The 72,089-nt window shown below is 43.3% G+C and overlaps 1 protein-coding gene across 1 annotated transcript; it reads left to right on the forward strand.

Moving 5' to 3' along the window:
• Nucleotides 1-20,705: 20,705 nt before the first annotated feature.
• On the forward strand, nt 20,706-44,999 carry LOC125084327 (zinc finger protein 791-like). The gene is made up of 5 exons (XM_047701552.1): nt 20,706-20,915; nt 41,094-41,215; nt 41,573-41,699; nt 41,884-41,944; nt 42,873-44,999. Exons 2-5 carry the CDS (start codon nt 41,213-41,215, stop codon nt 44,602-44,604), a joined length of 1,923 nt encoding a protein of 640 aa, XP_047557508.1. The 5' UTR covers nt 20,706-20,915; nt 41,094-41,212; the 3' UTR covers nt 44,605-44,999.
• Nucleotides 45,000-72,089: the final 27,090 nt, after the last annotated feature.

Genomic DNA, 72,089 nt, shown 5'->3' on the forward strand with positions numbered 1-72,089 from the left:
TTTTGTGAGATTAAGAGTCTCTTATGGTTTGTCTCCCTCTCGATCCCATCTTGTTTCATTTATTCTTTTCCTACCCCCCAGAGTCCTGGTACTTTTAATTTTATGGGGAAAGAGACATTTTTAAACAAATGATAAGGCTTGCTTTATTTGCCAGAAATAGGAGCTTTGAAAGTGAGTTCATGATGGCATGTGAGGTAAGGGACCCAGGGGTGTGTTTTATGTCTTCTCTGGGAGGGTGGTGGCCTCAGTCACTAAGGATGGCATCATGAGGCCTTTCTGTTCCCAATACCTATTAACATCTTAAATTCACACTGTCTCAGGAATGGCTCAGGTGTGAGTGTCAGTAGCATGATACGGACAGTCTTGCCTTTGTGGGTGAAGAGTCATGATTCCTATAAAAATAAAGGTATTCTCAAAGCACATCAGGATGAGGGATAGAACAAAAATCAAAACAAAAATAAGAGTCAGCAGGAATATGGAGGAATGGGAACCCTGTGCATTGAGGGTGGGAACGCAAAATGGCGCACCAGAAGGGAAAAAGATATAGTGTTTTTTTTTTAATTAAAAACAGAATAACCATACAATGCAGCAATTTCATTTCTGGATGTAGACCCATAATAGTTGGAAGCAGAGTCTCAAAGAGATAGAAACCTATGTTCACGACATCATTCCTCAAACTGGCCAATGGAAGTGACCCAACGTACACCAACTGATGAATGCCAGAGCAAAGGGTAGTGCGTCCGTACAATGGAATATTATTCAACCTTTAAAAACTAGGACATTCTGGGAAATTCAAATTAAAACCACCTTACACCAGTTAGAATGGCCAAAATTAGCAAGGCAGGAAACAACGTTGTTGGAGAGGATGTGGAGAAAGGGGAACCCTCTTACACTGTTGGTGGGAATGCAAGTTGGTGCAGCCACTTTGGCAAACAGTGTGGAGATTCCTCAAGAAATTAAAAATAGAGCTTCCCTATGACCCTGCAATTGCACTACTGTGTATTTACCCCAAAGATACAGATGTGGTGAAAAGAAGGGCCCTCTGTACCCCAGTGTTTATAGCAGCAATGGCCATGGTCGCCAAACTGTGGAAGGAACCAAGATGCCCTTCAACGGACGAATGGATAAGGAAGATGTGGTCCATATACACTATGGAGTATTATGCCTCCATCAGAAAGGATGAATACCCAACTTTTGTAGCAACATGGATGGGACTGGAGGAGATTATGCCGAGTGAAATAAGTCAAGCAGAGAGAGTCAATTATCATATGGTTTCACTTATTTGTGGAGCATAACAAATAACATGGAGGACATGGGGAGATGGGGAGGAGAAGGGTGTTGAGGGAAATTGGAAAGGGGGTTGAACCATGAGAGACTATGGACTCTGAAAAACAATCTGAAGATTTCGAAGGGGCGCGGGGGGGGGGTGAGGTTGGGGGAGCCAGGTGGTGGGCATTATGGAGGGCATGTATTGCATGGAGCACTGGGTGTGGTGCATAAACAATGAATTCTGTTACGCGGAAAATAAATTAAAAAAAAAAAGTAGGACATTCTGACCTATGCTACATGTTCAAAAATTGTGGTGCTATTAGGCTGTTTTGATCAATATACTGAAAACGTTTGAGCTGTACACGTTGTACACATTTCAAAATCTCTAGGCACACACTGAAAAGCTTAATTTCCTGCCCGTTTAAAATGGGTACCTGGGAGTTTTGATGAACTCATCTCACAGGTTATGGTTGGAGGAGTGGAGTCCCTGCGGTGAGGCTCAGGCAGCCGGGTTCAAACCCTAACAGAACCAAGTGCTTGGGAGGTCACGGAATCCTTCAGCTGACGTACTGGGAGTCTGCACTTGGAGAAGGGATGGGCGGAGTCTTGTCACTGCCCACAGGTAAAGATCAATATGGAGCCAGTCTTTATTGTGTCCAGTGAGGTAATTGCTTTCTTAAGATTTTCTTTATTTATTTGACAGGGAGAGAGAGAGAGAGAGAGCATCAGTGGTGGGGATGGGGTGGGACAGAGGGAGAGGGAGAAGTAGACTCCCCGCTGAGTAGGGAGCCCAGGGCAGGGCCTCTATTCCCAGACCCTGGGATCCTGACCTGAGCTGGGCAGATGCTTAACCAACTGAGCTGCCCAGGCATAGCGGGGGTGAAGTCATTTTTAAGGGTGTTTGTAAAAAAAAGGGTCATATTTACATAAGAGTCACGTTGCAGCCTCATGCTAACCCCCTAGTTCCCGTCTGGCCTGGACTGGTCTAGCCTGGTCGGGGACCCTCTTGCTCTGAACAAGGGCGTCGCTCCCCTGGAACAGACTCTGGAACTCCTTGTGCACACCTGTGTCCCCACGTTTAGAAGGAGCTGCAGGAAGACGCCACTGTCCCTCCAGGGCCTGGACCAAGTGTTGTCTAAAAGCCAAGGTCCAGGGCGCCTGGGTGGCTCAGTGGATTAAAGCCTCTGCCTTCGGCCCAGGTCAGGGTCTCAGGGTCCTGGGATCAAGCCCCACATGGGGCTCTCTGTTCAGCAGGGAGCCTGCTTCCCCCCTCTCTCTGTCTGTCTGCCTCTCTGCCTACTTGTGATCTCTGTCTGTCAAATAAATAAATAAAATCTTTTTAAAAAATTTAAAAAGTAAAAATAAAAAAATAAAAGCCAACGTCCAAGGAGGGGGCCGGTTCCCCACCCCCAGCAGAGAGAACCCTGCGCCTGAGAGATCTGGACCCGGCGCTGTTGTCACTCAGGAGCGGAGGGGCGGGTCCTTGCCAGCTGTCCAATCAGAGGCGTCACTAGGGCCGGTGGGAGTGGCGACGCTCCGCAGCCGGGTGGACGCTCCTGAGGTTGCTCCGGGTGAAGTCTCACCTGTGCTTAACGGTCTCAGGTGGCTCTGCTGCCGCGTCTATAGCGCGGAGAGCTGCACCGGGTGCGGGAGCCGTAGGGACGACGCTGGCGGACCGAGAAGCCGGGAAATGGTGAATGTGCGGGGCCGGGTGTGCCAGGAAGGGGCGGAGGGGCTGGCGACGGGCGGTGGCGGGGACCCAACCTCCCGCGGGAGCCCCCGAGTCTGCGGAGCCGAGTCCGCGGTGGCGCCGCTCGGACCTCAGTCCCCTGCGGCGCGCGGCGTGCGGGCTGGGCGGGCAGCGGGGACCTCGGCGTCCTGTCCCGTCCCTGCGCGCGGCCGCGTCTCCCCTGATCGTGCGGTGACCACGAGAAGGGTTGTCAGGGGACAGTCGTGACTCGGTCTCCGGGGTTCGTGCGCGGGAGGTGCTGTGGTCCGGGGCCCCAGTCCCTCCTTTCTGTCGAGGGGCACCCGTTTCTCCTGAGTGTTCCCGATGTTTGGGAAGCAGAGGATCCAATCCACGACCCTGCCCATCAGCCTATCCTTTCCTTGGACTGGCAATGAATGCTTGTTTCCCAGTCCCGCCCCGCCTGCCCCGACGCCAGCTTCCCCTCTTCAGTTCACGGCATCAGCATCAACCATTTGTCCTCCGCGGTGCAATTCACACAGCTCAGTATTTTAATTGTGCATCATTTATGTACAGTCAGTGGATGGCTCGTTTTAAAAGGTTTATTTTTTGTTTCTGGATATTTTACATGAGAGGAAGCCGAGAATGATCATCTGGAACAACGTTGCAGTGATATCCTTGTGCCCCTCGCCCCAGGGTCTTTCCTGGGCTCAGCTATCCTTTGGAACTTTGAACACCCTTTGAAACTTTCTTGAATGGTCTGTTCTGACCCCACTGCCCCTTCCTGGGTTTGTCACATAGAAAACATTTATTTCACTCTTTTAAAGTTCTCTTTTACGATAAGTGTAAAACATATTTAATCAATAGTTCTTGAAAACCAGTGTATTTCCAAAGAGGCAAGAAAGAGGAGAAATCCGGGGAAAAAATAGTATTATATTGCATGTGTTAAGGTTTTTTTGCTTCTCTTTTTCTTCCCCTAGACGGTGGAGTTTGTTTCTGAGGTCTTTTCCTTCCTTTTGGGTGATTTCAAATGAAATTCCAGGGCTTAGACTTGCAACACCAGAGTGTTCCAGCGTGATCGTTTATAAAACAGTGTCCTGACATGCAAATAATAATGAATTAATTATTCTTTAATGCAATAATGACATCATTATTTTCTGAAAGCAGGATATAATTGTGGGTTTTCTTGTTAGAAAAATACCTGACAGTTTTTTTTCTCGCCTTTTACATAATCCCTGGGTTTGAGGGATTTTTTTTTTTCTTTAAGATTTATTTCTTTTATTTGGGAGAGAGAAAGAGCACATCCGCACCCGCACCCGTGCAAGAGAGCGAGGGACAAGCAGGCGCAGCCCAAGGCTGGGGTTCAACCTCACCACCTGAGCTCATGACCCCAGCTGAAATCAAGAGTCAGACTCTCAACCACAAGCCTCCCAGGTGCCCCGTGTTTGAGGGATTTTGCTGGGTTGTTCAGACACTGGGTTTGTGTTACTTCAAATAGCAGCGGTGGTCCTGAGCCACTCTGGGGGGTGGGGGTGTCAGAGGCATTCACCTCTAAGATAAGGTCCGTCCTGCCCTCAAAGTACTTCAAGGCCCAGTCAGTTCTTTCTGTGGGGCTCCCCCTGCAGGTGTCCTACGCACTCAAACATACCCGAGAAGGAGCCCTTTATACTGAGAGAAAGTACAGAGCCCTGGAAAGCCCAGGATGGGAGTGCATGGGGTTGGGGGTGGTGGTCGGTGAGACACTCTTTCTGAGTTTGCAACGCTTTCCCTTGGGCCTTTTCTAAACATAAATTGGAGTTTTGCATTCCCAATGTAGAGGAACTCAGAGTGTAAATTGTTTCCATTGTGAAAGTCAAGTTCTGTGTTCTGGGTTAGGGTCAGTGAATGGGGAACGAGAACCTTGAACTGAATCCTGATGAGAGTTTCCTCATTTGGGAGAATGGAAGCTGGAGGGAGGGAGAAGTTCTATTTCACCCTGGGGAGGGGAGGGTGTGCAGGGCTCCCAGGGTTCATGCCTGTGGCTTCTTAGGTGCCCCTGCCCTCCCTCACCAGGGACAGACCCACTCTGGGGCTTCTGTCCCCACCGGCTGAGTCTAGAATGTGGAACCTTCTGAACATGCCTTCCCTTCTGTCCCGGGGGAAGCGGGCTGCCCCGCTGTGCTGAGTCCCATGTTTGTTTCCTGGATTCCTTTCCTGATCCAACAGTGCAGCCCGCTGGCTCTGGTTTCCCTCAGCACTTGGGCTCCTTGGCTTAAGTTGATTGAGAGACAGGGTAGAAAGCTAGAACGCTAGGGAAACCAAGTAGAATTTGTGATCTGCTTAGTCAAGTGAACCTCGAGATGGGAGATGAATGTATTTAAGTTCTCAGGTTATTTTTCATTTTTGGATCAACTTTTGTTTGTAGATGTCCCTGGAGAACACTGACATTCAACAGGCTACAGCAATTGAATAACTATTTTAATCGATGTGAAGAAAACTGCCCAAAGCTTATGGAAATCTTTGGAAATCTAGTGCATTGAAGGAGCTAAACTCAGGGCGCCTGGGTGGCTCAGTCGTTAAGCGTCTGCCTTAGGCTCAAGTCATGATCCCAGTGCCCTGGGATGGAGCCCTGCATGAGGCTTCCTGCTCCATGGGAAGCCTGCTTCTCCCTCTCCCACTCCCCCTGCCTGTGTTCCCTCTCTGGCTGTGTCTCTCTTTGTCAAATAAATAAATAAAATCTTCAAAAAAAAAAAAAAAAGGAGCTAAACTCAAACCCCTAAAGCCTTAGAATATGCTACCTATTCCTGAAAATATCCTGAATGTGGCTTAGGGATAGGACGCACCGTTGATGGAAGATTGCTGACCACAATGGTCAAGAAAGAATTCTTTGTGATGTTTTATGGTGCGGAAAGTAGTTTTTGTTAGGGACAGGACCTGTGGGCAGAGAGCCACACTGTGATTGTGAGAAGTCACTGATTACACAGGGTTTTCTATCCTTTGGAGGTGAAGGTGACGTTAGGGCCCCAGGAAATTGAGTCCCTCTGTTCCTGGAGGCCCATTATTAAGATGGTGTTTTTCTTGTAAATCATTAAGACAGCAACTAGAGTGTAGTTTCAGGTCCTAAATGACTGTGATTTTTATCAGCTGATCATTTGTTTTTCCCCTGCCTTTGTTCTTGGGCATTACTAGTGCCTCAGGAACATCCTATGTATATCCCACCTTAAAGGGGGTGGTTTCAGGGCACCTGCAGCTCAGTGGGTTAAGCCTCTGCCTTTAGCTCAGGTCATGATCTCAGGGTCCTGGGATCAAGTCCCACATCGGGCTCTCTGCTCAGTGGGGAGCCTGCCCCTCCCCCCCATCTGCCTGCGTTTCTGCCTACTTGTGATCTCTTTCTGTCAAATAAATAAATCATTAAATCTTTAAAAAGGGGATGGTTTCAGGGTGTCTGCTCCCGTTTTGCCCTCAGCTTGCCTTTGGCTCTCTCATCAGTGATGTGGCACCGAACTAATGTGAGTTTGCTCCTAGGAAGTTCGGCCAGAGGTGTGCTAGGGCGAGTGGAGCAGGGAAGGCACAGATCACAGAAAGTAGCTGGGGGCCTAACACAGCTTCTCTTGGGTCATAAAAACTGTGTCTCATCTTTCTTTTGCTGGAGACCCGTGACTGTCTGCTTAACGATGTCATGTGCTCTTTTACTTAGAGATTTGGAAATGTTCTTCGCATGGTTTACACTTTTGTAATTGTTAGTGTTTAAGGAAACTCTGGGACGCCTGGGTGGCTCAGTCAGTGAAGCGTCTGCCTTCAGCTCAGGTCATGATCCCAGGGTTCTGGATCGAATCCCAAATTGGGGTTCCTTCCTCAGCAGGGAGCCTGTTTCTCCCTCTCCCTCTGCCTGCTGCTGCCCCTGCTTGTGCTCTCTCTGTCAAATAAATCCTAAAAGAAAGAATTTTACTTGAGCCTCTTTATGCTGTTCTGTGCAAATTGGCCCACCTTGAATGAGCCTTCCCACCCCACAGAAGGCTCCAGAGTGTTTAAACTGCTAGAGAAGACATACTCCTGTTAATGCCCCCAGATTCTCCTTCACTCTCAAGGCTCCAGGGACCTCTCATGCCTCTGGAGTTACACATGTGGCTTGAAGTTGTCTGTAGGCTTCCGAGGCAAGAACCTGCCACTTTCCACCCACACTCTATGCCATTAGAGCTGCAGTTACCACGAGGTACTGGGCTTTCCTGAAAACAGATGTTCTCCTGGACGCTGAGCATGGGACCACCCAGTTGTCCATTATGTGCTTGGTCCTGGAAACAGCCGTCCATGAGCTCAGCACAGCTGCTGAGACCCTGAGACACAGAGGACCCTGAGACACAGACACAGAGACACAGCACAGACACCCTGAGACACAAACCCGAGCCCCCAGCATATGCCACTGCAGGAGGTCTGGCCCTCCCCTCTCCTCAGTGCCCTGCTAAGTGCCGTTGTTCTGGAAGAGGTCACCCCTGTCCCAGACCCACTGGGTCCTTGGGGAGCTCCTTGGGTGCTAACTGAGTAAACTGCAGTAGGGAGTTTATCTTTTCGAAGACTTTCTTTATTTGAGAAAGAGAATGAGAGAGAGTGAGCATGAGAGTGGGGAGGGTCAGAGGGAGAAGCAGACTCCCCGCTGAGCAGGCAGCCTGGTGCGGGTCTCAATCCTGGGACTCCAGGATCATGACCTGAGCTGATGGCAGTCGCTTAACCAATTGAGCCACCCAGGCACCTGGGAGTTTATCTTTTTGGATGACATCACCGCATTCGTACATGACGGAGCTCAGTGAGATTTGCTGCTTTTTATCACTTAATTGGGACATCCTTGATAAAGAATGGGACCCAGACATAACACAAACATCCCAAACTAACAAACACCAGTCAGTGATATTGTTTTAAAACTTCTTTGATAAATTAGAAAAGATGGGAGGAAAATGGGAGGAAAAATGATCAGTTAATGAAACTACAACTTACAAATTTTTTTTTTATAAGGATGGGAGAAGATCCCATCTGAGGTTCTATTCTCTTGATGATAATAATCATGGAAACAGAATATTGCATTACAAAAGTTGTTTCCAGTTCTTAAATTGCCTGAAGAATAGTAAAATAGGGGCGCCTGGGTGGCTCGGTTAAGCATCTGCCTTTGGCTCAGGTCATGGTCCCAGGAGCCTGGGATGGAGCCCTGCAATGGTCTCCCTGCTCAGCGGGAGGTCTGCTTCTCCCCTTCCCACTCCCCCTGCTTCTGTTCCCTCTCTGTGTCTCTCTCTGTCAAATAAATAAATAAAATCTTAAAAGAAGAATAGTAAAATAATATACTCCTATTCTTGTGACAGCTTCTCCTTTTTCCCCCTAGCTTTATTATGACATAATTGGCAAATAAAATTTGCATATATTTAAGATGTATAATATGCAGATATGCACCTACACTGTGAAGTGATTACCACAGTCAAGCTAATTAACACAGCTATGCTTCAGTTAAAAAAAAAAAAAAGAAAGACAAAAGAGATAATGGCTGGAGATATCCCAGATCTTGGGAGAGACATGGATACCCTGGTAAATGAAGTCAAATGTCGCCGCACGGGTTCAACCCAAAGAAGACTTCACAGACACATTATCATCAAATCAACAAAAATCAAGACCAAATTTTTTTTTTAAAGATTTTATTTATTTACTTGACAGAGATCACAGGCAGGCAGAGAGGCAGGCAGAGAAGCAGGCTCCCTGCCGAGCAGAGAGCCCGATGTGGGGCTTGATCCCAGGACCCTGAGATCATGACCCGAGCCGAAGGCAGAGGCTTTAACCCGCTGAGCCACCCAGGCGCCCCTCAAGACCAAACTTTGAAAGTAACAAGAAGAAAGTGACTCATCACAAACAAAGGAATCCCAGCTAAGCCATCAATGTATTACTCAGTAGAAACCCTACTTACAAGTCAGAACAGAATTAGATGCTATATTCAAAGTTCTGAAAGAGAGAAACAAACAAGAATGCTTTTCCTCATAAAGCTGTCCTTCAGGAATGAAGGAAAGAAAGACTTTCCCAGACAATCAATCATTGCGGGCGTTTTTATCACCAGTAGACCTGCCTTAGGAGAAATGCTATAGGGAGTTCTTCAAGCTTAAGTGAATGGATACTAATTAGCAACGTGGAAAAAATGTGGAAGTATAAAACTAACTGGTCAAACTAACTTTTTGTTTTGTTTCGGGATTTAATTTTTTAAAAAGAATTATTTTTGAGAGAGAGAGAAAGAGAATGAGCAGGGGAGGGGCGGAGAGAGAGAGAGAGAGAGAGTGTGCGAGCAAGAATCACAACCAGACTCTCTGTTGAGCACAGAGCTTGGTATGGGCCTCCATCTCATGACCCTGAGATCATGACCTGAGCCAAAATCAAGAGTCAGATGCTCAACTGACTGAGCCACCCAGGTGCCCCTTAAAGATATGATTTTTAAGTAATCGCTACACCCAACACGGGGCTCAAACTTACAACCCTGAAATCAAAAGTTGTATGTTCCACTGACTGAGCCAGCCAGGCGCCCCTGTTTTTGTTTGTTTTTTAAGTAGGCTCCATGAGCAGGGTGGAGCCCCATGTGGGGCTTGAACTCACGACCCTGAGATCAAGAGTCGGACAGCTTAACTGAGCCACCCAGTAGGTTTTTAAGATTAACCAAACTGACAACCTTTGGCTAGACTAAGAAAAAAGTATTGAAGATTCAGATGACTGAAAGCAGAAATGCAAGAGGAGAAACTGACATCACACAAATACAAAGGATGGTCAGAGACTATATGCATGCAAACAAATGGGTAACCTAATATTATTGGATAAATTCCTCAAAACATACAACCTACCAAGACTGAATCATGAAGAAACAGAAAATCGTAGAGACCAATAATGAGTAAGGAAATGGCATCACCGATAAAGTCCCAGCAGAGACAAGCCCAGGACCAGATGACTTCATTAGTGAATCCTACCAACCATTTAAAGAGGAGTTAATACCAATCCTTCATAAACTCTTGCAAAAACTGAAGTGGAGGGAACAACACTTCTAAAATTACTTTACCAGGCCAGCATTACCTGGATACCAAAGCTGGACAAATCAATGAGATATGCCACATTAACTGAATGAAGGATAAAAATCACATGATCATCTTCAAATGTGCAGAAGAAGCCTTTGACAAAACTCAACACCCTTTCATGTTAAAAATTTCCCACAATTTAGTATTGAAGAAACTTTATAGAGTCTGCCTTTTAAAAAAGATTTTATTTATTTATTTGACAGAGATCACAAGTAGGCAGAGAGGCAGGCAGAGAGAGAGGGGAAGCAGGCTCGCTGCTGAGCAGAGAGCCCAGCCCGATGCGGGGCTTGATCTCAGGACCCTGAGCCCAAGGCAGAGGCTTAACCCACTGAGCCACCCAGCCACCCCTATAGATTCTGCTTTAAGCAAATTCATGCACTATTCTTTCTGTGTCTGACTTATTTCACTTAGCATAATGTCCTCCAGATTCATTCAGGTTGTACAAATGTCAGGATTTCCTTGTTCCATAAGGCTGAATAGTATTCCTTTGTATATATATGCCCCATTTTCTTTAACCAGTCATCTGCCAACACTTAGGTTGTCTCCATATCTTGGCTATGATGTACAGTACTGCAGTGAACATGGGAATACAGACATCTTTTCAAGAAATAACAGGTGTTGGTGAGATGTGGAGGAAAGGGAACCCTCCTGCACTGTTGGTGGGAATGTAAATCAGTGCAGCTATGTGGAAAATAGTGTGGCGGTTTCTCAAAAAATTACAAGTGGAACTACCATACAGTCCAGGAATTTCACTTCTGGGTATTTACCCGAAGGAAGTGAAAACACTAATTTGGAAAGGTATATGCACCCATATGTTCATTACATTATTTGCAATAGCAAAGATATGGAAGCAACCTAAGTATTCAGTGATAGATGAATAAAGAAGGTGTGACAGATAGATATAAAATGGAAGGCTAGTTACCATCTGTCACTGTACAAAATTATTATGGTATTACTGACTATATTCTCTGTGCTTTACTTTACATCTCCGTGACTTAATGTCTTTTATAACTGGAAGTTTGCACCCCTTAATAACTTTTACTGATTTCCTCAATCACCCAGACTCTTCCCTTTTGGCAACCACCAGTTTGTCCTCTGTATTTATATTTCCGTTTTGTTTTCTGTTTTGTTTTTTAGGTTCCACGTACACATGAAATCATGTGGTATTTGTCTTTCTCTGACTTTTTTTCACTTAATTTAATACCTTCTAGGCTCATCTGGGTTGTTACACATGGCAAGATTTTATTTATTTATTTATTTTTGTCTTTGATACTAGCCATTCTGAGAGATGTGAAGTGATATCTCACTGTGGTTTTGGTTTGTGTTTCCCTGGTTTTCCCTGATGCTGAGTATCTGTTTCTGTGTCTGTTGGCCATCTGTGTGTCTTCTTTGGACATATGTTTCTTCAGGTCCTTTTCCCATTTTAATTTTTATTCTTTTTTTTTTCTTTTCAAGATTTTATTTATTTTACAGAGATCACAAGTAGGCAGAGGCAGGCAGAGAGAGAGAGGGAAGCAGGCTTCCTGCTGAGCAGAGAGCCCAATGTGGGGCTCAATCCCAGGACCCTGGGATCATGACCTGAGCCGAAGGCAGATGATTTAACCCACTGAGCCACACAGGTGCCCCTTATTTTTATTCTTTTTAAAGATTTTTTAAATTTGTCATAGAGAGCACAAGCAGGGGAGCAGCAGACAGAGGGAGAAGCAGGCTCCCTGCTGAGCAAGGAACCCAATGGGAGACTCAATCCCAGGACTCTGGGATCATGACCTGAACCAAAGACAGAGGCTTAACCCACTGAGCCATCCAGGCGTCCCCCTTTGACCATTTTAAAATCAGACTATTTTTGGTGTTAAGTTGTATGAGTTCTTTTCTTTTCTTTTCTTTTCTTTTCTTTTCTTTTCTTTCTTTAGATTTTATTTATCTATTTGAGTGACAGAATGAGTGTGAGAGACAGCACATGAGCAGGGGCAGAGGGAGAGGGAGAAGCAGGTTCTGCTGAGCAGGGAGCCCGACATGAGGTTCAATCCCAGGACCCTGGGATCATGACCTGAGCTGAAGGCAGATGCTTAACTGACAGAGCCACCCAGGAGCCCCAAGTTTTAAGAGTTCTTTATATTTTAGATATTAACTACTTCTTTGATATATCATTTGCAAATATTTTCTCTCATTCAGTAGTTTGCCTCTTCATTTTGCTGATGGTTTCCTGTGTTGTAAAAATCCTTTTACTTTCATGTAGTCCTGCTTATTTATTTTTGCTTTTGGTGCCCTTGCCTGAGGTGACCTCCAAAAAGATACTGCTGAGACCAATGTCCACGATTTATAGCCCATGTTTTGTTTTGTTTTTGTCTTAGGAATTGTAGTTTCAGGTCTTACTGTTTAGGTCTTTAATCCATTTGGGGTTTATTTTTGTATGTGGTATGAGAAAGTGGTTTGGTTTCATTCTTTTGCATGTTGAGGTCCAGTTTTCCCAACACCATTTATTGTTTTTTTCGTAATTATATATTCTTGCCTCCTTTGTCATAGATGACCTTGTAAGCGTGGGTTTGCTTCTGTATTCTGCTCCACGGATCTGTGTTGTCTGTTTGCATACTAGTGCACACTGTTTTGATTATTATAGCTCTATGGTATAATTTGAAACCTAGGAGCATGATGCCTCCAGCTTTGTTCATTCTCAAGATTTCCTTGGCTATTGAGAGTCTTTTGTGGTTCCATAAAATTTTAAGATTATTTGTTCTAGTTCTGTGAAGAATGCCAAAAATGCTATTGGTATTTTGGTAGAAATTGCACTTAATCTGTAGATTGCTTTGGGTAGTATGGACTTTAATAATATTAATTCTTCCAATCCATGAACATGGTATAGATTCCATTTATGTGTGTCATATTAAACTTCTTCCATCAGCTTATCATAGTTTTTAGAGTACAGGTCTTTCACCTTCTTGGTTAAATTAATTCATGGGTCTTTTTATTCTTTCAGATGCAATAGCAAATGGAATTTTTTCTTAATTTCTTTTTTTAATAGTTATTGTATAGAAATGCAACAGATTGTATATTAGTTTTATATCCTGCAACTTCACTAAATTTATTTATTAGTTCTAATAGTTTTTTGGTGGAATCTTTAGGATTTTCTACATATTATATCATGTCATCTGCAATAAGTGATAGATTTACTTTTTCCTTACCGATTTGGATGTCATTTATTTACTTATTATCTATTTTCCTATTAGTTAATTAATTAATTGATTGATTGATTTTTAGAGGGGAGGTGAGGCAGAAAGAGAGGGAGAGAAAGAATCTTAAGCAGGCTCCATGCCCAGCATGGAGCCCACTACAGGGCGTGATCTCCCTTTTGGCCTGCTAAGTTTCTGTTGAAAAATCAGCTTATACTCTTATGGGTGTTTCCTTATATGTGACTAGTTGCTATTTTTGCTGCCTTTAATATTTTCTTTCTCTTTAATTTTTGACATATTACTATATGTCTTGTGTGGAGTTCATTGGATTCATCTTGCTTCTGGCTTTCTGTGCTTCCTAGACCTGAATGTCTGTTTCCTTCTCCAGAGTAGGGAAGTTTTCAGCCATTATTTCTTCAAATATGTTTTCTGCCCCTTTCCCTCTCTTTTCCTTCTAAGACCCCTATAATGTGAATGTCAGTATGTTTGATGTTCTCTCAGAGGTCCCTCAAACTATCCTCATTTCTATTATTCTTTCTTCCTTTTTGCTGTTCAGTTTGGATGATTTTCATTACCCTGTCTTCCACATTCCTGATGGGTTTTTTTGCAACCTTTAATCTGCTGTCAATTCCCTCTAGTGTATTTTTCATTTCTTATTTGTATTCTTCAGTTCTGATTGAGTCATTTTTAATGGTTTCTCTTTGTTGAAGATTTCACTGTGTTCACCCATTCTTCTCCTGAGTTTGATGAGCATAGGACCATTACTTTGAACTCTTTATCAGGTAGATTATCTCCATTTCATTTATTTCTTTTCCTGAGTTTTTGTCTTGTTCTTTCATTTAGAACTTATTCTTCTCTCTCCTTAATTTGCCTGATTCTGTGTTTGTTTCTATATTTTAGGTAAATCAGCTATGTCTCCTGGTATTGAAGGAGTAGTCTTATGTAGAAGGCATCTTTTGGGGCCCAGAAGTACAGTTCCCCTAGTCACCAGAACCAGGCACTCCAGTGATGTTACCCATGTGGACTGCCTATGCCCTCCTCTTGTGGATGGGCCATGGCTGCAGCAGGCTTGCTTGTGGGAAGGCCCTGCTGTGGTTGTTGTGGGCAAACTGGTGCATGGGGCCTCCTGCACCCACCAGTATAGGAGGTGTTTGGAGGGGGACAGTCCTGGCCAGGGCTGCATGCTATGTGTGATGGTGGAGATGGGTGCAGGAGCTACAAGGGGTGTGCTGGCCAAGGCAGCTGCTGGATATGATGGTGCAGGAGCTGCTTTTGGGTGGCTTTGGTCCTAAGATGTGTCTGGGTGGCATCTGCCAGGGTGGGCAAGTTCAGCAGGGTGGGTCTGCAGGGGACACCGGGGTGAGGGGAACAGTGCTAGCAAGGCAGATAGAGAGTGTCACAACTGGCACCTGCTAGCATCGGTCAGCTAGTCTGAAGGAGCGCAAGAAAATTGGTTCTTGGCAGTGCCTCCTTCCTTGGGGAACTTCCTACAGATTCCTGCCCCTGTGGCACAGTCCCTAAAATTAGTCAGTAAATCTCTTTTTTTTTTCTTAAAGATTTTATTTATTTATTTGACAGACAGAGATCACAAGCAGGCAAAGAGGCAGGCAGAGAGAGAGAGGAAGAAGCAGGCTCCCCGCTGAGCAGAGAGCCCGACGCAGGGCTTGACCCCGGGACCCTGAAGATCCATGTCTGAGAATTTGTAGATCTCCATTTCTGTGGGTTTGGTCACTGAACAAATATTGTGTTCCTTTGTGGTATCATTTTTCCTTGTTGTTTTGTGTTTCTTGAAGTCTTGTGTTGCTGTCTTTGCATTTGAAGATGTGGTCAGCACTCACAGTATTTACTGACTGACTTTGGAGAGAAACACCTTCACCAGTCAGCCCAACTAGATATTCTGAGGCTGTCTCAAACCTTTTCTATGGATACACCCACATCATGTCTCTTTTGCTGCCTCTTTGGGGGAAATTCTTTTTTTTTTTTTTTAAGATTTTTATTTATTTATTTGACAGACAGAGATCACAGGTAGGCAGAGAGCCAGGCAGAGACAGAAGAAGGGAAGCAGGGTCCCAGCTGAGCAGAGAGCCCGATGTGAGGCTTGATCCCAGGACCTTGAGACCATGACCTGAGCCGAAGGCAGAGGCTTTAACCCACTGAGCCACCCAGGAACCATCTTTGGGGGGAATTTTTTTTTTATTAATTTCTTTTCAGCGTTTAACAGAATTCATTGTTTATGCACCACACCCAGTGCTCCATGCCATATGTGCCCTCCATAATACCCACCACCTGGCTCCCCTAACCTCCCACCCCCTACCCCTTCAAAACCCTCAGATTGTTTTTCAGAGTCCATAGTCTCTCATGGTTCATCTCCCCTTCCAATTTCCCTCAACTCCCTTCTCCTCTCCATCTCCCCATGTCCTCCATGTTATTTGTTATGCTCCACAAATAAGTGAAACCATATGATAATTGACTCTCTCTGCTTGACTTATTTCACTCGGCATAATCTCTTCCAGTCCCGTCCATGTTGATACAAAAGTTGGGTATTCATCCTTTCTGATGGAGGCATAATACTCCATAGTGTATATGGACCACATCTTCCTTAAACATTCGTCCGTTGAAGGGCATCTTGGTTAAGAAATTAAAAATAGAGCTTCCGTATGACCCTGCAATTGCACTACTGGGTATTTACCCCAAAGATGCAGACCTACTGAAAAGAAGGGCCATCTGTACCCCAATGTTTATAGCAGCAATGGCGACGGTCGCCAAACTGTGGGAAAATTTTTTTTAAAGATTTTATTTATTTGACAGTGATCACAGGCAGAGAGTCAGGCTGGGGGTGGGGGGGTAGCAGGCTCCCCGCTGAGCAGAGATCCCAATGTGGGGCTCAATTCCAGGACCCTGGGATCATGACCGGAGCTGAAGGCAGAGGCTTAACCCACTGAGCCACCCAGGTGCCCCTTTGGGGGATATTCTTAAGGCTCTATGCCTTCTCTTGCTCTTTCAAAGCCAAGATGGGTGCTGAGAGCTTCTCATTTTTTCTCCTTAGGTTGTCCTCTGAAATACTGAAGTGTCTGTGTCTTCTCCCAATTCCTCCAAGTCAGACTGGCTGAATGTACATGCTCGAAAGACTTCTGCTTGTGCTCGTCATCTCAGGGTTTGCAGGGAGCTGGACACAGGGTTGGAATTGAGGCACGTAGAGCCTCAGGCACACCCATAAGCCAGTCGGAACTGTCCCCAGCAGCTGCTCTGTGAGCCTCCTGATGGTGTTTGTAGCAGACACTAGGGTCCGTGGCCTTTTTAAAAGTTTCCAGGTCCCAGATGGTATGAGCCCTGTGGACTAGCCAATATCAGCCTTCCAGCTGCCCATCCATTGCCATCCCTTACATATTCTTTCTTTTTTTTTTTTTTTAAGATTTTTCTGTATTTGGGAGAGATAGAGAACACACAAGCATGGGAAGGGGCAGAGGAAGAGGGAGAGGCAGACTCCCCACTGAGCAGGGAGCCCGAAGCAGGGCTCCATCCCAGGACCCTGGGATCATGATCTGAGCTGAAGGCAGATGCTTAACTGACTGAGCCCCCCAGTTCGCCCCTGCAAACATATTTCGCCCCTCCCCTACATATTTTTAGAGAAGAAAGCAATGGGTCTCTTTTGCAGTGTCCTGTACCACTGGGGAAGCCAGTGCTCAGTCACTTTGCTCTCTCTTTCCCCATGGAAGGAATCCCAGGCCAACCTGAGGGGCGTCTCGACAATGAGGTGTGCTGCTCTGAGGGTGGGGGCGGGGGGATGCAAGTAAAGTGAAACTGTTCTTTGTACTATCTGCAGTCTGTCTGCTCTCAGTTTATTTGCTCCAGTGTTGTGCTGGAAATTCTCCCCTGGACTACCTGAAAGGTATTCTCAGCTTTGGGTGGTTGTCAAAACTGGTGCACTTGGGAGATTTTAGGAGAAAAGTCTTAATCTACCTTCTTTGTGATGTCATTCTTTTATCGACCCATACATAATTTAAAAGTGTGTTGTTTAATCTCACAGTATTTGAGGGTTTTCCAGCTATCTTTCTATTACTGATTTCTAGATTAGTACTCTTGTGCTCTGCAGCATATTTGGTATGATTTCTTTTCTTTAAATTTTTTAAGCTCTCTTTTATGTCTCAGAATATGGTCTGTTTTGGTGAATGCTTCATGTGAACTTGAGAAGCATGTATATCCTGCTGTATTTGAATGAAGTGTTGCATGGATTTCAATTATATCCCCTTGTTTGATGGTGCTGTTTAATTCAACTATGTTCTTCCTGATTTTCTTCTTGCCAGAACTCTTAATTACTGATGGAGGGTGGTAAAGTCTCCAACTATGTGTGGATTCATGGATTTTAATGAGCATGTGTCCTTGGACTGTCACCTTCTTTGGTATAATAGGAAAGATATTTGGTCTTTGTCCATGGTTCCCAGCCAAGACTTCCTAAAGCCCTTGGACTTTCTGAGTGGTAAGGGTGACCGGAGGTAATTGTTTGCTGGTCCTTAGATGGGAGTGAATCACCAGGAAGACCAAGCCTGGATTGGAGGCTTCGAACTTTTAGCTCAGCCTCCAGCCCCTGGTAGTGGGGAGGAAGGAGTTGGAGATGGAGTTATTAGCTAACTGCCAATGATTTAGCCATTCATGCTTATGTAAGGAAACTCCATAAACCTCTGAAACCTCAGGATTCAGAGAGATTCTAAGATCAATGTGCTGGAAGTGTGTTGTATCTGGAGAAGGCATGGACGTTTCCTACCTCCCCCACATCCTTTGCCCCATACGCCCCTTCCATTTGGCTGTTTCTGACTTGCGCCTTTTACAATGAATCAATAATAATTGCATTTTATTAGTTCTAAAGTGTTGCTGTCAAATTAACAAACATGATTCAGGGAACTTTTGAATCTGTAGTTGGCCATGCAGAAATGTGTGTAGCCAGCCACCTCTCCCCTGTTTGTGGCTGCCTTCCAATGTGGGGGCAATTTTGTGGGACTGAGCCTTTAAACTGTGGAATGTGATGTTAACTGTATTTTGTGTCAGAATTAAATAGAATTGTTGGGATGCCTGGGTGGCTCACTCGGTTAAGCACCTGCCTTTGGTCAGGTCATGATCCCAGAGTCCTGGGATCGAGTCGTGCGTCGGGCTCCCTGCTCAGTAGGCAGCCTCCTTCTCCTTCTGCCTGCTGCTCCCCGCTGCTTGTGCTCTCTCTCTCTCTCTCCCTATCTTTGACAAATAGATAAAATCTTTAAAAAGAAAAAAAAGAACTAAATAGAATTGTAGGCCACCCTCACCCTTGGTGTTGGAGAGCTGGGAAAACTGGTGGTGAGAAACACACCAAGTACTTGCTCTCAGGAGTTAGAAAAAACAAAAACAAAAAACCTCTCAACCTCACAAGTATTTCTAAGCCCCACCTCCCCTCAGCACAGGTCATGGAGGAAAGCTAAAGGGAACTCAGGTTGGCAGTTTCATCCCCCTACCTTCCCATGCCTACCGTGTCAGGTCGATTCTGGCAAAATCCCAAGTCAGGCTCTTGAAAAGCAGATTATATTAAGGACAGGTCTTGTTAAAGAGAAGGATACGGGCATATGTCAAAATGGTTACATTTCTGTCTCTGTTTCCAATTCTAGAGACCACAGTTTGCCCTGTGATTAATGCTTTCACAGTTACATGGTGTTGATTTTAAGTCTTCTGGCGAGGATTGGAATGTCACCTCTAAGTTCCTTACATGCCAGATGACAAACCAGAGGTCTCTATTTCTTAATGTCTGTTGGCTGACACCTTTAAAAGCCTCATTCCTCCTCCTCCTCCCCGTGCCCTGCATCTGAACAAGGTGATGAGAAAGTCCGGCTGCTCACTGCTCTGGGGCCGGCAAGACATTCCATCCCAGGAGGCCCTGCCCTTGTGCCCAAACTCTCACTCTAGACAACCCTGGAACTTCAAGAAAACCTAGGACAGGCTCTTTCCCTTGCTGTTTCTTTTCTTTTTCTTTCTTTAAAGACTTTATTTATTAATTTTGGGGGGGTAGAGGGAGAGGGAGAGTCTTAAGCAAACTCAATGTTGAGTGTAGAGCCCCAACATGGGGCTCGATCTCATGCCTCTGAGATCAGGACCTGAGCTGAAACCAGGAGTCAGTTGCTTAACTGTGCCACCCAGGTGCCCCCTTTCCTTGCTCTTTCAAGGCTCTTCCCACCTGCTTGGGAGGCCTGCCCTCCCTGGACACTTCCATTATCAAAGTAATTAACCTTTTCATTTGTTCCTGGAAGGGATATGTTGTCAACCAAACCTAGAGTGACCCCCACCCCCCACTCCCGGCCTGACTCTTCAGGTGACAGTTACAGGAGGGGTAACATGGTGTATATATTGTAATACACTTAATTATTCTATTAATAAATAGTCCAGATCTTTACATATCAATACATGCCACCCTTTGTTTTTTTTTTTTTTTTAAGATTTATTTATTTATTTGACAGACAGAGATCACAAGTAGGCAGAGAGGCAGGCAGAGAGAGGAAGGAAAGCAGGCTCCTGCGGAGCAGAGAGCCTGATGTGGGGCTCGATCCCAGGACCCTGCGATCATGACCTGAGCTGAAGGCAGAGGCTTTAACCCACTGAGCCACCCAGGCGCCCCGCCACCCTTTGTTTTAAAAAAAAAAAAAAAAGTAGGTATGATAATGAGTTTATGCAAGCAATTCTTTTTAAATAGACAGTTGGATTTTAACCAATTTTGCCACCGAAACCATGAGTAAAAACTCAGATTGCCAAATTACAACAAACATAAACAAATTATGTTCTTTTCAAACAGAATTTCTCAAGATTTTTATCACCACATATATTGAGGAAAGAATGTACAAAATGTTTTGCTGTAGGATTTGCTAATAATACAAACATTCCCAAAGTCATCCCTAAGTGTGGGCAGTAGTGAGTCTCATGTTCCCCTCCCTGGCTCACCTCTGTCCTGCCCCTTCGATGACCGTTGTCCCCATGCTTTGTTTATCCTCGATACCTTTACCATCTCTTATTTTTCCCTAAGCGGTGTTCTTTCTGTTTTCCTCCTCTAACCTTTGAGCAGTAAGTATCCACGGAATGACGCTGAAAGGTTTTCCAGTGGGTTTTTGCCTCAGTATGTTTCTGACCTGCGAGCACCTGAGGCTTCGGGGCTGGTCTAGGACTGTGGGGTTCAAACCTCCCAGCAAGCTAAGTGGCCCAAGGCTTCGAGATTCTTTCCATACAAATGAGTGCGGTTGGGGGGCGTGGTGGGCAGAAGACTCCCTGATGGCAGATGGTCCAAGATCCAAATGGAACCAGACTCCGCACTACCTACGGTGAGGTCACTTGGGTCCGTGTTTGTGAGGAAGGGTCACGGCTCCGTGAGTGGCCTGGTGGCCTCACGGTTCAGAGCGATGTCCTCGGAGAGACCAGGTTGCAGCCCGCCGCCCAAGCAAGGTCGACTCAAAGACGTGACCTCCGGCCCGCTGTCACTCAGGCGGGCGGGGGCGGGGCCTCGCGAACGGCCCAATCAGGGGAGTCGCTGGAACCGTACGTGCGGGCGACGCGCTGTGGACGGCGGGGACTGGGTGCCGTCGCCGCTGTCCGGCCGAGGCTCGCATCACCTCGCGCTGTCCTGAAAGGCTTGGGGAGCTTCCGCCACAGCCTCTGTCGCCGTGAGCTCCGCCGGCCGCGGCAATCGCATGGTGGTCGACCCGGTACCCCAGAAAGCGGGCAATGGTGAGTGTGCGGGGCCGGGAGTCGGGAAAGGCGGGTGGTGGGACCGGCTGGAACCGGCCGCGGCTGGACCTTGGTTCCCCTTGGTGAACTCCGGAGTCTGGGGACCCGAGGCCGCGGATGGCGCGGCACGCAGCCCGGGGCCGGCCCGGCCGCAGGGACCCATGCCATCCTCTCCCGTCCTTGCGTGGCCGCGTCTCCCTCAGATCAGGCGATGACCACAGGGAGGGTCATCAGGGGACGGTCATGCCTCGGTCTCCCGGGTTCGTGTGTGGGAGGTGCTGTGGTCTCTGGGGTCCCCTTCCCTCTCTCCCTGGGGGGACCCGGTGTCCCCACATTTTTCCAAACATTTGGGGGTAGGGTCTCAAAGTCACGACCCTGTGCCTCCAGCCTAGCTCTTCATGGGACTGGCAATAAATGCCTCAATTTCCAGATCTTTCCGTGATTTCTGAAACGCCATCTTTCCTCTCCAGTTTAGAGCATCATTATTAACTATTTGTTCTCCGGGATGCATTTCATATTACGCAGTATTTTATCATTTACCCACAGAGCTATGGATGGCTCTTTTTAAAGATTTATTTTTGTGGATATTTCACATGAGAAGAAAGCGGAGAATAACCACCTGGGACTGTTTAATGAAATCTTTGTGCGGCCCCGCCCAAGATCTTTCCTGGACACTGACGTCCTGTCGGATGTCCTTTGAGTGGAAGTTCTTCTTTAAAACTTTTTTGGGTGATCTGTCCTGTCAGCATTGCCCCTCCTTGCGTTTGTCATTCTGAAAAGATCTATTCACTTGAGACTTAGCTTGGGAGACAAGTATAAAGTATTTCCAAAAAGGTGAATTTCAGAAAAAAAAAATTATTCCTTCCTATTTGTTACAGTTTGTTCCCTTTTTTCTTCTAAGTGGGGACAGTAATATTCTGAGATCTTTTAGTTCTTTCAGGTGATTTTAAATGGCATAGCAGGGCCTAGACCTGTGACACTAAGTATCCCAAGCCAGTTGTTTACAAATCAGTTTCTTTCCTTGGAAATAATGGACATTTTCATTTTCTGATAGTAGAAAGTTGGTTTTCTTGTTGAACTAGTATAATTCCGTAAAATTTTCTTTCCTCCTTTACACATAAACACTGGGTGTGTGAGATTTTGCGGGATTCTTGAACCCCTGGGTTTATGTCATTTAAATGATCAGTGGTGGTCCAGAGCGTTGTGATTGGGGAGCAGAGCCCTGAGGCCAGTAACTCCCAAGCTGAGGCCAGCTCTGAGCTGGCAAAGGCACAGGGCGTTTTCTCAGGCCTAGATGTTTTTGCATGTTTGGGTTTTGCATCCATGATACAGGTGTACTCAGAGTGTAATTTGTGTACTGAGAAATTGTGAGAGTCTGGAGTTCTGTCTCCTGGACAAGATGTTTATGAATTTGGGCGTTTATTAGGGTCACAACCTTAAACTGAATCTGCCTGAGAGTTTCCTCATAGGTAATATTGGAAACCCTGGGGGAGGGAGTTCACGTAAGCTGCCAGGAGAAAGGAGGGTGTGCGGGGCTCCCAGAGCCCATTCCTGCAGGTTCTCGGGTGATCCTCCTGTCCCTCCTGCACCAGGGGCTGACCCCCTGTGGAGGTGCTGTCTCACCTGGGAATGTCTAGAGCCCAGCTTGGAATTGGGTCTAATTTCTGAATATGGGTTTTCCTTCTTAACTCTGGGTAAGCAGGCTGCTTATCTGAGCGGACTTGAATGTTTGCATTTCTTTCCTTGGCATTCTTTTTTATCTGTTGAATATTCCAGTCCTTTCAGTCTAGTCTTCCTTAGTAGTTTGCAGTTTTATTTCCTGTCTGAATGGGTAAGATTTTTTTATTTTTATTTCTCGGGCTTTGAAAATGTAAGTTGATTGAGAAAAATGTGTGAGGCAAAAAAATCTTGAAACCAAACAGAATTTTTTATTCCTTTTAGGAACAGTCTCAAGCTGTGAGATGGGCATATTGAAGTTCTCAGGCACATTTTTCATCTTATTATTATTTTTTAATATAAAGATATTATTTTGGGGGCACCTGGGTGGCTCAGTGGGTTAAGCCTCTGCCTTTGGCGCACGTCTCGATTTCTGGGTCTTGGGATCGAGCCCCGCATCGGGCTCTCTGCTTAGCAGGGAGCCTGCCTCCCCCTCTCTGCTGTTCTGCCTACTTGTGATCTCTCTCTCTAATAAATAAAATCTTTTATTAAAAATATTTTATTTTTTAATTTTTTTTAAAGATTTTATTTGAGAGAGAGAGAGCATGAGAGGGGGAAGGTCAGAGGGAGAAGCAGACCCCCTGGTGAGCAGGAAGCCAGAGCAGGACTCAATCCTGGGACTCCAGGATCATGACTTGAGCTGAAGGCAGTCACTCAACTAACTGAGCCATCCAGGTACCCTAAAGATTTTATTTTATTATTATTTATTAAAGATTTTATTTATTTATTTGACAGAGAGATCACAAGTGCAGAGAGGCAGGCAGAGGGAGATAGGGGAAGCAGGCTCCCTGCTGAGCAGAGAGCTGGATGTGGGGCTCGATCCCAGGACCCTGAGATCATGATCTGAGCTGAAGGCAGAGGCTTAACCCACTGAACCACCCAGGCACCCCTAAAGATTTTATTTTTAAGAAATCTCCACATCCAACTTGGGACTCGAACTCACGACCCCGAGATCAAGAGTCGCATGCTCTACTAACTGAGCCCACTGGACGCCCCTCATTTCTCACGTACAGACCCGTTTTTGTATGTGCAGGTCTCCAGGCAACTTTGACGTTTAAAAGGCTTTACTGTTTTTTAAGGCAAATGAATTTGTTTTAATTGATGTCAGAAAAACTACCCGAGCTTATGTAAATCTTAAAACTCCTAGTAGGTTTCAGGATTTAAATGCAGTCCCCTAATGCAGTGCAACATACTGTTCATTCCTGACAGTATCCCTAGTGTGAAATATGGCAGAGGGACACACTGTGGTGTCCCTTGTCCTTTATTTATCCCTTGTCCTTTTAGTTAGAGCATTGAAATTTTTCATTTTTTATGGGCTGCACTTTTATACTGGCTAGTACTTAAAGAATTAGATCTTAGAATGATTTCCTGTGTAGAAAAGTTTAAATTAATTTTTTAAAAAGATTTTATTTATTTGACAGAGATCAGAAGTAGGCAGGCAGACAGAGAGGGGGAAGGCGGCTCCCTTCGGAGCAGAGAGCCCGATGCGGGGCTTGATCCCAGGACACTGGGATCATGACCTGAGCCGAAGGCAGAGGCTTTAACCCACTGGGCCACCCAGGCATCCCAAATTTAAATTAATTTACAATTGAATTTAAAGTAGCAAAAGTTGAAAACACTATTAAGTAGTAAAATATAGTGTATATAAGTTTGTTTCTTTTATATTAATTGCATGCTAAGAATTACAATTCATAAAAAACTAGTAGACCAGAAAAAATTTTAAGATCCAAAAAGACGAGGGGCGCCTGGGTGGCTCAGTGGGTTAAGCCGCTGCCTTCGGCTCAGGTCATGATCTCAGGGTCCTGGGATCGAGTCCCACATAGGGCTCTCTGCTCAGCAGGGAGCTTGCTTCCTCCTCTCTCTCTGTCTGCCTCTCTGCCTGCTTGTGATCTCTGTCTGTCAAATAAATAAAATTAAAAAAAAAAGATACAAAAAGACGAGAGTTCAGGGTTTTTTTGTTAGAGCATTTTATGTTTATGGAAAAATTGATCACAAAGTACAGAGGTTCCACTTGACCCCTCTGCATCCACAGTTCGCAATATTTTTTTACATCTCCTGTTCCTGTGGTGTATTTGTTACAACTGATGGACCAGTAGTCCTGCCCTGAAGGCCACTGTTGATACAAACATAGATGTTTTTGTGTTCAGTACAATCTGTGGGTTTTGGCAAAGGTACAATGACAAGTGTCTATCATTTCTTTTTAAGATTTATTTACTGATTTTGGAGAGAGCACATGCATGTGTGGGGAGAGGTGGGATGAGGGGGAGGGAGAGCAAGAGTCTCAGGCCGACTCTGTTGAGCGCGGAGCACGACGCGGGGCTCCATGCCAGGACCCTGAGATCACGACCTGTGCTGAAACGAAGAGTTGGGCGCTTAACCGACTGCTCCACCAGGCACCCCGTGTCCATCATTTCTCTCTAGTATAGAATAGTCTCTTGCTTTCCTAAAAATAGTCTGTGCTCCCCCTATTTGTTCAGTCAGCCTTCCCTCCAACACCCCAGTCTTTCACCGGAAAGATTTTTACCGGCTCACTGTTTGGTCCCTTCCAGAATATCCTGCACTTGGAAACTGCGTTTCGCCTTGTCTGAGTGTCTTCTTTCACTTAATATACTTTAAAGGTTCCTGCTGGTGTTTTGTTGGCTTTATCCTTTAGTTCTTTTGATCACTAAGCAATATTTGTCACGTGCGTGTATCATGGGTGTTTGCTCATTCTGCTACTGAAGGCTCTCCTGAACTCTTGGCAGTTATGAATAAAACATCCGTAAACATTCATTTGCATGTTTCTGTGTGAGTACGAAGTTTCAGTTAATTTGGGGAACTACCAAGGAGTATGATCACTAGATCCTTTGGTGAGAGTATGTTTAGTTTTTTTTTTTTTAATTTTTTTTATTTTTTAAATATTTTATTTATTTATTTGACAGAGAGAGATCACAAGTAGGCAGAGAGGCAGACAGAGAGAGAGAGAGGAGAAAGCAGGCTCCCTGCCAAGCAGAGAGCCCGATGCGGGACTCGATCCCAGGACCCTGATATCCTGACCTGAGCCGAAGGCAGAGGCTTATTAACTCAACTGAGCCACCCAGGCGCCCCAAGAGAGAGTATGTTTAGTTTTATAGGAAACTGCCTGTCTTCCTAAGTAAGCTTACCATCTTCCTTTCCTACCAACAGTGAATGAGATTCCTGTAGGTTTACATCTTCACCTGCGTTTGGTGTTCTGAGTGTTTTGAAAAATTGTGTCCTTATAAGTGCCTAGTGATACCCATTTTTGTTCTAATTCCCTGCTGACATTTGAAGTTAAACTTCTTTTCATATGCTTATTTGCAGTCTGTGGTGTGCAGTCTTTTGTGTTGTGTGTTCAGATCATTTACTTTTTTTTTTAATCATTTGCCCATTTTTTTTTAAGATTTTATTTATTTATCTGACAAACAGAGATCACAAGCAGGCAGAGAAGCAGCAGAGAGGAGGAAGCAGGTTCCCCGCTGAGCAGAGAGCCCGATGCGGGGCTCGATCCCAGGATCTTGGGATCATGACCTGAGCTGAAAGCAGAGGCTTTAACCCACTGAGCCACCCAGGCGCCCCTCATTTGCCCATTTTAAATTGGATTGTTTGTCTTAGTTTTAAGAATTCTTTGGACATTTTGGGTGTCCTTTATCAGATAACTGTTCTGTAAGAATTTTCTCCCTGCATGTGACTGTTCGTTTTTTTCAAGATTTTATTTATCTATTTGAGATAGAGTGAGAGAGAGAGCACAAGCAGGGGGAGCAGCAGAGGAAGAGGGAGAAGCAGGCTCTCCACTGAGCAGGGAGCCCAGCATGTGGCTGGATCCCAGGACCCTGGATCATGACCTGAGCCGAAAGCAGATGCTTAACCCACTGAGCCACCCAGGTGCCCCGTGACTGTTCATTTTCTTACCACTCTTTTTTGTAGAACAGGATTTTTATTTTAATGAAATGAAACTTCCCATTTTTTTCTTTCATGGATCTTGCTTTTGGTATTGTATCTTAAAATACGTCAGCTAACCCAGGATCATCTCCTATGTGATCTTTTAGGAGTTTCTAACTTTAGATTTACAATATATTTTTGGTTGAGTTTTGGGAAAGACATAAGGTCAGTGTCTAAATTTTTTTTTTTGGTTTATCCTTTGCATGTGGATAGCCACTCTTTCTAGCACTGTTTGTTTAAAAGAATTTTTTCAGGGCGCCTGGCTGGCTCAGTCCGTGAAGTATCCGACTCTTAATCTTGGCTCAGGTCATGGTCCCAGCATCCTGGGATTGATCCCCACGTTGGACTCCACACTCAGCACAGAGTCTGCTTCAGATTCTCTCTCTCCCTCTGCCCCTATCCCTGCTCATGCATGCATTCTTCTCTCAAATAAAATCTTTTTTTTTAAAGATTTTACTTATTTATTTGACAGAGATCACAAGTAGGCAGAGATGCAGGCAGAGAGAGGAGGAAGCAGACTCCCCGCAGAGCAGAGAGCCCAATGTGGGGCCTGATCCCAGGACCCTGGGATCATGACCTGAGCCGAAGGCAGAGGCTTTAACCCCCTGAGCCACCCAGGTGCCCCAAATCTTTTTTTTTTTTTAAAGATTTTATTTGTTTGACAGAGATCACAAGTAAGCAGAGAGGCAGGCAGAGAGAGAGGGGGAAGCAGGCTCCCCGCTGAGCAGACAGCCCAGTGCGGGGCTCGATCCCAGGACCCTGGGACCATGACCTGAACCGAAGGCAGACGCTTTAACCCACTGAGCCACCCAGGTGCCCTCTTTTTTTTTTAAAGGCTTTTTCTCTATGTATTGCCTTTTTGTCCTTTGTCAAAGGTCAGTTGACTGTATTTGTGTGGGTCTATAGGAAAACAGTTGACTGCTGCTTCCTTCAACCTTGCTGTGCTCTGTTACTGATTTTCAAAGTGATCTCTGGAATTGTTGGGGACTCTATCAGATATTCTACATAGTAAACCATGCACTATATAACTCACAGGTTTATTTTTTGCTTCCCAATCTATATAACTTTTATTTCCTTTTTTTTTTTTTTTTTTTTTGCCTTACTGCATTAGCTAGGTCTTCTCGGATAATGGGGAATAGGAGTGGAGAGAGGAGACTCCTTACCTTGCTGGTTAGCTTACCAGAAAAGCAATGAGTCTCTCACCCTTATTATCATGTTAACTGCAAGATTCATGTAGATGTTCTTTTTCTTTTTTTTTTTTTAAGATTTTATTTATTTGACAGAGAGAGATCACAAGTAGACAGAGAGGCAGGCAGAGAGAGAGAGAGAGGGAAGCAGGCTCCCTATTGAGCAGAGAGCCCGATGCGGGACTCGATCCCAGGACCCTGAGATCATGACCTGAGCCGAAGGCAGCAGCTTAACCCACTGAGCCACCCAGGCGCCCCTAGATGTTCTTTTTCAAGAACAGGAACTCCTTCCTTCTATTCCTAGTGTGTTATCATGTGTGTTGAGTTTTATCACATGTTTTTTCGTTTTCACCTCCTTGTATTCCTGATATGAGTAATGTCTGTCTTCCTTCTCTTCTCACTTAGATTGACTCAACATTCACCAATTCCATTAATCATTTCAAAGAACTAGCCTTTGGTTTTCTTGATATTGTCTCTTCATTTCCTGTAACTCTTAATGTCTTTTATAAGTTTTACCATTTTATTTTCCTTATTTTTATTGAGATATAACTGACATGTAACATTAGTTTCAGGTGTACAACATAATGGCTCCATATTTGTGTATACGGTGAAATATTTCCACAGTTTAAGTCTAGTTAACATCCTTCACTGCACATAGTTACAGTTTCTTTACTTACATTAGAACTTTTAAGACCTAACTCTCTTAGCAGCTTTCAAATATTCAGTGTTAATGGTGTTAAGAGCTGTGGGTACCATGTCGCATGCTGCATCCCGTGACTTATTTTATTACCGGAAGTTTGTACCTTGTGACTCCCTTCACCCATTTTCCCCACCATTCACCTCTGGCAACCACCAGTTTGCTTTGCATATGAGTTTGTGTTTTTGTTTTAGTTTTTATAGGATTTATTTACAAAGAGAGCTTCTGTGCATGCACGGTGGGGAGGGGCAGAGGGAGAGAGAGTCTCAAGCAGACTCTGCCTAAGCACGGAGCCCGACATGGGTCTTGATCTCATGACCCTAAAATCATGACTGGAGCCGAAACCAAGAGTGGGATGCTGAACCGACTGTGCCACCGGCTCCCCTGTGGTTTTCAGATTCCACGTATAAGTGAGACCATAGTATTTGTCTTTCCTTTCTGACTTTTCCTCTTAGCATAATATTCTCAAAGTTTATGTGTTAAAAATAGTAAGACTTTGGGGTGCCTCAGTGGGTTGAGCCTCTGTCTCTTGATTTTGGCTCAGGTTGTGAGATCAGGCCCCGTGTGGGGCTCTGCACCCCTGGAGCCTGCTTAAGTTTCTCTGTCTCCCTCTGCCCTCCCTGCTCTCTCTCTCTCAAAAAAAAAGGGGGGGGGCAATATTTTATTCTTTTTTATGGCTGAATAATATTCTATTAATATATGTCAGTTTGTCCATTGGTGAATACTTGTTTCCATATCTTGGCTATTGTAAGTAATCAGTGAATATAGGCTGCTTATATTTTTTCGAGTTAGTTTTTTTTCCAATAAATACCCAAAAGTGGTATTATTGGATCACGTGGTCATTGTAGTGCACAAAGGTTCCCTACATCCTCACGAACACTTGCTATTTGTCTTTTTGATGCCAGCTGTTCAGACAGGTGTGAGGTGATAGCTCATTGTGGTTTTGATTTGCCTTTCCCTGGTGATCATGACGTAGAGTACCTTCTCATGTACCTGCTGGCCACCTGTGTGTGTTCTGTGGATAAATGTCTGTTTAGATCCTCTGCCCGTTTTTTTTTTTTTTTAAGATTTTATTTATTTGTTTGACAGAGAGAGAGATCACAAGTAGGCAGAGAGGCAGGCAGAGGCGGGGGGGAAGCTGGCTTCCTGCTGAGCAGAGAGCCCGATGCGAGGCTCGATCCCAGGACCCTGAGATCATGACGTGAGTTGAAGGCAGAGGCTTTAACCCACTGAGCCACCCAGACGCCCCTCCATTTTATTTTTTAATTGGGTTCCTTTTTTGGTATTGAGTTTTAGGAGTTCTTTATGTATTTTGGATATAACCCCTTGGATATAACCAGAGATACAATTTGTAAATAATTCTCTCCCATTGAATAGGTTGCCTTTTCATTTTAAGGATGATTTCTTTTGCTGTGCAGAAGCTTTTTAGTTTGATATAGACCTACTTGTTGACTTTTGCTTTTGTTGTCAGATCTAAATAGTCATCTTTAAGATTGATGTTAAGGAGCTTACCACCTGTTTTCTTCTAGAAATTTTATGGAGTCATGTCTTACACTCACGTCTTTAATCCATTTAGAGTTGAGTTTTGTGTATGGTGTAAGAAAGTGGTCCAGTTTTTCTGGGACTGTTTATTGGAGAGATGGTCCTTTTTTCCACTATAAATGTTTATTTTCTTTGTTGTAAATTAATTCACCACAGAGTGTGGGTTTATTTCTGTATTCTCTGTTCTATTCTATTGATCTGTATGTCTGTTTTATGCCAATGCCTTACTGTTTTGATTACTAGGGCTTTGTAACATAGTTTGAAATAAGAGAATGTTATGCCTCCAGATTTTTCTCAAGATTGCTTTGGCTATTCAGAGTCCTTGTGGTTCCATGCAAATTATAGGACTGTTCTATTTCTGTGGAAATGCCATTGAGATTTTGACAGGGATTGCATTCAATCTGTAAATTGCTTTAGATGGTGTGGATATTTTAACAGTAGTAATTCTTTCAATCCACTGAGCATGGAATATCTTTGCATTTATTTTGTGTCATCAGTTTCTTTAATCAGTGTCTTACAGTTTTCAGTACATAGGCCTTTTACCTTTTTGATCAAGTTTATTCCTATTCTTTTTGATGCAATTGTAAGTGGACTTTATTTATTTTTAAAAAGATTTTATTTATCAGAGAGATAGTGAGCACAAGTAGGGAAAGCAGCAGGCAGAGGAGAAGCAGGCTCCCTGCTGAGCAAGGAGCCCAGTGAGGGGCTCCATTCCAGAACCCCGGAATCATTACATGAGCTGAAGGCAGATGCTTAACCAACTGAGCCACTTAGGTGTCCCCTGGGCTATTTTTTAAATTTTATTAAGTTTTTCATTTTAATTTCAATATAGTTCACATACCTTTAAAATATTTTTATGGAGTTAAGGTGGATTGTTTTCTTAATTTCTCTTTCTGATCATTCCTTATTAGTGTAGAGGAATGTAACCATTTTTTTGCTGGAGTCTTTAGAATTTTCTGTATACAGACAGTTCCCAACTTAATGATGGTTCAGCTCAAGATTTTTTGACTTTTTGATGGTACGAAAGCAGCACACATGCAGTAGGAACCATACTTTGAATTTTGATTTTTTCCATTCTCAGTATGCAGTTCCGTGTTCTCCCGTCCTGCTGGATGGCAGAAGCAGCTGGCTGTAGCTTCCAATCAGCCCCACAATCTTGAGGGTAAATGACTGTTACCGTTAAAACCCTTCTGTCCCTATACAACCATTCTGGTTTTTTCTTTCTTTTTTTTTTTTTTTAAAGATTTTATTTATTTATTTGACAGACAGATCACAAATAGGCAGAGAGGCAGGCAGAGAGAGAGGAGGAAGCAGGCTCCCTGCCGAGCAGAGTGTCCAATGTGGGGCTTGATCCTGGGACCCTGGAATCATGACTTGAGCCGAAGGCAGAGGCTTTAACCCACTGAGCCACCCAGGCGCCCCAACCATACTGTTTTTTTACTCTCAGTATGGTATTCAATAAACTACATGAGAAATTCAACACATTGTTAAAAATAGACCTTGTTGGGCGCCTGGGTGACTCAGTCAGTTAGGTCATGATCTCAAGGTCATGGGATTGAGCCCTGTGAAGGGCTCTTCGCTCAGCAGGGAGTCTGCTGGAGAGTCTCTCTCTTGCTTCCCCTTTGTCCCTTCCCCCAAACAAATCTTTTTTAAAAAGACTTTTTAAAAAATAGGCTTTGTAAAAATTTTTTAAAAATCGGCTTTGTGTTAGATAATTATACCCAACTACAGGCTAAGTGTTTGGAGTATGATTAAGGTAGGTGACGCTTAGCTTGTATGTTCATTAAGTTAGGTATATTAAATACATTTTCAGTTTAAAAAAAAAAAGATTTCATTTGAGAGAGTGAGAGCACATGAGCTGGGGAGGGGGGCAGGCAGAGGAAGCACACTCCCCACTGCGCTGGGAGCCCAACTTGGGGCTTTGGTCCCAGGATCCTGAGATTATGACCTGAGCTGAAGGCAGATGCTTAACCTTCTGAGCCACCCAGCTGCCCCTACATTTTCAATTTAGAGATATTTCCAATTAATGATGTATCAGTACATAACACAATCATAAGTTGAGGAAGATCTGCAGAATATCCTATCATCTATAAACAGACCACTTCACCTCATTTTTTCTAAACTGGGTACCATTTTTCTTTTTCTTGCATAATTGCCCTTACTAGAACTTCCCAGATTTGTGTAATGGGCATCCTCCTCTTGGTCCTGATCTTAGTGGAAAAACTTTCAGCTTTTAGCACTGAGTATGAGGTTATCTGTGAGCTTGTCATGGCCTTTATTATGGCCTTTATTATGCTCTGAGGTATTTTCTCTGTACACCACTTTATTGAGAGTCTTTATCGTAAATGGATATTGAATTTTGCCATATGCCTTTTCTACATCCATTGAGAAATCATGATTTTTGATCTTCATTTTGTTAATATGATTTATCACATTGATTTGTAGATGCTGAACCATACTTGCATTATGGAATTAATCCCACTTGATCGTGGTAGATGATCTTTTTAGTGTGTTGTTGGATTCACTTTGCTAGTATTTTGTTGATGACTTTTCTAGCTTATGTTCATCTGGGATACTGGACTGTAATGTTCTTATGGCATCTTCTGGTATCAAGGTAGCACTGGCCTCATAAAATTAGTTTGGAAGTATTCCCTCCTATTTTTTAGTAAGCGTTTGAGAAGGATTTGGTATTACTTTTTCTTCGAATGTTTGGCAGAGTTTACCAGTGAAGCCATCTGGTCCTGGACTTTTATTTGTTGGGATGCTTTTGGTGACTGGTTGACTCTTTTTACTACTAATCAGTCTGTTCAGATTTTCAGCTTTTTCATAATTCAGTCCTGATATGTATTTTGTTTCTAAGAGTTTATCCATGTCTTCTAGGTTGTCCAGTTTTTTGGTGTATAATTGTTCATAGTAGTCTCTTATGACCCTGTGTATTTCTGTTGTACCAGTTGTAATTTTTGATTTTATATATTTAAGTCCTCTCTTTTCTTTTAGACTCTAACGAAAGGTCTATCCATTTTATTTATCAAAAAAAAAAAAAAAACCCAACTCTAGGGACACCTGGGTGGCTCAGTTGGTTAAGTGGCTGCCTTTGGCTCAGGTCATGATCCCGGAGTCCTGGGATCAAGTCCCACATCAGGCTCCCAGCTCCACAGGGAGTCTGCTTCTCCCTCTGACCCTCTTCTCTCTCACTGTCTCTCTCTCAAATAAATAAATAAAATATTTTAAAAAAAAACCTCTTAGTTTCACTGATTTTTTTATCATTTTTTAAATTTATTTTCAACATAACAGTATTCATTGTTTTTGTACCACACCCAGTGCTCCATGCAATCCGTGCCCTCTCTAATACCCTCCACCTGGTTCCCCCAACCTCCCACCCCCCCCCAACTCTTCAAACCCTTCAGATTGTTTTTCAGAGTCCATAGCCTCTCATTATTCACCTCCCCTTCCAATTTCCCCCAACTCCCTTCTCCTAACTCCCATGTCCTCCATGCTATTTGTTATGTTCCACAAATAAGTGAAACCATATGATAATTGACTCTCTCTGCTTGACTTATTTCACTCAGCACTGATTTTTTTTCTATTTTTAATTTGCATTTTGTTTCTTTCCACTATGATCTTTGTTATTTCTTCTTCTAGCTTTGGACTTTTTTCTTCTTTTTCTAGTTCCTTGAGGTATAAAGTTGGGTTTATTTGAGATCTTTCTTGATGTAAGCATTAATTGCTATGAAATTCCTTCTTGGAACATGCTTTTGCTGTATGTTGTAAGTTTTGATATGTAGTATTACCATTTTCATTTGTGTCAAGGTATTTTTTTGACTTCTCAAGTTGATTATTTTCACCCATTAGTTCAGTAGCGTGTTACTTCATCTGCACATATTTGTGAATTGTCCAGTTTTCTCCTTGCAGTTGATCTGTAGGCCCACCGTTTTGATTGGAAAAGATGGTTGATGTGACTTTAATCTTCTTTAGTTTATTAAGACTTGTTTTGTGGCCTAATACATGATCCATTGTGGAGAATGTTCTATGTGCATGTAAGAATGGTGTATTCTGTTGCTTTTAGATGGAAATGTCTGTTAAAAATGGGTCACTTAAATTCAGTGTTTCCTTACTGTTTTTCTTTCTTTTTTTGGCCTGGATGATACATCTAATGATAATAGTTAAGATATTAAAGTCCCCTACTATTATCATATGGCTATTTCTTCCTTTAGATCTGTTACTATTTGCTTTATATATTTAGATGCTCCTATTTTGAGGGAATAAACATTCACAAATAATATATTCTCTTATTCATGCCTCTATCATATAATGACCTCCTTTGTCTTATAGTCTTTGTCTTAAAGCCTATTTTGTGTCAGACAAAATAGCTAGTTTTTTTAAAGATTTTATTTATTTATTTGACAGACAGAGATCACAAGTAGGCAGAGAGGCAGGCAGAGAGAGGGGGGGAAGCAGGCTCCCTGCTCAGCAGGGAGCCTGATGTGGGGCTCGATCCTAGGACCCTGGGATCATGACCTGAGCTGAAGGCAGAGGCTTTAACCACTGAGCCACCCAGGCGCCCCAAAATAGCTAGTTTTATTTTAGTTTTCATTTGCACAGATTGTTTTTTTCCGTCCTGTTACTTTGAATCCGTATGTCACTTTCAATCCCAATGTCTTTACACCTGAGGTCTTTTGTAAGCAGTATAGATTTTTACTTTATTTTTTTTTTAAAGATTTTATTTATTGATTTGACAGAGAGAGATCACAAGTAGACGGAGAGGCAGGCAGAGAGAGAGAGGGGGAAGCAGGCTCCCTGCTGAGCAGAGAGCCCGATGCGGGCCTCGATCCCAGGACCCTGAGATCATGACCTGAGCCGAAGGCAGCGGCTTAACCCACTGAGCCACCCAGGCGCCCGCATACTTTTGACTTTTAACCTCAACTTCATATGATTAACCTCCAACCTTTACATTAGTCTGAATTTCACTACATATTTACCTTTACTGGTATAATTTGTACTTTCATATTTTCCTGTTACTGATTAGCATCCTTCCATTTCAATGTAAAGAAGTCCCTTTTGCATGGCTTGCAAGGCCAGTCTACTGTTGATGCATTCCTTTAGCTTTTGCTTCGTTGGAAAACTCTTATTCTCCAATTCTGAAAGCTTTACTGAGTTGAGTTTTCTTGGTTAGCAGTTTTTTTCTCTTTTTAAAAAATATTTTATTTATTTATTTGTCAGCATGAGCTAGCACAAGCAGGGGGAGTGGCAGGCAGAGGGAGAAGCAGGCTCCCCGCTGAGCAAGGAGCTGGATGTGGGGCTCTATTCCAGGACTCTGAGATCATGAACTGAGTTGAATGCAGATGGCTTACTCAACTGAGCCACCCCGGCGTCACTGGCAGTTTTTTTTTTCTCCCCCCACCCAGCACTTTGGATATGTCACACCACTCCTTTCTAGCCTGCAAAGTTTTTGCTGAAAAAATCTGATGATCTTATGCGAGTTACCTTGTACATAACACGTTTTTTTTTTCCTCTCTCCCTCTCTCTCTTTTGCTGGTTTTAATTGCCTCTCCTTATACTTTAGCTTTGACACTAAGTGTAGTGCTTCTTGGTGTGAGTCTCATTGGGTTCATTGTATTTGGAACTCTCTGGGATTCCTGGATCTTGCTGTCTGTTTCCTTCTCCAGGTTAGGGAAGTTTTCAGCTGTTATTTAAGTTTTCTCCTTTCTCTCCTCTTTGGGAGTCCAATAATGCAGATGTTGGTCAGCTTGATGTAGTCCCATAAGTCCCTTAAGTTGTCTTCACTCTTTTTCGTTCCTTTTTCTTTATACTGTTCTGATTGGGTAAGTTCTGCCCTGTCTTCATTTTTCAGTTCAGTTCTTTTTTAGCTCTATGACTTCTGTTTGGTACTTTGTTTTCTTCTGCTTGGTACTTTGTTTTCTTCTGCTTGTTGGAATTCTTTCTTTTTTCATCCATTCTTCTCCTGAGCAAGGTGAGCATTTTTATCACTGTTATTTTGGACCCTTTATCGGATAAATTACCTATCTCCTTTTTGTTAAGGTCTTTTTCTAAGGTTTTATATTTTGCTTTTGGGGGGGAATATATTGTTCTGTTTCTTTGGTTTCCTTGACACTCTGTTGGTTTTTATGTGTTAGACAAAACAGCCCCCTCTCCCAGTCTTGAAGGAATGAACTCATGGAAGAGAGCCCTTTGTTGTCTCTCAGACCTTTGTGATTGTCCAAGAAGGCTATTTGTAATTGCTCCCAGTAACTGGGGGTATGCCAAGGCCTACAGTGCCCCAAGAGGAGGATCTCCGTCAGCATCTAGATTCAGGCTGATTAGAAGGCAGACCCTCAGGCAGCAGCTTTTAAAGTTTGCAACATAACCTCTTGTAGGTGAAGACTGGGAGATGGACAGTTCTGCCTGCTTCCTCTGCTCTGAGCCGTGAGTAACAACCAGTTAGGAATGGTTTCTTTCTTTGGTCCCAGCCCACTGACTATAAGCCCTGCTGGCCACCAAGGGCAGGGTATGAAGGGACTCCAGGGCTTGTAATACAAGCTCTTATGTTGGACATTCATATGGCCTGGGGGGCTGGAGGCAGGACAGAGGGAGCACGGGAAGATGGTGTTCACTTGTGAGGAGATGGAGGAGAGACAGTGAAGTATCCTTCAAATGGAGAAGGTGCTTTGAGACCAAAATCAAAACAGGCCACTTCACACAGTTGACAGAGTTGTATTCAGGGTAACTTACTGACGGAAGAGTGGTCAGAGGCTGGGCCACCGCAGCTGCATAGCTGTTCTCCACAAGCCCAGGCCTCAGTCCACAGATTTTATAGAGGAAGGGGACACACAGAGGGACCCTGTAGCGAGATCAGAGGGCTGCACGTACCTCAGAGAACATGCATGCCCCTGACTGACTGCTGACCTTTCATTGGCTCTTGGGGTACCTATCACCTGTGTGCCAGGAAGGGGGATGACAATGTTATCTCTGACAGATGGATGAAAGGCCAAAGCAATTCTCCCCTCATTCTGGCCTTGGTGGACATTCCTAACGTATGTGTATTAATCTCCGAGGGGCCAGGAACACGAAACCCAGCTTTGGAGGGCCAAAGCTGGAGTCAGTGTTGGCAGCCTCCCACACTGCTGTCTTCCCCAGTTTCTGGTCCTAGGTGTGTGTTTAATTTGAAGCTTACCCCTTAGATCACAGCTATGAAGGTAAACTAATAGGCCTCTTTCACAGAGACTGGGTGCCTTTCTTTGCTGTGCCCTGGTAACGGTGGTGGCCAGTTAAGAACTCTTTCTCCACTTGTTACAGTCTCGTGGGACCCAACGGGTGTAAGCCCCCTAACCACCAGAGCCAAGCAAGCGAGAGGTGTTTCATGGGCAGCAGAAATTTTCTGCAAAAATCACAAGTGTCAGTCAAGGGCACATGCTCCTGGGAGATACCGGAGAGCTGGAGGGAGACAGAGGAGCAGCACAAAATTGTCTGTTTTGGGAGAACATTTCAGTAAGCCCTTAGATGTGTGTTAAATTAGATGCCTGCCTTTCAAGCTGACACTTTAAGATGAGCAAGCAAGACTCGTGGTTTTTTTGTTTTTGTTTTTTTTTTTTAGAGCAGGGAGGGGCAGAAGGAAAGGGAGAAAGAGAATCCTAAGCAGGCTCCATGCCCATCTCACGACTTGAGCTGAAATCAAGAGTCAGATGCTTAACCGAATGAGCCACCCTGGCACCCCCAAGCAAGCCTCTTCAACAGAAAAGTGGGGGTGCTTTTCAGTTAACTGCCTCTATGCTGGGTCCTGGGCTGGGTGAGTCTGCACACGTGAGCCTTTTAATAACTGTGTCAAGGTTGCGTAGCCTTCTTGGTCCCATGGATGCGGGCTTCTTTGGCTTTCAAAGGTAGATGTTTGGGGGCTCAACTTCAAGTTCAGGTCTTAAAAGTTGGGGGTACCAGATGGGTTCAGAACCTTCACTCCTCGGGAAGAAGCTTGGGATTCTGAGTTCCCTCCTGACTGGGTTGCTGCACACATTGTGGGTGATTGTGGGTGGGGTTTATGGCAAGATTGTGTGTCAGCCTCTCTGACCTGCCTTCCTGTGGGTTGTTTCCTCACTCAGCAGCGTGCAGGAGTTGCTTAGCTAGTTTTTGGGGTTTAGATTTTTCCAAGGAAATTATTCCATATGTAGGTGTAGATTCAGTGTGTCTGTGGGAGAAAGTAGGTAGAGGGTCATTCCATGTCACCATCTTGAACTGGACTATTTTATTCTGCTTAAGGTTTGTTCTTTATTGTTTCCTCCAGTAGTTGCTTACATTATTGTCGATTTTTTTTTTTTTTTGCCTTTGGTTTATTTGTTCAGTGGTATAAATTTCCTGCTAGGCTCCTACAGTTGCTACACCAGACAACTTTTAATAAATTCTATTTTCATATCATTCAAAATAATGATTTCTTCAGACTTTTTTGATCCCAGTATTTAGAAGTTTTTATCTCCATGTCTTTGGGGTTTTCCAACTACTCTCCTGTTACTGATTTCTAGATCAATGCTGCTGTTTCCTGAGAACATATTTGTAGGATTTCTGTTGTTTCAAATTTAAGGTGTTTTATAGCCCAGAAGGTGGTTTGTCCTGGTGACGGTTGCCTGTGCATTTGAGAAGAAGGGAGATTTGCTGTTCATGACCTATCCCATGGATTTCAATGAAACCTGTTGCTCATTGGTACTGTTCAATGCAACTAGTCCTTCCTGATTTTCTTCCTGCTAGAACTTTTGCGTTACTGATACGGGGTTGTTGACAGGTCCATCTTTTGCCTAACATATTTTGCTATTCTGTTATATACACAGAAAGGGTTGTTACATTTTCTTGGAGATTTGACCCAGTGATCATTACATGATTCCCTCTTTATCTGAAATTTCCTTGCTTTGACATCCTCGTCTGAAATTAATATGCTCTGCTGGCTTTCTTTTGGTTACTGTGGTGTGGTACATCTCTCTCCTTCCTTTCATGTGTATTTGTGTCTTTATCTTTAGTTCTTTTTAATGTGCTGTTACAGTATCATTCAGTTGTTGGATTTAAACCATTGATGTTTTAAAGTGGTTATTGATAATGTTGATTAGTATCTACAATGCTTTTTACTCTTTCTTGTTGTTGTCCTTGTTTCTTTGTCTTCGGCCATTTTTCTGCCTTCTTTGGCTTTAATTGAACATTTTCTCTCTTCGCAGCATATCAATTATAGTTTCTTGACTTTGTTTTCCCGAGTTTACCTCCTGTTAGAGTATTCCTAATTTTTCCCTGGCCCATGTAACATTGTCATTCATTTCACTTACCCAAAAGCTTATTACTGAATGCAAAAGTGAGGTCTGTCGGATTTGTTAGTAAAAGAAAAGGTATTTTACCTTCATTAGTTTCTTTCCTAATGCTCTTCCTTATGTACCTCCCAGTGAATTTTTCATGTTCTTTGAAAAACAGGTGTACTCATGTCAAATTCCTCAATTTTTGCCTCAGAACATCCTTATTTCTCCTTCATTTTTGAAGAACAGTTCTAACAGAATTATAGGGGGGTGGTGGTTTACTTTTCAATACCTTAAGTGTTTCACTCCAGTCTCTTTCTTGCTGAAATGGTTTTGGAAAGAAGTCCTGTTTAATTCTTACCTTCGTTTCAGTGTGACTGAGGTTTGTTCCTCCCCCCTCCCCTCCCACCCCTGGCTTCCTTCACTATGTTCTCTTCGTTTTTTATTTTTCTACAGTTTGAATAGGATGTGCTTGAATTTGCATTTTCAATTGTTTGGGGTTTTTTTCCCTTCATTTCCCTTTTGTCTTCTCTTAGCTTCTCTCGAATGGTAGGAAGATTCACTTTTTCTGTTTTTTTCTGCCTTTCTTTTCCATCAGTTAGTCCCATTTTGTGTATTTTATCCTTGTCATTATCCCAAAGTTCTTGGAGAGTGTGTTCTTTTTTTTCCTGTTTGCTTAGGCTACAGTGAAACAGATTCTTCTGAACACAGGCCTTGTTAAGAATAGAATATTCTGGGCATATTTCAAAATAGCTTCTTTTCTGTCTCCAATTTTGAAGACTGTGGTTTGCCCTGTGTCCTCAGTTCTCTGGGGGAATCTAAGAAGAGTTGTTTCATTTTAAGGCTTTTGCTTTTTCCTTGTGAGGGAGAGACTGCTTCTGAGTTCATTATTTGACAAACAACAACCAGATCTCTGGCTCTGATTTTTGATGCTTGATGCTCACAGCTTTGAAACTCATCCCTCCTCCTCCCTCCTTGGTCCGCTTCTATCCAGGACAGAGAGAAAGCCTAGTGCTTCCTGCTTTGGCAGCGGCACGAGGTTCCGTTCACAGGCTCCTGCCCTTGTGTGTGAACCTTTAGTCCACTCACAGCCTCAGAAAAAATGTCTGCCTGCTTTTCCCTGGTCTCTTAAGCCATTTCTTGCCAGCATGAGAGGCCTGCCTTCCTCCCCCGAGACCTCAGTTCCCGAGTGAACGCCCTTATCCCCTCTTGGCAGTACCTGGTGTCCTCAGCTTAGGGATTCCTGTACTTGGGGGTTGGCTGTGGTGCTTCTGTGCACCATGTCGCAGCTCATAAATGAAAGAAAATGAGAGGGTCCCCTCTAGAGGGACTGGTCAGGAACTTCCTCCTGAAATTGGAGGATGGAGATTTTATGTTCTCTTGGAGGAGAGCACTGCTGAATCCTTTATTTAACACTCACGAACAGACTCACCATCAAGCCATTGTGGATGTTCGTGGACTCCCTCACGACCCGCAGCTCTTAACATATTCATCAAGGTTAGCGTGGGCCAAGGACGCTGTTATGGTTTGACCAAAAAGAGTTCTTCTAGCACCTTCTCAACTCAGTATGTGTCCTAAAAAGTGAGAAGCAGCCCTGAGGCTTATTGGATGGGGTTTCTGTGGAGACCTCAGAGCCGTCGCTTCTGAATAATTTTTGGCTCCCGTGAACGGGACGGAGATAATGGAAAAACGGATGCAGTAAGTACTGCACCGGTGCAGAGTACGGCTTCTGCACAAGAATATTTGCCTTTGTCCAGCTACGTCTGGCTACTTGTGACGGCCTGGAGGACTTCCGGCCGACACGGAAAGCTGATCCTTGTTACAAGTTGCATTTCCACAGGCCTCCGGGACGCTCGTGGTTGGTGCTGGGACTAGAACAAGTTTCCGGTTCTTCACTGTGTTTTACTCATTAAAACCTCATGCAGACTCGAACCGGCGCGTCATGGAGTGCTGAGTTAAATGGTACGTAAGAAGGAGGGAGATGAGAGCGTCTTTCTCAACAGGAATTAGTGTGCTTAAAATAACACTTGTCTCATTTGTATAGCATTTCGCTCATTTCTCCAAGGTACTCTAGACCCCGCCATTAGAGAACAGTAACATTTAAAGTGATCACAGTAACGATGAGTAAATAATTTGCATGTGTTCATGATGCTAAATTTATGAGGAAGTGGGAACAGAAAGTAAATTCTCATGACCAAGACGTAAATGTTGGAGACCACAGAATCACATACATAACACAACCTTCCTATAAATTGAGTATATATCCCCAGTGCTGTCAGACTCACGTATGCTACTGTGAACATATTTGGGATGTTTTAGGATTCAGTGACCTTTGAGGATGTGGCTGTGAACTTCAGCCTGGAAGAGTGGGTTTTACTGGATTCTTCGCAGAAGAAACTTTACAGAGATGTGATGCGGGAAACCTTCAGAAACCTGGCCTCAGTAGGTAAAGATGATGACATTCTTACTGAACGTTAGCAGTTAGAGAATAAGTATTTCTTGCCCATCAGTCTTGTTCTAACATGTGGGAAAAGAATACATTAGTAAGCTAAGCTCACATAGACCTAAAATCTAGTAATTTTTTATAATTTCTAAAAACATGGAATTATTTTTCTCCATTTGCATTTTAGGGAAAAAATGGGAAGATCATGACACCGAAGATGGGTACTATACGCAGGGGAGAAAACTAAGGTGAGTCACATAGTATAGCAGTGTCCCACGTGAGAATCCTTCTATGGCATGCATTTTTTTTAAGGTTTTATTTATTTGACAGAGATCACAAGTAGGCAGAGAGAGAGAAGAGGAAGCAGGCTCCCCACTGATCAGAGAGCCCGATGTGGGGTTCGATCCCAAGACCCTGGGATCATGACCTGAGCCGAAGGCAGAGGCTTTAACCCACTGAGCCACGCAGGCGCCCCTAGCATGAATTTTCTAAAACCAAATTATTCAGAGGTGCTGGTGGCTCAGTGAGTTCTAGGTCTTCCTTCAGCTCAGGTCATGATCTCAGGGTCCTGGGATGGAGTCCCATCTCAGGCTCCCTGATCCCTCACCCTCTGCTTGCCACTCCCCCTGCTTGTTCTCTCTCTGTCAAATGGATAAATAAAATCTTTAAATAAATAAATAAAACCCAAAGTGTTCAAATTTATCCTTAAATTTTTTTTCACTGAAAATATTTACTTAAATAGGACATAGGTGTTCAGTGTTTGCAAAACTGTCCACTTGGAAACAGCATAAAGAAAAACCTTGTATGTTGAGATGCCTGGGTGGCTCAGTCTGTTATATGCCTGCCTTTGGCTCAGGTCACAATCTCAGGGTTCTGGGATCAAGTCCTGCATCGGGTTCCTTGCTCAGTGGGGAGCCTGTTTCTGCTTGCCACTCCCCCTGCTTGTGCTCACTCACTCTCAGTCTCTAATAAACAAACAACCCTGTATGTTAATAATCTTTGTTTACATGATAGCTGTGGTCAAGTCCTATTTATGGAACATTCAGTCTATTAACTTTTCAAACAATTCAGAAAGGGCAGGAAACCTTCATTTTGCTGTAAATTATAAAAAATGTAATTCTAATATCCTAATACGAATTACCAAGAAATCATTAATACATTTCTCATTGTTTACAGAAGTCATATGGTAGAAAAACCTTATGAAAACAAAGAGGATCACTGTGGAGAAACCATCACCCAGACTCCAGATCTTAACCTGAGCAAGGAAAGTCCTTCTGGAATAAAACCACCTGAAGGTCCTCAGTATAGAGAAACCATCACCCAGACTCCAGATCGTATTCTGAACAAGAAAACGCCTTCTGGAGTAAAATCACCTGAAGGTCATCAGTGTGGAGAAACTATCACCCAGACTCCAGACCTTAACCTGAATAAGAAAAGTCCTTCTGGAATAAAACCACCTGAAGGTCGTCAGTGTAGAGAAACCATCATCCAGACTCCAGATCTTACTCTGAACAAGGAAACGCCTTCTGGAGTAAAACCATGTGAATGTAGCGTGTGTGGAAAAGTCTTTGTGCGTCATTCGTCCCTTAGTAGGCACATCAGATCTCACAGTGGACATAAGCCATATGAGTACCACGAATGTGAAGAGAAGCCATACAAGTGTAAGGAATGCGGGAAAGCCTTCAGTTACCGCAAATCTGTTCACAGACATGAGAGGACTCACACTGGGGAAAAGCCCTACGAATGTCAGGAATGTGGGAAAGCTTTCACGTGGCTCACGACTTACCGAAGACACATGATAACTCACACAGGAGAGGGACCTTACAAATGTAAGGAATGTGGGAAGGCTTTCAGTTGTTCCACTTCGTTGCGAACACACGAGAGAACTCACACTGGAGAGAAACCCTATCAGTGTAAACAATGCGGTAAATCCCTCAGGTCCCCTCTGGGTCTGCGAATACATGAAAGAAATCACACTGGAGAGAAACCCTACGAGTGTAAGCAGTGTGGGAAAGCCCTCAGTTGTCCCAGTTCCTTTCGAAGACATGAAAGGACTCACACTGCAGAGAAACAGTATGAATGTAAACAGTGTGAGAAAACCTTCAGCTCCCCTCTAGGTTTGCGGATACATGAAAGAATTCACACAGGAGAGAAACCTTATGAATGTAAGGAATGCGGAAAAGCCTTCATTTCTCTGTCAAGCATTCGAACCCACATGATCACACACACGGGGGATGGGCCTTACAAGTGTAAGGAATGTGGGAAAGCCTTCATTTGTCCCAGTTCCTTTCGATCTCATGAAAGGACTCACACTGGAGAGAAACCCTATGAATGTAAGCAGTGTGGGAAAACCTTCAGTTGGCCCAGTTCCTTTCGAATACACGAAAGAACGCACACTGGCGAGAAACCTTATGAATGTAAGGAATGTGGCAAAACCTTCATTTATCGCACAACCTTTCAGGGACACATGAGAAAGCACACTGGAGAGAAACCCTATAAATGTGAGGAATGTGGGAAAGCCTTCATTTCTCCCTCAAGTGTTCGAACGCACATGATCATGCACACTGGAGATGGGCCTTATAAATGCAAGGAATGTGGGAAAGCCTTCAATTTTCCCAGTTCCTTTCGGATACACGAAAGGACTCACACAGGAGAGAAGCCCTATGAATGTAAACAGTGTGGTAGAGCTTTCAGTTGTTACACGTCCTTTCGGACACACGAGAAAACGCACACTGGAGAAAAACCCTATGAGTGTAAGGAATGTGGAAAGGCCTTCATTTATCGCACTACCTTTCGAGGACACGTGAGAATGCACACTGGCGAGAAACCGTACAAATGTAAAGAATGTGGAAAAGCCTTCAGTCGTCCCAATTCATTTCGAAGGCATGAGAGATCTCACAATGAATAGAAACTTCCCGAATGTAAGCAGTGTGGGAAAAACGTCAGTGAACCTTCATCCTCACATGTGAAAGCCCCACGGGAGAGCAGTCCAACAAATATAAGAAAGCCTGATACAAATGAATCCCTATGTCTGTAACCCCAATCACTATAAAAGTTATAAATATATTGTCTTTATATATTGTCTTTATCAGTGCCTCATTCTTAAAGTGGATCTCTGGACTGTGGATATTTACTCTTAACTTTGAAAAATGAACATTGAGGTGAGATAATTCTGTAAGTACTCATTACTGTTGTTTAAAGATTAATAGATATTTGTTTTCTCCTTAAATCAATTAGTAACAGGGCGCCTGGGTGGCTCAGTGGTTTAAGCCTCTGCCTTCAGCTCAGGTCATGATCTCAGGGTCCTGGGATCGAGCCCCGCATTGGGCTCTCTGCTCAGCAGGGAGCCTGCTTCCTCCTCTCTCTCTCTGCCTGCATCTCTGCCTGCTTGTGATCTCTGTCAAATAAATAAAATAAAAAAAAAAATCAGTAACATTTTTCTCTTTCCATTTTGGAGTTTCATCCATGGATGAATCGAGGTGGTTTCTAAATGTGCGAGTAGGTTTAATTTTAAAATAATGGTTTAGAATTTGCTGATAAATGACATTTTGGTATTTGTTGGGATTTTCCCACTGGCCGCCTCTGTCAGCTACTGGATATCCATTACCTGTCAAATATTCCATCTTTCTTAGGAGAAAACCAGTTTTTGTCACCTGGGTAATGTGACATTTTCTAGAATCTGTTCCCTTTGTGATTCTACCTGTAGCCTCACTTGCATGAGGTTTGGAAGGCCGGAGTACTGGAGGCATTAGGTTTCAGAGCTGACAGACAGACAGACAGAAGCTGTATAGGAGCTTGGAGGATAACCTGCTTGCAACCCGTTTTCCTGATCGCTTGCCCCGCCAGTCAAGAGTGCCCTCAGAACCACAGTTAACTGCCCGACTTCCATTTCTCAGAGGTGCAGGTTCCACATACACCTTCACAAGTTCTGCATCAAAGATCCACCGCAGTTTGGATTTTCCTGCCAGCCCTCATGCATCCAGGCAACTAATTGGAACTTTCATGGTTGGGAGTATTCTCTGCTGCTCAGACTCTCCTCTCCTCTATACTGTATTCATTTAAGGTCTATTTTGTGTAGTAAACACCTTGTTTTGGTAATACTACTAGTGACCATGTGTTCCTGATTCCACTGCGATAGCTACAGTGATGCCATCCAAAAGAACCACCTTGGACTTCGGTCCTCTGCTGTGCTGCGACTGTGAAAACTGGCCCCTCCCTCGTATCAGGCTGATTATGGATGTGTCCCTTAGTTCACAGCTGTGTGTAATTCCTCAGTATGTCTTCAAGTATGTTTGTATGTGATTAAAAGCAATGCATTTGTCAAATAAAATCTTCCGTAGTCATTTCTTAAAACATTAACTGGGGTACCTGGGTGGCTCAGTTGGTTAAGCGCCTACCTTTGACTCAGGTCAAGATCTCAGGGTCCTGGGGCACTTGGGTGGCTCAGTGGGTTAAACCTCTGCCTTTGGCTCAGGTCATGATCTCAGGGTCCTGGAATCAAGCCCCACATCGGGCTCTCTGCTCAGCAGGGAGCCTGCTTCCCGCCTCCCGCCTCCTGCTTCTCTGCCTACTTGTGATCTCTGTCAAATAAATAAAATCTTAAAAAAAAAAAAAGATCTCAGGGTCCTGAGATCAAGCCCCCTGTTGAGCTCCCTGCTCAGTGGGGAGTCTGCTGCTTTCACTCCCTCTGCCCCTCTCCCTGACTTGTGCTCTTGAGCTCGTTCTTACTCTCAAAATCTTAAAATATTTTATTAACTGTTTTAATACAATTTGTATGCTACCAAATACCGAGTCTCTCATTTCCTGAGAGTATATATTAAAATATCCCATTGTAATTATGAATTTTCAGATCAGCTTTGTAATTTTGTCAAGTTTAGCACACATTCTCAATATTAGCTTGTGTGTATGTGCTGAGGTACTTTTCATCCTTTTACAGGTATAGTCTCTGTCAAGAACTAATTTCTCATTTGGTCAGTGTCATCTTGCTAGACGAAACCCACTGTGTTTCCACCAGCAGTCAGCAGTGGTGTGATGAACTCCAGGAATAACGGGCGCCTCAGTGGCTCAGTTGGTTGAGCATATGACTCTCAATCAGGTCGTGGTCTCAGGGTTGTGAGTCTGAGCCCCATGTTGGGCTCCAAGCTGGGCATGGAGCCCTACTTCACAAAGGACTGCAAACCCTAAATGACTGGATTTATCAGTAAGAGAGTGTTAAAAGGACTTACATGATTTGGGTTTTTGCTAGGTGATTTGATTACTATTCAGTAAAGGCAAGAAGTTTCTGGATGTACTGGATGCTTTGTGGAGGTAAATTTAATTCCACCATTGTTTTTACCTTCCAGAGAATGATTATGAATACCAGTATAGTGGGGCTAAGCCTGTAAGAAGCTCCACTCAGTCATATTTTTAAGAAGAGGAGAATTTTGGTCATTTTTGTGACTTAGAATTGTCTTTTTTTCCCATTTTGAGAAACATAGTTAAAAAATACCCTTCTTTTTGTCTTGATCCATCATGATCACCAAACTGCTTTGTCTGGTGGAAGTATTTGGTATTTTTCTCTTCAACACAATACGATTTGGCAAGGCCAGCGCCAGTCTCCTACAACTCTTGCCCTTCCCACTTGTTATCTAAACACCAGTATATTTCCTACAGTGAACTGGCGGACACTATTTACCACAGAGAACCTCAGTGAAAATATGTAAATTTGCTCCTCAGTAAACTATGTTTAATATCTCCTTTATGATGTCACTGAGCCTGTAAGTTTAGGTAAATTGTGAGAAAACAAAACCTAATGGGCGAAAAAAAGAGAACACTACTGTTCCAATCACGCCTTTCTTGCTCGGTGACTACTCTTGATACTAATTTTTGAACATCCCTCCTCTGTCAGACACTGTGTACTCAAAACATACCCAATGTAGCAAAAATAATAAAATCAGTGTAGGCATTAAAAATAAAATTAATAATAAATAAATAAATAATAAATATTTGATAAATTAATTAAAAATAATAAAAAATTAAAAATAAAATCAGGACAGGCATTAAACACAAGTTCTTACAGTCTTGGTGCTCATATTTTTGTGGGAAAAGAGATGGTTAACAAATAGTAAAATTTGAGATAAGAGAAGTACAGGCTTTGATAGAAAGAAACGACATTAAATAACAGGGAAGCTAGGAGTGTGTATACTTTTCTATGAGGATAGGAACCTGAGTGAGCGGGGATGTCACTACTGACCCATGGAATTCCCACCATGCAGTACATCTTCAACACTTTCAGGAACAGCTTGGGTGTGGAAGTACATAGAGGGCAGTAGAAATGGAGAAAGTCTGGCATTGCTGTGATTAACGATTCCCCATAAAGATACAGACCTAGTTCATCTTCCTTTTTGCAGTTTTCTGTATGTAATTTGTGATCTTGGGTTTGGGCCTGGGTATCTGGGGCTTGAAACTTACCACTGATTTGGGCCACAGATATCTATGGTATTTTTTCGTGTTTAATATCATTTTTGAGAGCATTTCAATTTACCTATATTTAAGTTTTACAGTATTTGGCACCTAAATTTTGCTTGTGTACTAATTGCATAATATAAACCCCCATTAAGCCCTGGGGTGTCTCCCATTTTGAAAAGGGTTATGATCTGCCCTGTTCTAGTTCTTTCAGTTTATTCTGTGCAGAGAGAGCTATTTACACAAGCCCACTGTGATTTCCCAGTGGAAACACCAGAAATAGCTAGCTTTAGAAGGTGGTTATTCAAGGAATAACTAAGGAAAGCTGCAGACACAAAGTATCGTTTTGAGTAATACCCTAATTTTATGTAAAAGGAAATACGGGAAATAGTATCTTTCTGTAAGAGGAGTAATTGGAAGCTTTCTGTTTGACCCACAAAGCCCCACAGCCCACCTCACTGTCTGAACATGTCATTTCCAAATGCTTACACTTCCAGCACGTGACGGACTAGGCGGATATAAAAGTGACCATCGTGAGTTTTATGAGCAAAGGAAAGTCAATCTTATTCATTTTTTAGTAATGACATTTTTTTTTAGCACTGTCGCAGTAAGTTCACGATTATTAGTCTCTCATTGGATGCCTCCACCAGCATTCCTTCATCTCACAAATGAGAAACTTGAGCACAGGAGAGCAGGGTCCAGGCTCACAGCTCACGTAATGGACTCGCTCCCATTTGGAGGTCTGATGGGTGCTACCTACTTAACTAGGCATCGTCACAATTTTAAACTCAGAAAAGCATGGCCAGAAATTTCCACTTTGACAAATTTGCCATCAAGTTTCACAAATGACTCCGAAGGCAGTGTGTTGTTTATATTACATTATGGGAAAGGCAAACTTGGGATAATAACACAGATGAGTGTGGCCAGTGGTGAAGGGGTTTAGTACAGGAGAGTTCTGGGGTTCATCCTTTGTGGTGTTACTACACACTTGTGAAAAACCCCCACTACACTTTAAGTTGTATGTATAGACTAAAAATGAGGAACAGAAGATGACAAAAATGCTTTCATATGCTGGGAGAATCTTGAATTTTGCCGAACCCCGATCATGTGTGCCGCTCTTCTCTCCCCCACATCGGGGCTACTACTTAGGAGGAACTGAAGGACTGAGGAGGGAGGACTTGGTCCCCATCAGGCCTTTGCTTGCCATCCCGTCGGCACCTCGACTGAAGTGCGAGGGCTCCGAGAATCTTCATTCCACAGGCCATCTGGAAGTACTGTGGTTCTGGAACATGGTGGTGTGCCCCACGGTTCTCCACAGGTACCATCTGAGGACCTCCTGACGTCTCAGCGGCAGGACCCCATCCTTCCCTTGCTGTCCTGAGGCCCTTGACAGCTCTTAGTTTCCCATCTCAAGCGGACTTTGCCTGCTTACTGGGAAGCATCTTTGGAAACCCACTCCTGTGCCACTCGGAAGATTTCTCTACCAAGAGCAGGGGCTGTGAGGTGCAAGAGTAGAAGGCACAGCACGGGGCACGTGCCCTTGAGCCACAACAATCTGAGCTGTTGCAACGTTAACCTGCTCTGCTGTCCTCGTCACCAGATACCTACAACTGGATGATTCTGAATGGGAAAGCACATGGCTCTAGAGTCTGACCAAAGAACGGTCACTCCATTAGTGTCTCCCTCCCCAAACTCCTATACCACAGAGGCTTCTGCAGCCTCCTTTCAGACCTCCCAGGATCTCCAAACATCTGTGACCGCCACAGCGTGCTGGTGCAAGTAACTGTTTTCAGCCTAGTACAAACACCATTAGAGCAGCCAGTGTCGGCAATCCATAGTCTTCCTGGAAATAGAAGCTCTCACGGGACCTGAGCTGATGATCCAGGGGAAGCCAGCCTTCCATTTTGCCTTGGGTCATGAGTCCCAGCCTGCTTTACCACAGAGGCCCCTCATTGAAAAGGTATTGGTACCTACAGGAGAAAGTATGTGCCCTTGTCTTCCAGATGAGGTGATCATTCTGGAGGAGGTCACCCCTTTTCTAGACTCATTCACTGGCCATTTGGGGAGTCCTTTGGGATGACGTGAATGACGAGAAGAGTTGATGTACCTGATGGACCCTGTGCCACCACCCTTCCTGATGAAGTCAACTGCAGAAATACTTTCTGTTCCCAGATCAAATAGGCCATCCATGATCAAAGACCTCATCCAAGTGTCCGCTCAGTTACTCAAATTCCAGGCAATCACGCTAGCAGTACAGGATGCCCTGGCCAAGAGTCAGACTCACCCGCACGTTTTTACACAACCTTTGGCCAGGGCCAATGATAACTTCTGTCTGGTCGCACCAATAGAAACAACTCCTTATCCAGAGTTATTCCCTTTGGGATAAAGAACTCTAGGAATGTCCTGAATCACGATTATGCAATTATGTACAGATCCCTCCTGACTTGGTACATATTAAACTTCAAACTCCATAGGCTTATTTCAGTACTCAGGGTGATAAATTAACTCAAATTTCTGAGACTCATACTGACATCTCAGACATAATATTAACCTTGGCCCTTTGTGTCCATGAAATGTGAAGCCACCGAGACTGCTACCCTAAAGCTCTAGGCAGAATGCAAAGGCCTTCTCTGACACGGCTTAGTGACTGACCAACACACCCATTGTGAAAAATCACACACTGGGAATATAAAGAATGGGAGAATTCCCAGGCCAAGTAGAGGGTTATAGCAAAGAGAAAATACACTATACATGACTCTTTATCCCCTATGTAGGGCTACTTGCTATGATCAAACCATGCTAGATACTTAGAAACTACTTACTGACCCTATCAGACTTGCCACTGATGAAACCAAAATGCAAGGACTAAGACATTCTAGACATTGATGTGATTGACTCGTTTCTCAAACACACACACACACACACACACACACACAGAGCTTTTGAAAAAGGCATTCAAGGAGGCTTGCCTCTTGTAAGCCCAGACTGCAGCTCTCATAGAAGCAAGAATGGCTTACTTAGACAAACCTTGCTATCTTCTAAATGGGTCTTCCCGCTGTTCAAGGCGTTAGATTCAACCCTCAGTCTTTAGGGCCCATTACTTTGTTCTTGTCATCATGTTTGCTGACACATTATGAGAAGAGGCCTTTCTACATCCAACATTTATGTCAAAATGGTCATTTTCACAGGCCCTTATTTACTCTAATAGTGCCCAACAGCCCACACTCTCATAGCCCACCCCTGGACCTTCCTCCTAACATTGCCTGTACTCTACCCTGCATGTCAGTATTTCATTTTGGGCTCCCTCTTTCAAAACCACCTCAGGGCCATCTCAACACAAATGGGATATTTTCCTACCAACTACACTCACATTCATTGTCATGGGAGTCGCCAGCACTGTCCGGGCACAGATGACGTCATTTAACAAACTCATGTAATTGGTCCCAATCAAAAAATGTCCCAAACACTCTAAGCACGTGTAGCAGACACTGGATGTTTTAGACGTTTTCCACGGAGGGAAACTGGCAACTACGGTAGCTGATGACTACTCGGCTTTGGACTATTTACTGGCCAGGCAGGGAGCGTTCCAATCCCTTAAAGGGACTGCTTGCTGCACATGTAGACAGCAGGGGCAAAGTGTCATCAGTAACTCAACAAATGAGACGATGAAAAGAACCAAATACATTACTAAAATAATTGAATAGAGCTCTGAAAGCCTACTGACATGATATTCCTGGATCTCTCCCAAAACCTTAGGATGACTAGATTCTTATGCTTTTTCAAGTTTTCCTCATCTTGATTATAACATGTTGCTTGGACTTTTCATGTGGCTTTAAAAATTCATATTCAGGGACACCTAGGAGGCTCAATTGGTTAAGCATCTACCTTCAGCTCAGGTCATGATCTTGGGCTCCTGGGATTGAGCCCCATATTGGGACTCCCTGCTCACTGGAGAGGCTGCTTCTCCCTCTCCCTCTGATCCTCCTCCCTGCTTGCGCTCTCTCCTCTTTGGCATGTTCTCTGTCAATGAAAATCTTTAAAATAAAATTCATATTCCAATTTGTGTAAATGCAATGTGCCATTATTCAGTCAACAATCATTAAAGAGTGAACATTAATAAAGACACTAACTCCTGGAGTCCCTGGGTGGCTCAGTCGGTTACATGTCTGCCTTCAGCTAATGTCATGATCCGGAGTGCTGGGGTTGAGCCCCGTGTTGGGCTCCCTGCTCAGAGGGGAGCCTCCTCCTCCCTCTCTCTGCCACTCCCCCTGCTTGTGCTCTCTGGCAAATAAATAAATAAAATCTTTAAAAAAAAAAAAAAAGACACCAACTCTTTTTTGATGTTGGACTGTTGGCTTTAGATACCCACTCACCCTGCCTGGCCCACAATGGACAACAAAACTAAGAGGGTTCACACGTGGCCCTTCTCTATTTGTGCTTATGGTAGGAGGCTCAAAGCTTGAAAATCCACAACCTCGACTTCTTGACACATTAAAGGGTGTACCTGCTTTTCCCCTGTTGATTCAGCCACCCAAACCCAGTTGTACTTGCCCTACCTTCTTTTTTTTTTTTAAAGGATTTTTTTTTAAGATTTTATTTATTTATTTGACAGAGATCGCAAGTAGGCAGAGAGGCAGGCAGAGAGAGAGAGAGGAGGAAGCAGGCTCCCTGCTGAGCAGAGAACCCGATGCGGGGCTCGATACCAGGACCCTGGGATCATGACCTGAGCCGAAGGCAGAGGCTTCAACCCACTGAGCCACCCAGGCGCCCCTTGCCCTACCTTCTTAAAGTGCCTCTAAGTAATGAACAGCGAGTTTCCACTCACGTTGAGCCAGGAACCTACAGGAGCACAAAATGTGAGAGATGAGGTGCTTGAGGACAAACCGCTTTGAGAATTAAATGGGTTGAGGAACCCAGTCTTGAGGTGCTCCCTACAATTCATAAATTCTTCCAAACCAGGTTCTCACCCTGAAGATCAGAAAAAATTGCCTCGTGGTTCATGCAGAAAACAGGAGGAAAATGTTTTAATACATACACAATGCATTCTGTTCTCTGTGATATAGGCCATCCTCCAAAGAAAACAGATTTGCCAAAGCTTTATCTAATTGGGGAAAGAGCGGTTACACAACTACAGCCCTCTTCACCTTTCCTCTTTGACAGAAGGGGAGGAATAAAAGGCCAAGAAAATTTTCTGATTTTCATAGTCCAGGGATTCTATGCCATCGAAACATCACAGGTCTAATCATAATAGAATATGTCCCCTCCAAAAAACCTACTAATCATATTGGCAGATTCCTAATGTAATGGATTAAAATAGCTGTAAGACACAGATTCTACCTAAGATTGAGTTGGTGGGATACCCAGACACACTGGGGAGAAAAATTCAAGGACACTGGAGGATACTGAAGCCCATGATACTTACAGCCAAAATAAGCATTAAATGCTTTCAAGAATACATAAAACCTCCCAATTAAAGGCTTATTTTCCTCAAATCCTATTAACTGATATACCGTGTCTGGCTTTCAACCAAAAATTGGAAGGCATGGGTGCCTGGGTGGCTCAGTTGGTTAAGCGACTGCCTTCAGCTCAGGTCATGATCCTGGAGTCCTGGGATCGAGTCCCGCATCAGGCTCCCAGCTCCACGGGGAGTCTGCTTCTCCCTCTGACCTTCTCCTCGCTCATGCTCTCTCTCACTGTCTCTCTCTCTCTCTCTCAAATAAATAAATAAATAAATAAAACTTTAAAAAAATTGGAAGGCATACTGAAAGGGAAGAGAAAACATTCTTTTTTTTAAAAACATTTTTATTTATTTATTTGACAGAGATCACAAGTAGGCAGAGAGGCAGGCAGAGAGAGAGGAAGGGAAGCAGACTCCCCACTGAGCAGAGAGTCTGACATAGGGCTTGATCCCAGGACCCTGAGACCATGACCTGGCCTGAAGGTAGAGGCTTTAACCCACTAAGCCACCCAGGCACCCTGAGATAAAACATTCTTAAGGGGCAAAGCAATCATCAAAAGAAGACTCAGGTACAGAAGAGACTTTGAATGACCAGGCTATGAACTTTAAATAACTGTTAGTTTCACACAAAGCCAACTTCAGAACAAAGAAGATTATCTGGGCGAAAATGGAATTACCTACTAGTGAATGTGCTAATTCTCAGGAAAACATAGCAAACCTTAATATATATGTGCCAAACAACAGATTGTCAAAATAACTGATGCAGAATGTGCAGAACTGCAAGGGAAGATAGGCAAATCCACAATTACAGTTGAAGACTTTGACGTCCCTCTACCAGACAGACCCAGCAGGTAGAAAACTGGCAAATGAATTGTTGAAGGACCAGTACTATCAATCAACAAGTCTTATGTGATATTTATATTTATGTGATATTTATAGATTTATAGATTTATAGATATTTATAGATGACTTCATCCAACTGCACGATAGACAGTTATCTCAAGACATTTATCTCAAGAGAACATGGAACAAGTCCAGATAGACTACATTCTAGGCCATAAAACACACCTGTAAAACAGTAAAGACTAGAAACCCTACAAAGTATGCTCTCAGACCACAATGGATTTAAACTAGAAATCAGTAGCAGAATCATAGCTGGAAAACCACCAAATATGGAAGACTTCTACATAACACATGCATCAAAGAAGTCCTGAGAGAAATTTTAAAATATTTCATCTGGGGCACCTCGCTGGCTCAGTCAGAAGAGCATGTGACTCTTGGTCTTGGGGCCATGAGTTTAAGCCCCATGTTGGATGTAGAGATTATAAAACAACAACAACAAATCTTTAAAAACATATTTCAACTAGGGGCACCTGGGTGGCTGAGTTGGTTAAGCATCTCAGGTCATGATCCCCGGGTCCTGGGATCAAGTCCCACATCAGGCTCCCTGCTCAGTGGGGTGTCTACTTCTCCCTCTCCCTCTGCCCCTCCTCCCTGCCTGTGCACACTCTCTCAAATAAATAAAATCCTTAAAAATAAATAAAATATTTCAGATAATGGAAAACAAATCTATCTTATCAAAATGTGTGGGATGCTGTAATAACAGTGCTTAAAGAGAAACTGATAGCATTGAATGCACCCATTAGAAACAGAAAATAATGTAATTTTCCATTTTTGGAAACTAGAGAAAGAAGAGTTAGAAGAAATAAACAAAACACAAACCAGTGAAAATGAAAACAGGAAATCAAGAGAGAAAAATCAATAAAACAAAGATGTTTATTTTTTTTAAAAATCAATGAAATTTACCAGGCTCTAACCAGAATAACCAAGAAAAGAGAGAAGACAAAGTGTTACTATCATAAATGAAAGAGTGGCCATCACAACTGATTTCATGAGATTTAAAGGGATAACAGAGGAATATTATTAACAACACCAAGTCCAGAAATTTGATAACCTAGATCAATTGGACCGATTTCCTGAAAGACACAATCTACCAAAAACCACACACACACACACACACACACACACACACACACACAGCGGTCTGAACAGACCTGTAGCTTTTAAAATAATTGAATCAATAACTAATTACTTTCCAAAAAAAAAAAAAAAAAAAAGGCACCAGGCCCAGATGATTTCACTGGTGAATTCTAAACATTTAAGGAAGAAACATATCAATTCTTTTCATTCTTTTCCACAAATTAGAAACAGAAGTAACAGTTCCTAAGTCATCCTCTAAGGTCACGATTACTTTAATATCAAAACCAGACAAACATTTTATTTATTTTTTATTTTTTATTTTTTTAAAGATTTTATTTATTTGACAGAGAGATCACAAGCAGGCAGAGAGGCAGACAGAGAGAGAGAGGAGGAAGCAGGCTCCCTGCTGAGCAGAGAGCCTGATGCGGAGCTCGATCCCAGGACTCTGAGATCATGACCTGAGCCGAAGGCAGCGGCTTAACCCACTGAGTCACCCAGGCGCCCCTCAGACAAACATTTTAAAAGAGAGAAATTCAGATTAACATTCTCATGAACATAAATGCAAAAATAATAAGGTATTAGCAAATTGAATCTAACAGTGTATAAGAACCATATACCACGATCAAATGCAGTTTATTCCAGGAAGGAAGGGGATCAACATTTGAAAATCAATAAAGTAATTCATCACACCAATAGGCTAAAGGAGAAAAAAAATCATAGGACGTATCAATAGAGACAGAAAAAGCATTTGAGAAATCCAACATCTATTGCTGATTTTTAAAAAACTACTGATATTCTAGAAATAGAATGGAAATTCCTCAACTTGATAACGAACATAATACCACACTTAATATCATAGACAATAAAAGGAAATATACCCCTTCTCCCTTTCCCTTATATATTTTCCTCCATTTTTAACATCTTGCTTTAGTGTGGCACATTTGTTCTAATTGATGAACCAATACTGTTACATTATTTTTTTTAAAAGATTTTATTTATTTATTTGACAGAGAGAGATCACAGGTATGCAGAGAGGCAGGCAGAGAGAGAAGGGGAAGCAGGCTCCCTGCTGAACAGAGAACCTGGTGCGGGGCTTGATCTCAGGACCTTGAGACCATGATCTGAGCCAAAGGCAGAGGCTTAACCCACTGAGCCACCCAGGCGCCCCCTGTTAAATTATTAACTAAAGTTTACAGTTTATATTATAGCTCACTTTTTGGGTTGCATACGTCTGTGATTTTTCACCGATGCATGTCATATATATGCAATTACTACATTTCCTAGATACCATTTACTATCCCAAAAATTTCTGCTTCACCTACTCACCTACAAATGCCCCACCCATTTTTCAAATCCTTGGCACCCATGAATACTGCTTCCATAGTTTTGCCTTTCCCAGAATATCATATAATTGGAAGTAAACAGAATATAGCCTTTGGAGATGGAATTTTTTTCCACTTAATATGTATTTAATGCTCCCCATGTCCTTTTTTTTTTTTTTAATTTGACAGATCACAAGTAGGTAGAGAGGCAGGCAGAGACAGAAGGAGGCAGGCTCCCTGCTGAGCAGAGAGCCCGATGTGGAACTCGATCCCAGGACCCTGAGATCATGACCTGAGCCGAAGGCAGAGGCTTTAACCACTGAGCCACCCAGGCGCCCCCCCCCCCCAATGTCCTTTCTTGATAGCTTACTTTACCACTGAATAATATTCCATTATTTGGATATACCACAATTTGTTTATACATTGAACTTTGAGGGGCCTTCCAATTGCTTCTAGTTTTTGGTATATGTTAATAAAGCTTCTATGCATATGTGGGTGAAGGTTTTGGGGCGAACATAAGTTTTCAACTCATTTGGGTAAATATCTAAAGGACAACTGTTGGATCATATAGTAATACAAGAAACTGTCAGACTGCCCTCCAAAGTGGGCCTCTTAGGCCCAAGATGTATGGGTAAAAATAGATACAATTAGGGGCACCTGGGTAGCTCAGTTGGTTGAGCATCTGACTCTTGGTTTGGTTTGGGTCATGATCTCAGGGTCCTGGGATCAGGCCCTGCTCTCAGCATGGAGTCTGCCTAAGAGTCTTTCCCTCTCCCTCCCCCACTATCCCCTGCCCTGCTTGCTCAAATGTTCTCTCTATAAAACCTTTTTAAAAATAGATGTAATTATTAACCGGCAAAATACCTATGTTGGTTTCCCAACATGTTTGCTGAGGCATATATTGGTGAGAAAGGCTAAATGAATGCTTTTTGATCTATTCTCCAACCAAGACAGTAACCAAGAAGTCACCTCATACAGGGAGGAACTGCAGAGATAAATTCTATCAAACAACTCCCTGAAAGATATAGGAGAGTTTTTTTTTTAAATCACCTTCTTTGGGGTGCCTGGGTGGCTCAGTGGGTTAAAGCCTCTGCCTTCGGCTCAGGCCATGATCTCAGGGTCCTGGGATCCAGCCCCACATCTGGCTCTCTGCTCAGCAGGGAGCCTGCTTCCCCCTCTCTCTCTGCCTGCCTCTTTGCCTGCTTGTGATCTCTGTCTGTCAAATAAATAAAATCTTTAAAAAAATCTCCTTTTTTAATTCACATGTTTGCTTGTTAACAAAACTATGGGAAGAATTTAGAATATCACACACTTAAATAGTTTCAGATATTAATAATGTTTTCCAAATATGGTATAATTACTGGGGCATTTACATAGAAGGGCCATGGCATCTGGTATGCAGCTTCTACTCTTTGCTCATCTCTGCTAGTAGAGTTCGTCAGAATCCATTTGCCTTTACTTAGATGTCACAACAATGTAATTTACTGTCTTGTCTTAGGGCTAGGTCATGAGTCCTTATCTGTGTCAGAATACAGACACATACATATCAGATGTTGGGGTATAAATGTTATGAAAGTATATGGGTCATGCACATTTGTAGATTTTTTACAGTTTCATTGAGAACAGGATGAAATATCACCTGCAGTATTGGAGACATGTTGCTGCTCTTTGTACTGCCAACAGGTTGGTATCAAGGTCAATGGAAATGCTGAAATTATGGAGACCACAAATACAACATCTGAGCCTGCCACTCAGACTTATTTACTGGGAGATGCATAAGAATGCCAGTTTTAGGGGTGCCTGGGTGGCTCAGTGGGTTAAGCCTCTGCCTTCAGCTCAGGTCATGATCCCAGCATCCTGGATCGAGCCCCGCATCGGGCTCTCTGCTCGGCGGGGAGCCTGCTTCCCCCCTCTCTCTGCCTGCCTCTCTGCCTACTTATGATCTCTCTCTCTCTCTGTCAAATAAATAAATAAAATCTTAAAAAAAAAAAAAAGAATGCCAGTTTTAAGAACTAAAATCGGGGTGCCTGGGTGGCTCTATCAGTTAGCATCTGCCTTCAGTTCAGGTCATGATCCCAGGGTCCCAGGACTGAGCCCACATTAGGCTTCCTGCTCAGTAGGGAGCCTGCTTCTCCCTCTCCTCTGCACTCATGCTCTCTGTCGCTATTTCTGTCTCTGTCTCTTGAATAAAGAAAATGAAATCTTAAAAAAAAAAAAAACCAAAAAACTAAAATCTAACCAAGTCAAAATCAAAAAGGCTATTAACGAGGTGCAATCAAAAATGGAGGCTCTTACTGCTAGGGTAAAGGAGGCAGAAGAGAGAATTAGTGATATGGAAGACCGGATGATGGAGAATTGAGAAGCTGAGAAAAAGAGAGATAAACAATTACTGGATCATAAGGGGAGAATTCAAGAGATAAGTGATACCATAAGATGAAACAGTATTAGAATAACTGGGATCCAGGAGAAGAGAGAGAGGGGGGTCAAAGGTATATTGGAGCAAAGTATAACAGAGAATTTCCCTAATTTGGTGAAGGGAACAAGTATCAAAATGCAGGAGGCACAGAGAATGCCCCTAAAAAAAAAAAAAAATCAATAAAAATAGGTCCACACCCCATCATCTAATAGTAAAACTTACAAGTCTCAGTGACAAAAGAGAAAATCCTGAAAGCAGCTTGGGACAAGAGGTGTGTTACATACAATGGTAGAAATATTAGATTGACAGCAGACCTATCCACAGAGACCTGGCAAGCCTGAAAGGACTGGCATGATATATTCAGAGCACTAAACAAGAAAAATATGCAGCCAAGAATACTATATCCAGCTAGGCTATCATTGAAAGTAGAAGGAGAGATTTAAAGAACTTCCAGGACAAACAAAAACTAAAAGAATTTGCAAACACCAAACCAGCCCTACAGGAAATATTGAAAGGGGTTCTCTAAGCAAAGAGAGAGCCTAAAAGTAACATAGACCAGAAAGGAACAGAGACAATATACGGTAACAGTCACCTTACAGGCAATACAATGGCACTAAATTTTCATATCTTTCAATAATTGCCCTGAATGTAAATGGGCTAAATGCCCCAATCAAAAGACACAGGGTATCAGAATGGATTAAAAAAAAAAAGACCCACTGACACGCTCTCTGCAAGAGACTCATTTTAGACCCAAAGACACCCCCACATTTAAAGTGAGGGTGAGGAAAACCATTTACCATGCTAATGGACATCAAAAGAAAGCTTGGGTGGCAATCCTTATATCAGAAAAATTAAATTTTAAACCAAAGACTATACGACATGAGGAAGGACACTATATCATACTTAAAGGATCTATCCAATAAGAAGATCTAACAACTGTAAATATCTATGCCCCTAATATGGGAGCAACCAATTACACAAACTAATAACAAAATCAAAGAAACACACTGACAATAATACAATAATAGGGGACTTTAACACCCCCTCACTGCAACAGACAGATCATCTAAGCAGAAGATCAACAAGGAAATAAGGGCTTTAAATAACACTTTGGACCAGATGGACTTCACAGATATATTCAGAACATTCCATCCCATAACAACAGAATACACATTCTTCTTTAGTACATATGGAACATCCTCCAGAATAGACCACATTCTGGGTCACAAATCAGGTCTCAACCAGTACCAAAAGACTGGGATGATTACCTGCATATTTTTGGACAACAATGCTTTGAAACTCATACTCAATCACAAGGAGAAAGTTGGAAAGAACTCATATTCATGGAGGCTAAAGAGCATCCTACTAGAGGGGTGCCTGGGTGACTCAGTGGGTTAAAACCTCTGCCTTCAGCTCAGGTCATGATCCCAGGGTCCTGGGATTGAGGCCCACATCAGGCTCTCTGCTCAGTGGGGAGCCTGATTCCCACCCCCCCTGCCTGCCTCTGACTACTTGTGATCTCTGTCAAATAAATAAATAAAATCTAAAAAAATAAAAAGAGCATCCTACTAGAGAATGAATGGGTCAACCAAGAAATTAAAGAAGAATTTTTAAAATTCATGGAAACAAACGAAAATGAAAACACCCTGTTCAAAATCTTTGGGATGCAGCCAAGGCAGTCCTAAGAGGGAAGATTATAGCCCTACAAGCCTTTTTCAACAAACAAGAAAGGTCTCAATACACAACCTAACCCTACACCTAAAGGAGCTGGAAAAAGAACAGAAAATAAAGCCTAAACCCAGCAGAAGAAGAGAAATAAAAAAGATTAGTTCCGAAATCAATGAAATAGAAACCAAAAGAACAGTGAGACAGATCAATGAAACTAGGAGCTGGTTCTTTAAAAGAATTAATAAAATTGATAAACCCTGGCCAGATTTATCAAAAAGAAAAGATTAAGGACCCAAATAAATAAAATTATGAATGAAAGAGGAGAGATCAGAACCAATACCAAAGAAATACAAACAATTATAAGAACATATTATGAGCAACTACATGCCAGCAAACCAGACAATCTGGAAGAAATGGATGCATTCCTAGAGATGTATAAACTACCAAAACTGAACCAGGAAGAAATAGAAAACCGGAACAGACCCATAACCAGCAAGGAAATTGAAACAGTAATAAAAAAATCTCCCAAAAAACAAGAGCCCAAGGTCAGATGGCTTCCTGGGGGAATTCTACCAAACACTTAAAGAAGAATTAATACCTAATATTCTGAAACTGTCCAAAAAATAGAAATGGAAGGAAAGCTACCAAACTCATTTTATGAGGCCGGCATTACCTTGATCCCCAAAGCAGATAAAGACCCCATCAAAAAGAAGAATTATAGGGGCGCCTGGGTGGTTCAGTGGGTTAAGCCGCTGCCTTCGGCTCAGGTCATGATCTCAGGGTCCTGGGATCGAGCCCCGCATCGGGCTCTCTGCTCAGCAGGGAGCCTGCTTCCTCCTCTCTCTCTCTGCCTGCCTCTCTGCCTACTTGTGATCTCTCTCTGTCAAATAAATAAATAAAAATCTTTAAAAAAAAAAAAAAAGAAGAATTACAGACCAATATCCCTGATGAACATGGATACAGAAATTCTCACAAAATACTAGCCAATAGGATCCAACAGTACATTAAAAGGATTATTGACCACGATCAAGTGGGATTTATTCCGGGGCTACAAGTTTGGTTCAACATCTGCAAATCAATCAATGTGATATTACATTAATAAAAAAAAGAACAAGAACCATATGATATTCTCAATAGATACAGAAAAAGCATTTGACAAAGTACAGCACCCTGTCTTGATCAAAACTCTTCACAGTGTAGGGATAGAGGGTACGTACCTCTCTATCATAAAAGCCATCTATGAAAAACCCACAGCGAATATCATTCTCAATGGGGAAAAACAGAGCTTTTTCCCTAACGTCAGGGACACACAGGAATGTCCACCATCACCACTGCTATTCAACATAGTACTAGAAGTCCTAGCCTCAGCAATCAGACAACAAAAGAAATAAAAAGCACCCATATCGGCAAAGAAGTCAAACTCGTCACTCTTCGCAGATGACATGATACTTCATGTGGAAAACCCAAAAGACTCCATCCCCAAACTGCTAGAACTCATACAGGAATTCAGGAAAGTGTCAGTATATAAAAAATGAATGCATAGAAATAAGTTGCATTTCTATATACCAACAATAAGATGGAACAAAGTGAAAATAAGGCATTGATCCCATTTACAATTGCACCTGAAAGTATAAGATACCTAGGAATAAATCTAATCAAAGAGAAAAAGAATCTGTACTCAGAAAACTATAGAATACTCATGAAAGAAATTGAGGGAGACACAAAGCAATGGAAAAATGTTCCATGCTCATGGATTGGAATAATAAAAATTGTTAAAATGTCCATGCTATCTAGAGCAATCTACACATTTAATGCAATCCCTATCAAAATACCATCAATTTTTTCACAGAAATGGAACAAATAATCCTAAAATTTTTATGGAACCAGAAGAGACCCTGAATAGCCAGACGAATGTTGAAAAAGAAAACCAGAGGTGGTGGCATCACAATTCCAGACTTCAAGCTCTATTACCAAACTGTAATCATTAAGACAGTATGGTACTGGCACAAAAGCAGACACATGGCTCAATGGAACAGAACAGAGAGCCTGGAAATTGACCCTTAACTCTATGGTCAACTACTCTTCAACAAAGCAGGAAAGAATGCCCAGTGGAAAAAATGACAGTCTCTTCAACAAATTGTATTGGGAAAATTGGGCAGCCACATGCAGAAGAATGAAACTGGACCATTTCCTTACCCCCACACAAAAATAGACTCAAAATGGATGAAAGACCTCAGTGTGAGACAGGAATCCAACAAAATCCTTGAGGAGGACACAGGCAGCAACCTCTTCGACCTCAGCTGCAGCAGCTTCTTCCTAGAAACATCACCAAAGGCAAGGGCAGCAAGAGCAAAAATGAACTACTGGGTCTCATCAAGATCAAAATCTTGTGCACAGCAAAGGAAATAGTCAACAAAACCAAAAGACAACAGACAGAATGGGGGAAAATATTTGCAAATGACATATCAGATATAGGGCTAGTGTCCAAAATCTATAAAGAACTTATCAAACTCAACACCCAAAGAACAAATAATCCAATCAAGAAATGGGCAGAAGACATGAACAGACATTTCTACAAAGAAGACATCCAAATGGGCAACAAGCACATGAAAAAGTGCTCAGCATCACTCAGTGTCAGGGAAATACAAATCAAAACCACAATGAGATCCCACCTCACACCAGTCAGAGTGGCTAAAATTAACAAGTCAGGAAACAACAGGTATTGGTGAGGTTGCAGAGAAAAGGGAACCCTCCTACACTGTTGGTGGGAATGCAAGCTGGTGCAGCCACTCTGGAAAACAGTGTGGAGGTTCCTCAAAAAGTTGAAAATGGAGCTACCCTACAACCCAGCAATTGCACTGCTGGGTATTTACCCTAAAGATACAAATGTAGTGATTCAAAGGGGCACCTGCACCCCAATGTTTATAGCAGCAATGTCCACGATAGTCAAACTATGGAAAGAACCTAGATGTCCATCGACTGATGAATGGATAAAGAAGATATGATGTGTGTGTGTGTGTGTGTGTGTGTGTGTGTGTGTAGGAATATTATACAGCCATCAGAAAATGAAATCTTGCCATTTGCAACAACATGGATGGACCTAGAGGGTATTATGCTAACTAAAATAAGTCAATCAGAGAAAGACCATTATCACAGGATCTCACTGATATGTGGAATTTGAGAAACAAGGCAAAGGATCATGGGGGAAGAGAAGAAAAAGTGAAACAGGACGAAACCAGAGAGGGAGACAAACCATAAGAGACTCTTAAGAAACTGAAGGTTGCTGGAGTGAAGGTGGGGGGCAGAAATTGGGTGGCTGGGGGATGGACATTGGGGAGGGTATATGCTATGGTGAGTGCTGTGAATTGTGTAAGACTGATGAATCACAGACCTGTACCCCTGAAACAAAAAATATATTCTATGTTAATAAAAAAAAATGTTTTTAAATTGGAAATGCATCTGAGAACTTAAACTCACCCATCTCACCTCTTGAGGTTCTCTCTCCTAAAAGGTACAAATAGTCTGGGCTCCAGAATGTTTTTGCCTAACTCACACCATACTTCTCAAACCCCAAGAAATTTTCAAACCCCAAGAAATGAAAACTCTTACATACTCACACAGGAAACAAATTCCATAATGCTAAGGGAAAATCAGTTATATTAGGGTCACAATATTCAAATGATAAAGGAACCCAAAGGAAAGAAATGCAAAATTTTGAATCAGCTGAGATAAGCAGCTTGCTTCCCTATAACTGAAGAGGAAAAGCCACATTCTGTAGTTCAAATACCTCCCCAAGCTTTGGCTCCGGACTCCTCTGATGGAGGCGGAAGCCCTAGAGTCGGTGGCGCAGTCCCTGGTAAGGGAGGGTAGGGACGCCTGAGCACCATACCAAAATACTCACCCCAAAAGCATAATGGAAATGCTCCCTCCCTCTGGCTTCCATTCTCACAAGTGAGGACAATCTCAGCAGGATTCTGACCCAAATAACTCCCACAGTCATAGACCCTTGGTCAGAAGACAGAACTCCTGATCTTCACAGACTTTCTCAATGTATGCAACTGATGTATACAATCATACACAAATGTATACAGTTTAGACCTGAGTGCACCTACACTATCTATGGAGGCAGAACTCCAACCTGTGTCCATGAGCTGGCGGTCACAACCACAGAAAGCCATCACCTGCTCACCACCCACCCACCACTGAACATGCATCCCCAGCTTTCCAGGGGGGTGAAGCTTCTCCCAGCAGACAGGGCTCCTGTGAGCAGCAGGACATCTGCAGGGGGAGGCTTCCCAGGAAGAACCAAGTGGTACTTCCCTGTGCCATTAGCTTAGAGACTCTGACCTCAAAGCCAGGTTGCTTTAGACCACCACTGATATTTAAAAAGTGATAAACCCAGTGTTCAGAGAATTCAGTAAAATCACTCAAACCCATTTGTTTGAGTGTAAAAGAAATAAAATTGTAAGGCACTTTTTCTAGTTCAACCATAAAATTCACAAATCTCTATTCCTTTCAGTAATTAAAGATGTCAATTAACTGTCATTGACACGGCAAGAAATTGCTTGGAAAACAAATCTATCTGAACGCTCCTAGATGTTGCAAGTCTAAGCCCCAATATTCCATTTAAAATCATCCAAGCCCGGGGAGCCTGGGTGGCTCAGTGGGTTAAAGCCTCTGCCTTCGGCTCGGGTCATGGTTCCAGGGTCCTGGGATCGAGCCCCGCATCAGGCTCTCTGCTCAGCGGGGAGCCTGCTTCCTCCTCTCTCTGCCTGCCTCTCTGCCTACTTGTGATCTCTGTCTGTCAAATAAATAAGTAAAATCTTTTAAAAAATAAATAAAATAAAATCATCCAAACCCAAGAACCTCCAAATATTACTAAATGCCCCCATGGGAATACAAAAAAGGGAAAGAAGAATCTTTTAACAAATGGAATGTAATAATACGGAATCCATTATTTCATTTTTTTTTTTAAGTTCTGTAATTTAGTTCTTTCTTGCCTCTTTGGAAATATTTTACACTGTGTTTCAAGATTTAATTTTTTTTTATTTATTGAGAATCAAACCCAAGTGAAAAAAAAATCTTTCAAGGGGACAAACCTAGGGAGGAGCAGTGCTGACAGGAGAGATCACCCAGAAAAGTTTCCAAAGATGCATCTCTACCCAAAGGACTTCCCATAGGAGGTCTGTGCCCAGGAACCATCCTGGAGGGTGTAGGGTGGTGAGGGAGAGGCATGGGATTTCATACAACGTAGCTCCTGGTGGTTAATTCTCTGCTTCTCATGTAAAATAACCACAAACATTTTTTCATGTGTCTGCCTTAAGAAATTAAAAATGGAGCTTCCCTATGACCCTGCAATTGCACTACTGGGTATTTACCCCAAAGATACAGATGTAGTGAAAAAAAGGGCCATCTGTACCCCAGTGTTCATAGCAGCAATGTCCACAGTCGCCAAACTGTGCAAAGAGCCAAAATGCCTTTCAACAGACAAAAAGATAAAGAAGATGTGGTCATATATACAATGGAATATTATGCCTCCATCAGAAAGGATGAATACCCAACTTTTGTATCAACATGGAGGGGACTGGAAGAGATTATGCTGAGCGAAATAAAGCAAGCAAAGAGAGCCATTTATCATACGGTGTCACTTACTTGTGGAGCATAAGGAATAACACGGAGGACATTGGGAGAAGGAGAGGAGAAGTGAGTTGGGGAAATCGGAGGGGGAGACGAACCATGAGTGACTGTGGACTCTGAGAAACAATCCGAGGGTTTTGGAGGGGGGGATGGGTGAGCCTGGCAGTGGGTATTAAGGAGGGCACGTATTGCATGGAGCACGGGTGGGGTGCATAAACAATGAATCTTAGAACACTGAAAAGAAAAATAGAATTACAATATTAAAAAAAAAAATCACAAACAAAAAATAAACCTTTTAAAAACGGCTGGCCATTGACTGTGGGAAACTGATAAGCAATTAAAACACTGGCTCAGGTTGAAATGCACCATGGAGACTAATAGTGGACGATGCTGTGAATCAGAAGTCGCCATTTGGGGACGCGGAGAGCGATACAGAAATTTCGGGATTTACTGCTACCCTTAGGAAGATCCTTTTTCCCCTGGGGGAAAGGATCCTGGATTAGACCCTCTGCTTCCCCCAAATGTGGAAGACTCAGGAGAAAACGGGTGCCCCTCAGGGCAAAGGAAGGACTGGGGACCCCACAGACCACAGCACCCACATACACACTAATCTCAAAAACAGAGTCACGACTGTCCCCTGATAATCCCCGTGGTCACCGCACGACTGGGGGACACGCGGCCTCACGCAGAGATAGGGCAGGAGGCGGGCGCCCGGGAGGGGACTGAGGTCGAAACGGCGCCACCAGGGACTCTGGGCTCCGCAGACTCGGGGGCTCCCGCGGGAAGTTGGGTCCCAGCCACCGCCCGTCGCCAGCCCCTCCGCCCCTTCCTGGCACACCCGGCCCCGCACACTCACCATTTCCCGGCTTCTCCGTCTACCGGCGCCGTCCCTACGGCTCCCGCACCCGGTGCAGCTCTCCGCGCTATAGACCCGGCAGCAGAGCCACCCGGGACCTAATTAAGCGCTGGTGAGACTTGACCCTTGACCGCGAGCAAGATCACAAGCGTCCACGTGGCTGCGCCACACCCACCTGCCGCGGCGGCGCCCCTGATTGGACTGCAGCTGGTGGTCACGTGGCTGAGCCGACACTGCTTTCACTCTTGCACCAGTACTCGGCCACTCTAGGATGTTTGCGTTTAACTGCACCGGAATGGGAGGCAGGTGTGCCCGGGGAATTCAGGAATCAGATTTTGGGGATGCCTGGGTCGCTCAGCCTGTTAAACGTCTGCCTTCTGCCCGCGTCATGATCTCAGTGTCCTCCCATCGAGCCCTGCATGGGTCTCCTTTCTCAGCAGGGAGCCTCCTTCTCCCTCTGCCTGCTGCTCCCCCTGCTTGCCCTCTCTCTGACAAATAAACAAATAAAACCTTAAAAAAAAAAAAAAAAAGACTCTAGACGGTCTGACTCGTGGCGGAGGAAGAGGGGGCGACCATGCCAGAAAACTGGAATAGGAGGATTTGTCGCCGTCTAGAGGTCGGGAGCTTGGCATGAGAGCACTCATGGAACTGTGACCCTCGTTTACAAGCACAGACACTTAAAAGTCACCTCGCCATATATAATAATGGGTCCGCCTCCATTTTTTTTTAAGAGATTTTATTTATTTGAGAGAGAGAGCACGAGCAGAGAGAGCTAGAGGAAGAAGCCGACTCCCCGCTGAGTGGGGAGCCCGAGAAGAGGCTTGATCCCAGGACCCTGAGACCATGACCTGAGCTGCTCAGACACTTAACCCACTGAGCAACCCAGGCGCCCGCCCCCTATTTTGATTTTTGACCATTGATTGCAGTTTTCCACCCTTCCCTTGGCCACCCCCATATATTTGGTAATTTAAAGAACCCCTTAACCTCTTAACCCCTTGGCTCTGATGGGAAGTTAGAATCTCACAGCTCTATCCTAAGCGCAGGGACTCCTCTGGGAACAACCACAAACTATGAGCCGGGATCAATAAGTTCTCAGGTGTACCTTTCACACTGGAAGGAAATTTACATCAAATTTTGAGTGTGTGCCTAGAGGACTTTGACGCGTGAAAGGCTATAATACTCCTAAGGCAACTGAATTCTTATTTTCACTGATATAACAAAAACAAATCATCCTATAAATTTGGGGTGCACCTGAAAACTACTAAAATACTTAACAGATTGGACAAGCAAAACTCTGGCACTGAAAAGCTTAATGCGTTTACCCATTCATTTGAACAGTTTATCGAGATATAACAATGGACCCCTTTAAAGTGTACAATGCAATGGTTTTCGGTACAATGTATTAAAAAATATGTGCAATAATCGCCATTTTAGAATATTTTCATAATCTCAAAAAGCTCTTAACCATTTTCCTCTTCCTGCCTTCAGCCCTGGGCAACCATTAATCTACTTTCTATCTCTATAGATTTTATTTATTTAGTTATTTTTTTAAAATTTTATTTATTTATTTGACAGAGGGAGACCACAAGTAGGCAGAGAGAGGGGGGGAAGCAGGCTCCCCGCTGAGCAGAGAGCCTGATGCGGGGCTCGATCCCAGGACCCTGAGACCATGACCTGAGCAGAAGGCAGAAGGCCTAACCCACTGAGCCACCCAAGCACCCCTAGTTAGTTATTTTTAAGATTTTATTTATTCGACATGGAGAAACACACAGTGAGAGAGGGAGCACAGGCAGGGGAGTGGGAGAGGGAGAAGCAGGCTCCCTGCTGAGCAGGGAGCCCAATGCGGGGCTCGATCTTAGGACCCTGGGATCATGACCTGAGCTGAAGGCAGTCGCTTAACCAACTGAGCCACCCAGGCACCTCAGGTTTTATTTATTTTTAAAGATTTATTTATTCTGGAGAGAGAGAGAGCATGAGCAGAAGGGGCAAAGGGAGAGAGAGAGAATCTCAAGCAGGCTCCATGCTGAGGGTGAGCCCCACATGAGGCTCATTTCACAACCCAGAGATCAGACCTGAGCTGAAAACAAGAGTGGGATGCCTAACCCACTGGGCCACTGAAGGGCCCTTCTATATACTTTTTTTTTTAAGATTTTATTTATTTATTTGACAGAGAGAGATCACAAGTAGGCATAGAGGCAGGCAAGCAGAGAGAGAGAGGGAGAAGCAGTCTCCCCACCGAGCAGAGAGCCCGATGTGGGACTCCATCTCAGGACCCTGAGAGCATGACTAATATTCATTGACTTTCTTATGAATGAAATTATATAAAAAGTAGTCTTTGTGGTTAACTTCATTTACTCTGTTGAGTTTGTTTACATCATCCTGCTCGCTTCCGCAGCACATATGCTAAAATTGGACCGTTTACATTAGCATAAGTTTTTAAAAATATATTCATGTTGTAGCATGTATCGATACCTCATTTGTTTTTGCAGCTGAGTAATAGCCCATTGTGTGGATTATTAACCTCAAAAATAGGGCGCCTGGGTAGCTCAGTCAGGAAAGTGTCTCCTTTCGCTCAAGTCAAGCATGAGCTCAGGGTCCTGGGATCAAGTCCCTCATCTGGCTCCCTGCTTGGCAGGAAGTTGGCTTCTCCCTCTACCCCTGACCCCTTTTGTGCTCGCTCTCTCTCTCTCAAGCTCTCTCTCAGGCTCTCTCTATCAAATAAATTGCTTTAAAAAAAATCTTAAGCAAAAAACTTTAAAAATAAAACCAGCAGTTATTTTACCAGCAAAAATGGGATTATTCGAGAAGAGCAGAGAATTGCAATTTGGAACAAGCAAGATAGGGCAAAACCATAGGCAAGGCAGAAGAAAAAGGAGAGAAAAGTTCTTTTGTGGAAGAAAGGGGAGAGAGCGGGCAGGATTTTGCGAACAAAAAGTCTATTGGAATAAACTGGGAGTTCAAAGTATAGGGGCTTTTCATTGGCGGAGTCTGACAGTCTCTCAATGGCTATTGCCAAGGGAGGAGAAAAAAACTTTCTTCCTGCCGCTGGGTCAGTAAAGTAGCCACAGCAAAAAGAATTTACAAGGTTCCCTTGTTCTGTGGAGTTTGCAACTGATCCGGAGCGGTAGGGCCTGAGAGCTCCCCCTGCTGGCCTCCTAACACAATCGTCAATGAGGTTTCCTTTTATTCATTTTCACAGGATATAAAGTGAGTTTTCTTCATCCATTTCATCCATTAATGGACATCTGATTTGTTATACTACCTTTTGACTCTTATGAATGCTATTCATGTACGTTTTTGTTTGGACACGTGTTTGTCTTTCACTTGGACGTATGCCTGGGAGTGGAATTGACGGCTCATATGGAAATTCTACATTTAATCTTTGAGGAAATGCCAGACTATATTCCAAAGTGGCTGAATCACGTAGAGTTCCACAAGCAGTGTATGGGGGCTCCAATGTATCCATATACTCGAATACACTTATTATTCTCTCATTTGTTGAGTCTAGCCATTCTAGTGGGTGTGAAGTTGTATCTCGTGATTTTGACTTGCTTTTCCTTGATGTGTGATCATGTCTGGCGAATTTTCATATACTCTTGGCCATTGGTATATCTCCCTTGGAGAAATATCTGTTTTGGTGCTTTGCTATTTTTAAGTTGGGTTATTTGACTTTTTACTTTTGATATGTAGTTCTTAATATGGTGGATACTCGATACCAATACCTTATCAAATGTATTTTCTCCAAAATTTTCTTCCATTCTGTGGGGCATGTTTTCACTCTCTTGCTCTAAAACATGTTATTTTTGATTGTGGCAATATACACATACTATAGGGGCACCTGGGTGGCTCAGTGGGTTAAAGCCTCTGCCTTCAGCTCGGGTCATGATCTCAGGGTCCTGGGATCAAGCCCCACATAGGGCTCTCTGCTCAGCAGGGAGCCTGCTTCCTCCTCTCTCTCTCTCTGCCTGCCTCTCTGCCTACTTGTGATCTCTCTGTCAAATAAATAAATAAAATCTTTAAAAATATATATATACACATACTATAAATTTGAAATCTTAATCATTTTAAAAGGAAAATCATTTTTAAATCATTTATTTAAAAAATAAATTTTTATTTATTTATTTGAGAGAGAGAATGAAAGAGAGAGAGAGCACGAGAAGGGGAGGGTCAGAGGGAGAAGCAGACTCCTGCTGAGCAGAGAGCCTGATGGGACTTGATCCCATGACCTGAGCCAAAGGCAGTCGCTTAACCCACTGAGCCACCCAAGCACCCCAACATCTTAATATCATTTTAAGTGAATGTAAGTAGTATGTTAAGTAGTATGTAGTACACTGACATTGGGAAACCAGTCTCCGGAACTGTTTTCATCATGCAAAGCTGAAACTCTGTAGTCATTAAACAACAACTCCCCATTCACACCTCTGTCCAGCCCCTGGCAACCACAGTTCCATTTTCCTTCTCTATGAATTTGACTACCATAGGAACCTCATATAAATGGAATCATGCAGTATTTGTTCTTTTATTTTTTTTAAGATTTTATTTATTAATTTGACAGAGATCACAAGTAGGCAGAGAGGCAGGCAGAAAGAGAGAGAGAGAGAGGAGGAAGCAG

This window comes from Lutra lutra, chromosome 1 (genome assembly GCF_902655055.1).
Source record: "Lutra lutra chromosome 1, mLutLut1.2, whole genome shotgun sequence".
Taxonomy (NCBI): Eukaryota; Metazoa; Chordata; class Mammalia; order Carnivora; family Mustelidae; genus Lutra; species Lutra lutra.

Excerpts from the sequence above, each read along its gene's own strand:
- LOC125084327 (XM_047701552.1), top strand. Across the intron at positions 41,700-41,883 it reads CAGAAACCTGGCCTCAGTAG|GGAAAAAATGGGAAGATCAT; the intron begins GTAAAGATGATG and ends TTTGCATTTTAG. Across the intron at positions 41,945-42,872 it reads ACGCAGGGGAGAAAACTAAG|AAGTCATATGGTAGAAAAAC; the intron begins GTGAGTCACATA and ends CATTGTTTACAG.